Source organism: Molothrus ater, chromosome 7 (genome assembly GCF_012460135.2).
Source record: "Molothrus ater isolate BHLD 08-10-18 breed brown headed cowbird chromosome 7, BPBGC_Mater_1.1, whole genome shotgun sequence".
NCBI classification, from domain to species: Eukaryota; Metazoa; Chordata; class Aves; order Passeriformes; family Icteridae; genus Molothrus; species Molothrus ater.
In genome coordinates this window covers 16,532,406-16,594,132 of record NC_050484.2, presented here as the reverse complement: position 1 = coordinate 16,594,132, position 61,727 = coordinate 16,532,406, and the positions used below count along the sequence as shown (strand labels likewise).

Below are 61,727 nucleotides of genomic sequence, written 5' to 3'. Positions count from 1 at the left end.
TTGTTTAAGCCCAAACTAAGAGAAACCTAAGGGAACAAGCCTTTGGAGTCAACAGAAAGGGCACTACCTACACCAAGCTCAGCCACTTGCTCCTGAAAAGCAAAGGATTCCCAGATGAGGGGGGTGGAGGCTGCCTCTGCTGCAAACAGGGCACACATACTGTGTGACAGGAAAATCAGTGTGTGTCCTTACAGCTCCCAGCTGTCCACTCTTTAGAGCTAAAGACAGCTTCTGCCATTTCAAGGAGCTATTTATAATATCCTACAAAGTACGAGGAGGAGCAGAGACATCATAGCCTGGAAATGGGCACTGGCTGCCATCAGGAGCCCAAACTGGCACAGCTTTCTCCTGGGGGTCCTTCATTTCCTGCTACTGAGGTGACACTGCCAGCAGTAAGTGCTGCTCACCCCATCCTCCTTGGCCATGGACCACCTTGTGCAGACAGGCACTGCAGGTCTCCAGGTGCAGAGAAGCCCAAGCCTGACCCAGCACTGGCTTTGCTGTTAAGTCTTGAAAAATTTCCTTGCTCATTTGTTTTTGTTTAAATGTTCTCAACAAAAATAATTTCCTCTGTGGAGGGCAAAACAAGAGCCAAGGCCTGCATTTTCCCACTGCAAGATAAGTAAGAAACTTAAGCATTCTCATACCAGAATAGCCACCACAAATATCATGTAATTGTTGACATGAGAGCTTCTTTCTCCAGTAACTGCATTTCCCAGAGCTTCCTGTGATTTCTTGGCTGAGAATACTTTCTCATTCCGTGAAAACAGACTCATTCTCTAGCAATATGCCTTAGAACTCCAGTAAATAATAATTTTTAAATCATTTGCTTGCAGTCCTAGCAAACTTTAAGCATAAAAGCTAGTAAGTGAACATCTGAAAAATGTTTTTTCTCTCTAACATATTCTGGTCTTCCACCTCACATGCAATATGACACACATTGCCCACAGCTAAGGAATTTTCAACCAGGCATTACAGAAACCATTAATTGTTTATCAATAATACAAAATATTTCAATTCATAATTACTTGGACAAACACCACATTAGAATAAGACTTCTGAGGAAGTGATTGATGCAACAAAGTCAGGTTCAATAAAGACATGGTGATTCCCTTTAGACTGATACACACTGTCCTTGTGATTAAAAATGAAAAATATTGGTAGACAAAGTATCCTGTATGATCTGAGGCACTTGAGCCTTTTGCTAAAGAAAAACATGAAATGAATCTTGGGTGGATCAGAAGTGCTTGGATTTAGAACTTAGCATTACCATGTTCATTCCTTCTTATACCTGCTGTAGAGAAGCAAACATTGAGCTTATTCAGTATGCCAGTTATCCCCACTATGATTATATACAATAGTGAATACATGCAAACAGAACACAAAAATTACCTTTTCTAGAATTCTACCCCTGATCCTTACAAAAACTCCCTACCCAGGCCTTTTTTCATTCATTGAAGGGAAAATCACTCAATTAAATGTTAGTAATCTGGTAAACCCCATCATTTGTTCAGGTATTAAAATAACAGGTAATATTCCAGCCTAGTATAAGCTCAGAGAGAAGAGTTTATTAAATCATTATCTTTTAAAGACTGAAAAATAAAATAAAAAGGGAGGGGTAGGGGTGGGGTTTGGTCACTATTAAACACATACATATTGAAAAAATACATGCATCTTTTATCTGTGGACATATCACATGTTCTGGCAGATGTACAGACACACCTTCCTTGCCAGTCCTGGGCAACCAGGCATTGGTAGAGTCATGACATCAGATTTCTCAATCCTGCTGCCCAAGGAATGTTTTTCCATCTCAGCTATTATGCCAGTGATGGAAATTAGAGTGGCAGCAGCATCCTTGAACTGAAGAGTGCATTTCTGAAAGCCACAATATTTGGAGGACCTTCCCTTCAGCCCCAGCGTAGCAGCCTTTGGCAGAAGCTGAAGAGAGCAACAGCAGACAACACACATCTGTCCTTGACACACCCTGAGCAGAGGTGGGAGCAGCACCTCTGGAAGGATCTTACAAGCACTAAGCCAAGTTTTCAGTGCAGCAATACTGGCTCAGGGGGAAATCTCAGAGCTTTAACCTCAACATACTATTCCAAATACACAGCTGGATGCTCCACTATGAATATGAACTTACAGCTATTTAACACTTCATAAACATGTGTTTAGCAGCTAAGCTTTTTGATATCCCATATTTTTATCAAGCTACCTTCTAAGCCCAAAAGCAAAGATAATGGAGAATCAGCATTAGTTTCTCCAAGGAAGGGCAAAAGACAACAAAATATATCCTTACACATTTGGTATGCATATTTTTGGGAGTTATACAACTTAAGTTCTGCAAGGCAATTTTCTGAACTTTCACTGACAAACAAATCTGATCTGAAAAATCTTACATCAGCAGGGTTGGTTTGCAGATGTTATTTGTGCCATTTATTTATCAAAAATAACTAGAAAATGTTTTTAAAACATCATTCCAGACTGTACAAATAGGAATGTGACATGGGCTGTCTGTTTTACTTATACTGTTTTACTGCTTCGTATTCTGAGCAAACAGAGAGGCTATTTTCCCCAGGGGTTCAGGAGGGCATACTATTTCATATCTTCAGAAAATTGTTTCTCTGGATTTCAATCTTTTTAGCTAGATATGACAAAATATAATATCAAGAACACTTATGCTTTTTATCAGCTCTATTTTCAAAGCATAAATAATAGATCAGTATATATTTAAGTCAGGTGACCAAGTCTTATTTCTGAAATCAAATAAGCATTTTGCATTTTTTAAATGATGCTGTACATTTTCACTACAGCATCATTATGCCTTTAAAATGCTTTCAAAAGACTAATTTATAAGCATGAAGTGAATTTGAAGATATTTCACTAGTGTTAATAATACCTCACTCAGGTAGCATTCAATTTTCTGAATTCCTGGGTTAATGAGGCAAATAAATCAAAATTAAATTGGCCTAGGGGAAAAAAATCAAACAAAATTGCATCTATTGCGTTATATATTTTGAGACTCCTCCAGTACTGTTCACAATGGCAAACAATATTCCAGCTCTCAGAATCATTACACTCACTCAGAATCAGAGATTAATCTCACAATCTGAGATTTAAAATCAAATAGATCAGACTTCATGACTAGACAAACATAATGCCTTATTATGATGTATCAGGAGTATTCACAAGATGTTGTGCACAGTCTTAGCCAAGTTCTTTCCATTAAGTGTCCATAATTTCAGCTGCCTACCATTTCTTCAATAATTCAACCAATTCCTTCCAGGAGGATTTTACCATTGCAACCTGCTAGGTCTTTTCTTTTAAGATAAGCCTTAAAAAGAAAATACATTCTGCAACCAGGCTATCATTCACGATTTTTTAAAAAGCCAAAAAAACACATAGATCTAGGCAAATAGCTGAAACAAACAAAAATCCTAGCATTTCTGAAAAATAAATACTTCTAGTCATACTGCTATAGTATGAATCATGGAAGAAATATTACCTTCACCCCCTTCTCTAAAATATGAAAGGAAATATTTTATAGATGTTGGGGAATACCAGTGTTGTCAGCTCTTTTTAAAAAAGTGGTTAATAGTATACAATATAGAAAACTAAAGAAGCCAAAGTTGTTACCAGAAATAATAAACTCAGCATGAGCAAATAACAATCAACAAATAATGACATGCAATGAGTAGTTGCCATTGTTATCCCCTTATTACTTGTAGTCAAGTAACAAATTCACTTCTCTACCCAGAGTCACCTACCTGCACAAGGGCAGCCTTTCACCCTAAGGAACTTTCTACAAACATGGAGCCCCAGCTGCAAAACAAACTTCCCCACTGAGCTGTCATCACCTGGAAAGTCAGCAGCATAGACCCAAGACTTCCACATATACAGTATTTACATTTTTTCATGGAAAACACTGCAGAAAAGTAGACTGGGTGTTTTTTTCCCCAATGTAAGTTACTACTGGCTGTTAACATTTAAAATTTAATGGCAGTAAAAAAACAACTCTTCTTTTTTGCATATTTTAAAGGAATTAAGGGCCCAAGTGCCCTTAAGTGGCACAGGGCAAAAGCAACAAGAGACAAAGCAAAACCACAGTTGCACGCTGGCCCCAGGTAGCACCTTCCTTGTGGCCTTGCAAAACAATTTGTATGGTCAAGAGCTTGCTTAGGAGCAAGTTATATGGTGATCTAATAAATTTGTTTTGATTTTACTCCCTGGGGACAAACAACACCACAATAGCTACTTGCTAGAAAATAGTGAGCAAAAAAAGACACCCTTCCTTCCATTGCATTAGAAAAGCTTTCAGTTTTATCAATCTTTAACAAGTGCACATGTACAGCAAGTGAGCAGCCTCCACAGGCAGGGATTAAAAGACAAAGCCAGCCTAGCAAAAGCACCCTCTGCTCATGGTAGGTTGGGAAGGGAGTGGTGCTTTCAGTCCCTATTCCACATCAGCCACTGGGCTCAGCTGCCTCCTGTGCCCCAGAATGACCAAATGGTTTTGGGAACAAGGGGTGTACATTTTTGACAGTTTAAAGAATGCAATTCCAAAAGGTGTTGATTTCACCTCAGTACAGAACAAAATAAGCACTTCCCCAAGGTCCTGAATTAAAGTTCAGTGCCTAACTTTGACATACCAACACCACTCAGTGCTTGGCTGCTGAGGAGACAGGTATTTTACAAGAACATGAAGTCCTACTTCAAATTATCCCTTTGAGTTTAGGTTGTGACAGACAACACTGACAGAGTCACCATCCAATGGTTATTCAATTGCTTGCTCAGAACGACACAGTAATTTTATTCTGATTCTTAGCTCACAGAACAGAAACCACAACTGCTATCAGTCCTCTCAAGGCCTTATGCTCTTTGGCAAGGAGTACTGATTTGTGTTTTTATAGCACTACCAGGTAGTTCTTGTGCACTATCATTATCCAAATAATTTATAACAACAAGTGAGAAAGAACATCTGGAAATAAACCAAATGCATTTTGATCTGCTCAGGAAAAAGATGAAACATTGCTGGGGCACCGAAAAACAGCCTCTTAAATCAGTATGTGATGCACATCTGAGATGCTCTGATGTTCTGAAAGGCACCTAAAAGCATGTAAACCTGCATTATTACCATGCACATAACCAACTCATGAGTATTATCATGGGAGCAACATGAACACAGTGACATGTCAACTGCCTGCACGATCAGGCTTTGGCCATAAATTAGAATATGAAATTTAGATTAGATTAGAACACAACAAAAATGTTTAAAGAAACTCTTTCAGAAAATAAAAGTATTGTAAAAGCCAATGGCACCAGACTTCTTTCTACCACTAAAACAATGTTAATTTAAAAGCCAAGATTCATTTGAAAACGTTTACCTGTAAATCGGAAAGTCCCCAGAGATTAATTTCTGCACTTATGCTATTTGCAAAAAATATTTAACTTAAAGGCATTCCTTTTTTCTGAAATAATTGCATGCAAGATGAGAACTAAAACACAATCTGAAGTGTAGTAAAGGTAATTGCTGCACTTACTGCTCGTGTCATGTTGATGTATTACTACGTATCAAAGGTCACAGTTCTGTACTCATACATTATCAAATTTGAAAGAGCAATATTCGAATCTGACCAACCTTTAAACTGCCTGGAATCTGTGTGAAAATGGATGCAGGCTAACTTGGATTTGAAAAAAAAAAAAAATGAACCCATGTTTTGGAAGGGGTCAATCAAGCCAGACTTACAGGGTTACGTGTCACTTCTGTGCCTCTAATACCCTCTTAGATTATCAATGAGGTGCAGTACACTGATCACAAGCTAAAGCAGCTGTGCTAATGAAAATGAAACAGTCTGAAAAAACTAGGTAATACAGGCCTGTGACACAGGGCAGTACATTGTGGACAATAATGGAGGAATAAGGACATAAATCACCATTTAGATACAATAAAAGCTGCAATACCCACCCTGAAACATCTGTGGAATCGTGGGCCAAAGTCAGCACCTTCACAACTCCACAATTCTCTCTGAAGCTGCCACATATTTTCAATCCTGAGTCAAGGCAGGTTTTCCTGCCTCTACTTCAGCACACACAAAATTTTGCAGTCCTGTGCCAGGCTGACCTTTGAGGGTGGAGAGCTGGCTGCTCATGCCATGAGCCAGGAGTTCTCACAATTGGCTGTAGCACAGACAAATGGGTCCTATCAGAAACTACTCAACCTTGAACAACTTTCTTCTCCTACATATGCCAGTCCAACTGGGGGGCAGGGGCTGCATTAAAGAGGCAAGGGCTCCCTCATCCTTGTTTGGTAACATATGAGGTCCTCAAAAACACCCAGATAACTACAAAACTCAAGTTGATTAAGTACAGCCAGCACAGAAGGAACTATTAAACAGAATTATCACCTCAAATCATCAATTAGGCTCAGGCAAATAAATAGCTTTTTCATTATCAGCTTTTTCCTCAAGAAGTTAGATACACAGCAAAGACAGCATATATTCAAATAACAAGCTATGTAATTTCATTTCATATGCTTTAAAATTTGCTTCATTTGGTAAAACAGTAAATTTCAAAAGGGGAGCACAAGTTCAAATATTTTCTCAATTACAAGCAGAAAAGCTAAGACAGACATTTCAGGAACTGTATTAGAGCCTAAGAATTCACACTCATTATTGTTTTTGCCATCGATTTTAATGGAATTTCAACTGCAGGTGATGTATAGTCAAGGCTACATCTAGGATTAGAATGATTAAAGATAATATTTCTGATTAAAGATAATATTTATAGTACATAAACAAACATACCCTTTACTAATGCAACAAGGCTATTACAACGAGAGCATCTATAAATATACAGGTACTCCTGTTTAAATAAAAGCTCACTATACAAAAAATGCAAGTACAAACATTCCTAAAGAAATAACTTTCACATTTCCTTTAAAACATAATTCAAAACAGTTTTCTTAAAAAGGAATTTTCTTGGTGGTTTTGTAAAATGTTTTTGAGTGCTGAACAAGTCAAAAATTAAGTTTCATCAACTGAGCAGAACTCCTTGAAGTGATGCAAGGAATTAGAGGGCAGACCACTTGAGAAGAGCTGGAAGGTCTTTGTTGCTTGAGTTTTCTACAAATCCAGCTTCTCTATTTTCATTGCGGCAGCAAAATGGAGAGAGAAAGAGAGAAAGAATGATTATTTCAATATAAGTTTACAAATTTAGAGATGACTTTGAATTTACAAATTGAACACCCAAAATTGTCAGCTCTCCAGTATCTGCACCCCTTATTTTCTCCTATATCTGATTATCTTGGGATTTTGCTGAATGTATTCTTCTCTGGCGGTTGCAATCTCCCTTTTGCAAATTACTTTTGTCACACAACAGAAGAAGAATACATGATTTCACAGTGGCAAAGGCTTATAAAGGCTTTCAGGTGCTCCTGAAAAACATTAGTAATTGTCCACTGAAAATCCTAGCAGTACAGTGCTAGATACCTACAGTGGCAGTCCTGAAATAGGCTTATTCCCACAGTGACTACTGTGAGAAATAACCAGTATTACAAGACTTGGTCACGACATCCCCTTCTACCCAAAAATTTAAGTCATGATCAAATTGATTTTACACAACCTTGAAAGTTATATTATGATACAGTGCTTTAGATTTTTCACTGTTGCAAAGTTAAATAATCTACTGAGAATCTTTCAAGTGTTTGCTTTAATCTCAAAACCCCATGGTTTGGGAACAAATTATTGTATAATCAATACATTTCATTTTAAAGCTCTTCTCACTATCCTGCCTATCATATACCTCTCTAGGTCTTATTCTTCATAGAATCACAGAATCGTTATTCTTTCAGAGAAAAGATTGAATGTGACCTGACAAGACCCCAGAGAGGCCCACAAATCAAAAGCAATGGTGAAGTCAAATTCCTTGAGACTCGCAATCTTAAGGGACAACTCCATTTCTTATTTTTTTAAATGCTGGGGGGTAGCAGTAGCCATTGTTAAACACCATTGGAGCTTATCCAATTTAGATAATGTTGTGTAAAAAAACCTCTAGTAAAAACCCAAGGCTAGAATTCCCACCTACTCAGGATGCCATTCTTCTCATACAAAGGCCAAGAATTCAAAGCAGGAAGTACATTGAATTTCAGACTACCAGACAAGCTCAACTAGGACACATTTCTGATGGAAATTTACAGTCTGTCCTCTGATAGAAACATTGGTGCATGACTATACACCAGGATCTGGAGCCAGTCAACCCCACCAGCTGTAATTCCTTGCCTTCAACACCTTCCACAAACCTGAGACATATGAATTCCACCTAAAGACCACACCATAGAAGAGAGGAGCACTGCCAAAGATGAGTAATCATTTCACATACATTTCCCTGTCAGTGAATCAAAACTTTCTGACAACCACCAAAAATCTCCATCACCCATATATATGGCATATATACTGCCATTAAATAACATTCTTAAGCAAGTATAAGAAATCACATGCCATCAATCAAACACAATCCACTAGTCATGGAGCAATCTTTTATTGCCCTCTCATTTTAAATCTAATCCTTCCTGCAAGGGTATTTGCCCAAATTATTAGGAATTTTCAAACTTCCAGTCTTTATTCCTGGAAAACTTACTCTCCTCCTAATGTCTCTGCACTTGATGTATCTGCAGCCTTTTTTTAAACTAGCCTGTATTAAGGATATGTTTTCTGTACAGTCTCCTTCAGAGGCTCACTACACCAGAAATCTGGACAGGATTGCATTTTACCAATTCTAAAAGGGAACTGAAACATGAGATGCTGACTTCTGAGGTACTAACTTTCAACCACATGACTGGACAGGAAAGAACTCTTAAGAGAGATTAGGGAAAAAAACCAAATAAGCCTAAAGCAGTCTGTAAGACACGGAAGGAAATGAAAGCCTAAAGATTTTGCTTGAGAACACTCAGGGAACTGGTCAAATTATTATTTGCCAAAGCCACAAAATGAATCTTCAAGGGTATTGTTCTAGTGCAGCATTCACAGACAGGACATCCCTTACCCCACAAACAGTTTTCCTCATGGTAGAATACCTAACAAAACCTCACTCCAGAAGCAGAATAAATAAGGAGAAGTAGCTTATTTAAAACTTCCTTTACATCCAGTACTCCTGTACTGAATGTGTTTAGACTTAAAAAGTCTTTAATTTTTGTTAAGTTTTTAATAGCAGACTTAGCTACTGAATAATCAAAGTTTCCCCAAGCCTTCTCACTCCTCCAGCACCACAAAACCACAAGTGCACAAACATTGCTAAGTTCAGAACCATATACCAACAAAGAAGTGTTTCTCCCCAGCCTTTAGGTTAAAAAACTTTGTAAGTCTCTCATAATAGCTAGACAGCTTTTTTCTACCAAGTTGTTGTCATATGCTTATTCTGGAACTAACTCTAAAAAGCAAACAAAATTCTCTAAATAAGATTCCTTGTCAATTCCATCCTTATTATTTCTGACATAGGAACATGATAGTAACCTGAGTTACGTATTGTCATGTGGTAACAGCCAAATCCTACCACATTTTCTGAAAAAATCTCTTCAAGCTCATCTTTCTTATCTCTTGATTAAGATTTGGTTCTAAAAGAAAAAAAAACACTATCCCTTCTTTCCCCCAACTGTTTCACTCCATCTTTAAGTCCTTCCATTGGCTTCTACTCATGTAACACATGGGGTTCAATCTTCTTAACTTCAAGGCAACCATACCCACCCTTAGTCACTTGCTTTTGATAATCTCTAGACCATTTTTAAACCATCAACTTTTGCATTACCTTCATTTTCCATTCCTTGGGAGCATCTCTTTCCTGCATGGAAGCTAAACAGATTTCTTGAGAAATCACCTTAACAAGAATCCACCTAATGTTTTAATTCAAATTGTCCAAGGAAAATCAATTGTGTTCTCCTTTAGAAGAAGTATTAGAATTCAAAATACTATTGCCTTTTTTAACTCACTTCTAAAGTAAAATGTAAATCTGATTGCCTCATTTCAATTTATTTTGAAGTAGAACACTTATTTGTCTTTTGTGACAGTTTTTACACAGCCAAGATACCTCCTCCCCAGTTTATAAACTATAAGCGAATAAAGGACATTTCTACAGTTACTCATAATATTCCAGAGTCAATAAAAACACTACATCAACAAGCTTGCTAAGTGTTACTTCACCACCCCACTCAATTTTGCTTTTCATCCTGGCCACAGAAAGAAAGCGGGCTCCTATAACATTGTAGAAGCCTAGTCCTGTGAAAAATCTGAGTACTTCTGAAAAAACTGAGGTTTGAGCACATGCCAAGATGTCAGAAGACAACAAAATATGGAACCACAGCGTTTCTTTAATTTTTTTCCCTCTACTTTCTACCATTTCCTCATTCTTAAGAGTCAAACTGCAACTGGATTAAATATGACAATTGCTCTACTTTTTTTTGTCTACATACTCCTACCTGCAAGGGTTTTTTTTGTGTTACAGAGATGACTAAGTGTGGTTAGTGCTGTTCATTTACAGGTATTTTTGGATTCAATTCCTCTTGGACAGGTGCCTTTTACTACTGCCACAGTTACAGTACACAGAAGCCAAGAAGCAACTGCTGCAGAAACAGAATCCTCTTCCCATGTTCGTATCAGGACTGGGCACCAACACTTGGCAGGAGTAACATGCGAATGCTTACTGTAAAATGAGAACAGCTCAGTCCATAATGGTCATATGTATCATCATGAGCCTGAATTCACCCACAGATTAACCCTGTGCGCCCTCATTTACTAGAGCTGCTTTAAAACCCTGAAAAATTAGAAAGTTAAAAATAGATTTTTCTCTACCAAAATTCTAGGACATCCTTTACATAATCATCAAGCCTTCTGAAGCAGTTAATGGAAATGACTGCTCATACATTTATTTTTAAGTATGAGAGTCTTTTAGGACAATTCTATCATGCACTTAGAACTAAATCTTCCTGTGCTCAAAGGTTGTAGTTATTTTTAGGTCACAAAGCAGGTTTTTCACATTCTAAAAAGTATATGTTTTCACATCAGGTTGACTGTCTCTACTTTATATATTTGATATATTCAGTGATATATTAAACAAAAAGTAGCAATCACTTCTGTGGAAAGTTTCTCACGTCACATTTAAGAATTTTGTGAGAAATAATTCCCCACCCCAACCCCTCCAAATACCTTTTTTTTTTTTTCCACAGAATAGTTCATACTCCCAAAATCCTAAAAATGTCCATTTCTTTGGCAAAAACAGGACATGGGAAAATATACATGTTCCAGGCTAAAACATTTTTAATATGTAGGTCCAATATCAAGTTTTCTCAGTCAATTCTATAGATATTACATGCATTACAGCTCAGCCACTGCTTGCCATGGAAAGACCTGAAATTACTCAACAAAAGACCAGACACTTCAGATGCACATTTTTAAAAGGAAGTAATATCTGTGCCTAGAGTAACCTTAAGTTCTGAACTGACAGTAATTCATGCCTTCATTTCCCATATGATGGATCAGGATATCAAATTTTACTTCTTTTTAGCACTCATAATGTAAGTATACCCAACAATTTACTGTGCTGAATTACTCACATGGTCTGTGATTTGTTTTCTCACCAAAGAAATAAGCCTTTAAGCAGATAAATCAGCGAGGCACAAAATGCAGTGTAGAGATTAGCAACTTACAAAAAAATAAGTAAGCTTTGCCCCCTTTCAGGCAAAATTGTTTCCATTTAAAATAAATTCTATAATCTAAAATATCTTCTCTCAAAGTATTAAAAAATTAATTCCCCTATCACTTTGTACCCTGTACTTTACTCATACTGTAAGACATGTCCTGAAAAGAGACTGTTTTCTTTGTATTCCCAACTAAGACAGTCACACATAAAATGCCTATTTGCTAATTGTTCATGTAAATATAGACAAACACCTATGAGTACTCCTTTAATCACATGCCTACATTCTGTCTATTAAGACTGCTAAATAAAATATTAATTGCAATTAATATAGTGAAGCAGAAAAAAATCCCTTCTTAATCTAAACACAGACCACACTTGTTTCTGACTGATGCGAGGCTGAGCTTCTAAACTACCCCCAAAGAATCAGAAAATAAAGCATGCAGTTGAGAAAGAAAATTAATTGCTGTTGTTCATGTAATAATTATGTCTTGTATAAAGACATGGATACTAAGGTCACATTGAGAAACATGCTTTTCTTGTAGAGGACTCTCAAACTACTAAGATTGAGGGGTTTTATTATCTTTACAGCGTAAAAACCATTAGATTAAAAATTATTTTGAAATTTGCCTCTCCCTGTAGTGAGGTACACAACACTGTATAAAATAAAACTTTTATCAAAAATATTACTAAATCAACCAAGTCACATATGTTCAGCATTTATTTCTAAAAAAATCTGATTGACTTAGGTACCTCACAGACACCAGAAAAGTCCAATCCAGGATCGCAGCTGTTACATTTAACAGGAAATGTGTAACAAATGTCCTTATCTTAAAAAGCAGTGCAATTTTAAAAAATTACATTTTCAGTAATCCAGCAGCAAATATTCATTGCAATTGTATCATTAAATAGTATCAACTAGCTTTAGGTACAGTTAGAAAAGCCTTTTGGCAAATGCACATGCACTTCCCCTTCTCATGAGGATCTATTTCTATCCTATCAAAGCCACCTTAGCTACAAATAGACATGCTCCTTTTAAGGTGGCACATTCCTTCTGAACTTGCACAAAGTAACTGTAGATTAGCTGCATACAGCAGAACATGAATTCTCTTCAGTTTTAGGAATCACAAAGCGAGTATTGCTGCTAGATGTCTTTATTTTCCTTTAACAAAATACACAAAGGCACAAAATTCACTTATATCTTATCATTATAGTACAGGTATAAATAGTGCTTTGTATTCAAGTACAATCAAGTGCAGAGACTTCTCATATTTCATGTAAACACAAAACAGTTTTGCATGTAGGTGCCTCTGGTTCATCTGCAACGCAAACACCAAAGGAGATGCCATTTATCCAAGTGCCATTTAACTGAATTCTGTCAAGAAGTTAGACAATGAATAATATTAACACCACTGCATTGACACTTCCATATGCTTAAGTCAAATGTCGGATGACACTGTAGCTTGTAAACATCTGTGTATTAAACGTGTAGTCAATCCATTTGAACAGGGCAGCATTAAAAAGCATCTTAATTTCACAAGACCAAACCCACTAGGTCAATTGCCATCAGTAATTGCTCTTAATGTGTGACAGCTAAAGAGATGTGAAATTGTAAGTCACCCTTAGCAAAGCTTGTACTTTGAAGTTTTTAAATATGCAAACTGAACAAGAGCTACAACTGTTAGACTTCAACCAACTACACATTCTATGTGTTAACTTAAAGAGACATGCTGAATTTACAATACCCACTTCTACACATAGCTTTGACAGACTGTGGCAGTTGAGGCAGTTTAAGCCCAAGCAAGATTTTTAAGTTGTACCATTAAAAAAAGCTCACCTGAATAGTAACAACAGGCATGAACAAAGCTAAAAACTAGCTACAGAAGGCACTTGAAGTATTTTATTCTGCTTTTATTAAAGATTCTTCACTTTGTTCAGCTGAAGCAGACTCTGAAATAGCCTCTTCGGGTGTTGAAATGTTTTCTGCTTCTTCTTTTTCAACTTCTTCAGCTAGCTTATCATTTAGATGCTCAGAACTTGGTGCTTTATCATCTGTGTCATTTGTCTCGACGAGCTGGGCCCCATCATCTTCAGAGTCTGTGAAAAGAAAAATGACAAAATAGCCATTTGCAGAAATTAAGAGGCAGCTAATATTCTAATAAAAGCAAACGAAACATTCTGCAATTGTGCATAGGTTTTGACTAGTAACTGCATGATGTTCTCAACCCATAAAAACTTTGATTTTTTCTAAGACAGTCACAGGTAAAACAATTAAAATTTAAGGGAAAAAATACTATGGAAAAGAGCTTAGCTCTCACTAAGAAAATACTATGTATGACTTGCATATGTTCATCCTCAACAAAAGCCTTCTAAACTTGTGTACTGAAGTGAGATGTTAAAAACACAATAGCAATTCTTTGTCTTTGGCAATGTCAGTTTCACCAACTGTTGAACTTTTTTTTTATAAGGGTTCAATCTGCACACAAACTAAAACATTCTTCTTGATTGAAACTACTTTAAACATAAGGAGTCTGATAATCAGGGGAAAACACCAAATATATCAAACCAGCCAATGAAAATTATTACATATTCTGTCTTCCCTGGGGTAGTGTAGGATGGTTGCACAGGAGGTGAGTATACTTACTCTTCATCTAGGGTGGGAGTTTCTTTGATAACCAGCATATTTTTAAGGTCAAAAACATTTATTTTAAGTACTGCCTCTAAAGAAGTATATTCTAGCTTCACAACAGGACTCCAGTAGCATATGAGAAGTAAGAGTCATATTTTGAAGTAAGCATAAGCACTGAAAACCTGAACAAAGTTTTGCACTAAATGACACAAAAGTACTGTAGAATGGTATTGTTGATGGCAGCTGATTTATTAAGTATTACTCAATAATATGCAGTACTAACACATACTGTGAAGGGGAACAGTGTGCAAAATTGATGCAAAGTTACAGGTGAAAAACGTTAGCCTTATCAAATGTTTCTAACTTCATAGAGTGGTTTGGGTTAGCAGCAACCTTAAAGATCAATCTAATTCTAACCTTCCCCTAGACCAAGTTGCTCAAAGCCCCATCCAACTGGGCCTTGAAAACTTCCACCAGGGATGGGGCAGCCACAGCTTCTCTGGGCAGCCTGTTACAGTGTCTCATCCCTCTTCACAGTGAAAAATACCTTCCCAATACCTAATCTAAACCTACTCTTTCAGTTGCTATCCCTTCTATCTTGTCCTATCACTACATGCCCTTGAACCATGTCCCTCTCCAGCTTTCCTGAGGCCCCTCTAGACCCTGGAAGGCACTCTATGGTCTCCCCAAAGCCTTCTCTTCTCCAGGCTGTACAGCTCCAACCCTCTCAGCCTGTCATCACAGGACAGGTGCTCCAGCCCTCTGACCCTGTTTGTGGCCCTCCTCCAGACTTGCTCCAAAAGGAGAATGTCCTCATGCCAGGGACTTCTTGTGGCTTAACCCAGCCTGCAACTGGGTTGCAGACTGGACACTTGCTTACCCCCCACCCACCCTCCTGCCACCCTGGTGGGATGGGGAGAAGAATCACAATAAAACTTAAACCCCTAGGTTAAAATTAGAACAGCCTAATAATGAAGAGAAAGGGGAAAAAAATTAAACATAGTGATGCCAAATACAATGGCAGGACATGGTTGGCTCTCTGGGCTGCAATCACACATTGCCAGGTCATGCTGAGATTCTTGCCAACCAACATCCCCACATCCTTCTCCTCAGGGCTGCTCTCAATTCATTCTCTGCTCAGCCTGTACTTGTGCTTGGGATTGCCTTGATCCAGACGCAGGACCTTAGACATGGCCTTGTTGAACTTCATGAGGTTCACAGTCCCACCTCTCCAGCCTCTCAAGGTCCTTTTGGATGGAATGCCTGCCTGCACCACACAGCTCAGCATCATCAGCAAACCTGCTGAAGTGTGCTCAAGCCCACGGTCCATGTTCCCAAAAAAGATAATAAGCAGCACTGGTCCCAATACCAACCTCTCAGGAAAACAGGGTCAGTCAAATGCCACATGTTCACCTTGATCAAAACATGTAGGGTAAAAGTCTGAAAGTAATCAGACTGCCTCAGGCTGATACAGAATTCAAGCAGAGCTGAAAGTTTTAGCACCATTGCTCTGGCTTCTTGGCCCATGACTGAGTAGAAGAGCTGTTGTACACCCCTGTCCAGCAGACCTTGTACAAAAGCCATCTGTCATCAAGAACTGAAGACCCCTCTTTCCACACATACCTCTACCTAGCAAGTTCCAGGCTTCATTTCAGACTGCTCAGAGCAGCCCAGCTTCTCCATCATTTTCTCAGGCTGGATCTTTCATTTTAGCAAGTCTGTAGCTGACCCACCTCCTGATTCTTTCCCTGCTGTCTCAACCACAGGCTGCTCAACACCTGCCCTGGCTTCTTGTTACAAAATTTTTCAACCCTCCTATTTCTGCCCAAGCAAATTAATGTTCCCAGTTATTTTCCAAGCCATCCCACTCTCTCCTCCTGCTCCTTAATTTCCATCTTGATCCCATCTCTGTCTGTACTCAATCTTTATCTCCCAACTGTCAGTTTTCTTTCTGTCTCATCTCTGCATTTTTTCTTCAGCCTCGAATTCTATGAATAAGTTTGTGCATTTTCCTGCTCCAATCCCTCCACACTTGAGTTACACTCTTTTATTGCTGGTCTTCAGGCTTGAATCAAAGAAAGTAAAGAAACTGTTTTGCTCAGTCTGATCAGAAGGATGCCAAGCATTTATAACATCTTTGATATAAAACCCAGGGACAATCACAGTCATCAGCAGAAGCTTCTAATGGAAAAGAGAAAACCTGAAGAAATGTATATTCTAACTATATGCAAAAGAACAGGACAGTGCTCTCATTTTTATATTCTACTAAAAGGTATGGAGACACTGCTTATTTGAACAAAAATTGTCAGGTATTTTATGAGTTTTCCCTTCACTATGTTCTTGGGCAAACTAATTGAAACTCTTGAAACGCTCGTAATACAAACTTGCATGGAAAATTTTGGTCTTATAATGCAGTCTGAGCAAGTTACAAGAAACTAAAGAGTAGGTCCCCTAAATGAGTAGCCAGGGCATTCAGAGTAAGTGATGCTAACTCCAACCACAAACATGATCAGCCTCATTAAAAATATATAGTGATTCCATTCTAAACACACCAATTACCGGAAAGCTTGCCTATAGTCAACCTGACTTAAATAGTGCATGAATAAAGTCTTTGTAAGAGCAGCAGCCAACAAGTGAAAGTTCTGACAATAAACTTTAAAAGATGACAAAAGAAAATTTAAGTGTTCTTGATGAGGAATACTTAATTCATCGTTTAACCACAGAATGTAGCTTCACCCACATGATCTGAACAGCAAACAGCAACACAGCCCTACACTTGCTGCGTATTTAAGAGCTGCAACAATGCAACCTTAAAAACCTGCTCCTGGCTACAGCAGCTTTTCCCCCCAACACTCCTGCTTAGTGCTTAGTACTTAGAAAGCATATGCACTTCACACTGTAAGAAGTCAGCCACCCTTGCTCTTGTTGCAGAAAGTATTTCACTGAGTAACCAGTAAAATCATAATACTGCATTCACTATTAAATTAAGTAGAAAATGCCTATTAACTGGAAATTCGTAAAATAGTTTAAGAGCTCTAAAATAAAGCTGCTTGTGCTTTCAAGTATCTTTGGGACAAGTATTCTTCACTACCACAGCTCCCCTTTAAGATAGATTTTCACATAGTGCCACATGTCTGAAGTGCCTTTAAAGAACACGTGTCTCACAGTAATCTGTTAGTGGCTTAGGTGTCACAGAAAGCTATTGCGAAGCCTTTGAAACAAGTCAGAGAATATGTCCTACCAAAAAGGCAACTTATGTTGTTCAGCAAAACTGAACTGTGGTTGACTGGAAACATAATACATTTTTAAATCAAAAGAATTTGTCTACAAGTTATTAAAGTCAAGGTGATCTGACTTAAATCTGCTTGAGAAATCGAGTTCTAGACATATTAGTCCTTTGTCTTCCACCAGTTTTATTGCTAGAAAAGGTTTCTGCAACACTTGCCCAAAGCCAAGCTCCATTTATGGTAGAACTCACAATGAGCACTCACTTGAAATGTCATTATTTCTGGCAGAGATGATTACTGTGACCCCTTCAGTTCAACAAGCCAAGTTTCTGCACCTCCCTTTATAATGGAAACCCTTTCAAACATACTAGCAGTTGCTGTATTCCAAGAATCCTTACAAGTGACAGTATTAAGTAATCATAAAAATATTTGAGCAAGATGGTCAAGGAATTCCATGCAAATCTAGAGACGTCACATAAAGTAGTCCACGAAGTGTTTCACCACTGTGGTGAAATCTGAAGTTCAAATCTTCATCTAATGAAGACCTCTAAATATCAGCACCAGACATTCAACACAAAAGACTGATGCAGTTAATTTTTTTTCAAAATACTGTGAAAATAAATTTGTTTCAAAATACTGTGAAATGCTAAACCTGAATCAAGAACAGCATAACAGTATTAAATAAAGGCGAGGCAAAATTAACCCAGAGGCTAAACGCGCTTCCTGTTGGCTCTTTCAATATGATCCAAACATTGATACATTTAAGATAAGTACATAAGAGAACCAACTAGCCTTTGATGGGAGGAGGAGGGGATCAAAATCAAGCCATTTATGGGAAAGGTAAGAAAAGAGCTGAAGTTTATTGCTTCACTCCGGTACTAAAATTTCCTAGATTAATCTGCTGAATGTTTGTGCCAGTAATCTGCACCAGACTGACAAGCTGATGACTCCATTTTCCAGAGGTTTAAAACAAAATTCCCAAGGTCAGTGCCAATGGCACTCTCCACAAGCATTCTTCAGAACTCTTATCCACAGGAGTTGCATGTAACATGCCTGTCACTACATGAGCACACAACTGGAAAAAAGATTCAGCTTCATGCTCTACCCATTAGCTAAAGTAGCTGACTGATAAAAAATATTTATAGCATTTCTTTATCACATTATTTTGCCGTTTCCTTGAGCTACACAGCTATGGCATAAATGAATTACAGATAAGAGTTGTACTCCCCTGTGTTGCCAGCATTGTGGCGAAGTTGGTTTCCTGATGTTAATGTTTGTCTACATCTGTAAGTGAAGACATATCCTCTATTCTTGTTATGACAGCAGCTATTTTACTGTGGTGAACAAAAACCTTCCCCAGAGCTGTACCTTAATGATAGCTTCATACCTTAAAACTTAGAATCAAGGAATGTGTTCATTTATTAATAAACCCCAACTGCACGTAAGCAGTTATGTTCATATTACAGTTCCAGTGGAAAACGTGATTTAGTGAAAATATTTTCTCATTGAGAAGAGATTCCTTTGTGATAAGTCACAGGCAGGCACTGGCCTCCTCTAAATCAACACAACATTTCTCAGAGCTATGTAAAGTACTAAGATATACTCTATTTCTGGCTGCTTAGTAATTATCAAAACAATGGTTTGTATCATCTTGGAGAATAAATATTCACAAAATATCTGCTATTTAACACTGAAAACCAAAAGTCTCTATACCACTTACTTATTTCTTATGCTTCTTGAGCAAAATCTTACCATCTACTTCCTATCAGAAAAAGACAACTGGACAATGAAGCTCACAGCTGTTTCTTTTCCTGCTGTTTTTAAATAAAGCAGCACATTAATACAAGACTACATCAGAAAAAAAACAAGTAGTTTTCATCGTCAAAGGTAAATTGGTAAAAATCATATTTACTGCAATAAATCCATCCTATTTTTCTGCTGAAATGTTTGATAAAATTCTGCATCCCTACAAAGCAACTTATCTCACAGTTTTCAGTCCTACATCTGAAATGGTTAATTGCAATCTCACAGTAATTTTTCAGATTTTACATTTTTTACAACTGTAGACAGACTCAGCAGCTCAGACCTATTATAGGCATAGGTTCATAATAATTTCTTTCAATGATAATACCAGATTAATTAGCAAGCGCATCTCCTTATCTCTCTCTAAAAACCTGCAGTAATGGATAATATTCAAAAACCTGTGAGGCACATGCCTCCAAGAGTTGAATATCCCTCCTAAAGGACCTCTCTACTTGAGTCAGAAGAAAACAAGCACACTTAAAAAAAGAGCCCAGTAACAAAGTATGCCTTTTTCTGTAACAATCTCCTAAGTTCAAAAGTAGAAGCTACCCTCAAGAAGCTACCGTCCCCTTGCTAAAAAAATAACACCAGGATTTAAGGGCAAATGAGATATTTTCATTGTCTCAGTTTCATCCATTCGATTTCAGGCTTACTTTCATGCCAGTAACAGCACTTTTACTGAGGTAAGAGTACACTATGGTACAGAAAAAGAAAGCAAGTTTTCACTACAATGCACCCTCATGAGACCATACCCAGAGACTGCCACCATTAAATATGACTTCCGTACTGGTTTTGTGCAGCCTTCTCATGCCAGAAGGTAACACCCAATGTTATTTTGTACTCCCTGTTACAAATAATCAAGCAGAAGCACTCTATTACACTGACAGTTTCCCACAGTTGGTGTATTTCCAGCCTGAACCTCAGGGCTGCACACTAGCTGATAGTTTTCCTCCAGGATCCCTGCTTAAACTAACAAAGTCCCATCAAGCACTCAACAGCACATCTAACTGGAGATCCTCTGGTCTGAAATTATGATTTCTGGAGTCTTTTAAAACACTGCATCTTCCTGTTGGCTGTACACCAGATGCCTACTGTATCTGTAGACTATAAAATGTCTCAAAAGGAACTATGTTAAATTAAAATTGACAATTTGTCTTTGAACTACCTGAAATTAAACAAGGCAGTTTTACTAGATTTTCCTGCCCTGAGGAAAAGAGCAAAAGGAACAAAGGCAGAAATTCCAACACACCTCAATCAAATGACCTGCCAAACACAGCGAAAGTTAACTACTTTGGGACATACTCCCTCCTTAACTATTTCTGTAATTTACAGTGCCTTTTCTATCCATTTGTCAGTAACACTAGAGTGAAAAAATTTGTTATGCCATCATTTGCACAAAATAATGACAAATATGAAGAAATTTTAGGGTACAGGAAAGAAGACACTAGTATCAACCACCTAAGCTAGAAGCAGAGACAAGAACTGAAAAAAAAAATACAAACTGCACTTGTTATGAAGTCAAAATAAACTGTACTATTTCAATTAGAATGGAGCAACAACAATCACCTAGAGCAATTGCCCACCCAACTGGGGGTTGATCAAAAGTTAAAGCATGTTAAGGGCATTGACCAAATGCCTTTAACACTGACAGACTTTGGTCACTGATCACCTCACCAGGAACCCTGCTGGAGCAGTGTTTGAGTACTTCAGCTGTTGTCATTCTTACCAGAAAACTTAGCTCAACAGAGAGCTAGATGACAGTGAATTTCATTAGACATTTTGAAAAAGAGCAGACTTCATGAGATTAGTACTTACCTTTTGTCTGTTGAGTCTCCTGGGGCCTTCTCTCTCTAGGTTCTAGAGGCTCAGTTTCAGATCGCAATTCTGTAGTTTGCCTTTTTTCAAAACTGAAGTCTGGAAGTCGTGGAGCTTGAGGTCGAGTTTTTCTTGCAGGATTCAGGAAGAAGCAGTAGGCACATCTAAATGCTACCACAAAGCACAGCCAGTAAGCAGTCTCACTAATTAACTTCACATTTCACCTTTATTCCTACACTATATTCTGATGGTTTAAAATACTAAAATCAGAGTTAACTAAGTAACTGTGAGTACCAGACAGCACCTCCACCAAATTTACCTAAGTTGTTCTGTGTAAGTCCTTTTATAAATTCAGCAGACATTTCGTTTTTAGAAACCTGCTTGCTTTCAGCTCTGCTGAACTAAGTACTGCTCAACACTGTGAAAGATTTGACCACAATAAACAAAATAATGCAATCCAGTAGTGCCAGATGTTGCCACATCTGTGCCACTACTGCCACATGTTCTATTCTTTCCTACAAAAGAATTAAGTTGGCAGATTATTTTTTCCCCTACCCTTAAGACACCACTTTCCTCACACTCTGATGTTAGGAAGTGTTAGGAATTCCATAAGGTGTGTCTCACTCTGCTTTCTAAGGAGCATTCTGTTCCAGTGGTGCTTAAGAAAAAGTAGTTTTGTTTTGCAGAAGTACTGGGTACCATTTAATACTTTAAATAACTCTTTTTGTCCTCCCCACTCTCATCAAGACAAGGGGGGAAAGTGGCAGTTTCTGGTACAGTTGAGTTGTGAATTCATAAGAACTAAGATAACATATAGACTACTTATCTTTGGTTTCATAGGAAACATTTAGCTTATTGTTACAATGCAGTATATTTACACATAAAAATAAACAAAACAAAATGAAATATAAGATTTATCTAAGAATCCTTAGTTTCTTAAGTATCAGGCTTACACTTGTGGTAGAAAGCAGGCAATATACAACATCTGTGTTCAATAAAGAGCTGTGTCTGTCTTAAGTTATTGTCAGCCATAAATTCACATGTAGGCCCCTAGGGCTTGTTCCCACTCTTTTTCCAATACGTCCCCAAGATCTTCTTGCCAAAGGAAAATTTAGTTTAAGTTCTGGTAAAAGAGGCACACTTTAATGTCAGATAGTTTCTCAACATAAAACCCTTCTGAAAAACGTTCATAGCCAGTAGCAATGTTCAGGGATGTATTGGAGGAAGCTTATTTCTACTGAATAGTTTTCTACACATAAAATCCATGACCTGAAGGTTGCAATAAAGTACTTCTCCAAGTCTTGAAGTAAATCTTAAGAAACAGAGTAATAAGTTACCAAAAAATGTTCCCACATGAAGTGGTACTTCACAGTGTCAGCTAAGTACTCAGCTGCAACCAAAATGAAGTATGATGCACGTTTGTTATGAAACATTAGCCAAGTAATACAGTCTAAAAAAAGATTAGCTCTTACCTATGTATTCAAACTCCTCCTTCAAAGCCATACCATTGTGAGAAAAACATTGCTGACATATAAGGGCATACCTAGAAAACATGAATAATATATAGTAACATACCTTTAAGTAATAGCACACTGAAGGGAGATGTATTTTACCTCACATATTGACTAATACCTTAAACCTTTCCTTCCAAAAGGTGATTTCCACAATGAAATTAACCTTGAAAGCAAACTAAATCTGTAGATTAAATAATACTTTTTGAAGTTGCTTTAACCACAGTGAAATAGCCTCAGCTACACTTTAAACTACAGTTCAACATATTTTTAGTATCCTCAGTTTCAGAAAATAACATCCAAATTAAGCTTTTATTTCATTAGAATACAGTTAATATTAAAAGTAACCATAGTAAACATGGTAAGTTCTGATATGTTTGGACAGTCCTGAAGGCAACCTGAAAGACATTTATAACAGATATAAAACTAAAGTGCTGAGGCAAATGTTTTCTGTTTTTTTAGTTCAAAATATAAGTCATTCACCCACTTGAGCACAGCTCTTTCTTTGTATCACAGAGATAATATTACTCAGAACAGAGGTCAGGTTTACCCAAATATTACCAGTTTCCCCACAAAGATATTTCAAGTGAAGCATTGAGAAAAAGCCATTTCTCAATTATGAAACTTCTGGACAAGTTCATTTACAACTCTTTTAACCCTGACATGGCTTAAACAAAAAGGTTAAGAAGCTTTCTTTTCCCTAAGTGTTCAGGTATTTCTTAAAGAACATTTACCTGTTCTGAGGACCATCACCAACCAAATATTCAATAACTCTATCCACAACTCCTCTTTCCCGAGGAAGAACAGGTCTTGCCAAAGGAGGGCCTGGAGGATGAAGACCTAGAACATGAATTATATCAAAATTATTTTCCACTGTATAAATATGTATTATATTTTATTGTGTGTGCCTGTGTAACAAAATAATTACATCTACTGAATGTGGATATATTTCTTAGTCCACTCGGAAAGCTGTAAGAATCTTCAACCCACAACAGTTCAAAATTGTTCTGATGCTCCTTTAGCTTATAATTTTATTAAATTGCTCCATTTTTATACCTTGGACATGTAATTAAAGTTATAATTTCTAAAGAATGAATAAACAATTGAATAGTATTCAATTGTTAACAAATACAGGCTTTTTAAGAAAGAACAAATTAACTAAGTTATCTTCATATACATTCAACTCTGCAAATCTACCCTTGCAGTTTACATCAATAAATCTGCTAAAATCAATGGCAACAGTGGAAGAACTAGAGATCAGGGCAACCTAGTGAGCTGGAAGGTGCCTTGTCCATGGCATGGTGGTTTCAAAGAGATTATCTTTATCTTAAGATCTCTTAAAATCCAAACCATTCTAAGATTTTATGAAGATGCCACCACAGAAACAGCCCCTGGATTCTGTGTAATTACCACATGAGCATACTCTCAGTGTGCATTGAGTCTATACATTAAACCTGTCCAGCTGTTTGTCATGTTGGTAATCCCACATTTAATGACAAGCTGGATGCTTTTAGATTTATGCTTAATCGAAGAAGCCAGAAGGCCACCATAAAGATACTACTTCTCCCATGTGTTAAACAAACTACTATCAAAATGAAACCCCTTAAAGAGCAGGTAAGAGCCATGGTTGATTCTTTTCCACCCCTCCATATAGCAGTTAAACCAGAACACCAGCACAAGTTTCTCTTTCCACAGAGTTTTAAAACATCTAGTCCATTGTGTAAGACCACTGCAAACTACCAATTTCCATTTATACAGCTTTGAGTTCTTACGCCTCCTTTCTCTTGCAGCCTTAAAACAGAATAAGCTAGGCCTAATGTAAGAAACTCCAGTCTGAGCCATTCCAATGCAACCATCCAAGTAACCAAGTATAGAGAGGAAACATTTTACATTTAAGCACTGGAAGTATTACCTTACAGTACTTTCAACAAACAGTCCTGAGTGTAAGATAATGCAGCACTTGGGGGAAGAGAGGGGAACACTTAAAACCTATTCCCATAAGACCTTTATGAATTACATTCCAAGTCCACAAAACTAACTAAACAATGTTTGAGTAGGACAATGAACCAGTCTTTCAGAACTCTCCAACTGAGACAAAATGGTTCAGCTTCAAGGCACTCCAATACAAAATTGTGACACCTTACAAATAAGACTTGGTTTAAACCATTGACAAAATTACTTTTAAAAATGCAAAAGTCCTATGCAAGCTCCAGATAGCTAAGAAGGTTAAACAAAAAAAAGAAATCAGTGAGTATTAGCAGGTTTCATACTGAGATGAGCATATGGCAACCTGAAGCCCTGTATGAACTAAGTATATGAAATTCATAGAAATGAAATACTGAAGGTGCAAAAAGAAACCACTGTTTTCTCTGAAAAGAGTTCTGGCTTATAACTATTCTCATTCCATCCAGTAAAAACATATAGAGAAACATCACGGCTTAAAAGAAAGCCTTTATTGACTACAGAAGTCAGCCAACAATTCTTTCAATTTGTTGTATGTTTCCAGTGTTCTTCTTGAGGTATGTTTCACATAATTCCCCATAATGCCAATAAACAAAGAGGAAGCTAAAGGGTAACACAAACTAAAATCACTGTCTCAATATACAAAACAAAACAGATTGTCTAAAAATGCAAAATAGGATTTTTTAAAAATCCAAAGAAAGAACAACTAAGAGAGTGTAGTTTGTTAGTATTTTGAATTAATTCAGAAGGACATTTAACTGAAAGATATTGTGTTAAAAACAGTTGACTTCAAGCTTTTCAGGATTGTTTAGATTTCATTTTCTTATGGCAACTTAGCCAAGGACAGGATCAGGACATGCACAGTCCTAGCTTCCAGCACCTAGATAAACATACCCATAGAAGTAACATGTACCTCCTAGGCAGGGAATTCGCACAATATGCCGAGTAGGAACTGGACTCGATCTTTGACCTGGACCTGCACAGGACACCCCAAAAATCACACCATGTACCTGAGAGCACACTCCAAACTCTTCTTGAACTCTGTCAGGCTTGGTGCTGTGACCACTTCCATGGGGAGCCTGTGCCAGGGCTCTGGGTGAAAAACCTTTTTCTGATACCCAACCTAAACCTCCCCAGCTCAGCTTTGTGCCATTTCTTTGGGCCCTGTCACTGGCCACCAGAGTGAAGAGATCAGTGCCTGCCCTCCTGCTTCCCCTCATGAGGCTGTTGAAGATCACATTGAGGTCTCCCCTCTCCTCTTCTTCAGGCTGAACAAATCAAGTATCTCAGCCACTCCTCGTAAATCTTCAGCTCCAGACCAGGAGGCAAAGACAACACAGCAAGTCTTACTATTCAATAACCTGATCCAAGATGGGTTTCATGTTTAAATAGCACTAAAAGTAACTGCCAGCAAATTACCATTTCTAGACTCCCACCTTTTTAATCCTCACAGATAGAAGCAACAAAGGAAAAAGTAACTAAGGGCAGAATGTACTACTTTGTGGTAAACCTCACGCTCAATGCCACATACAGCTGACTTCCATCCTCTATGGCAAACGTTAAACATTGTAGGAATCAACTATTATCAGCAATACCCTCTTGTAGTGCTACACATAGAACAAGAATAATCTTGACATTAAGGCTGTACTATTTCTAACAGCTCATCTTTCAAGACACATCTTGTCAATATTGGATATTTGACCTAAACAGACTGTCCTAATCTTTAGGAGAACAAGAAAACTCATTCAAAAAATACTGCAATTTACAACCAATCACTTAAGTACAAAAAAATTCCATACTCAACACAAATGTTTTTAAAATCAGCCTTATTTCACAAAAAAGAAAAATTAATTCAGGAGATAAGAATCAGTGAATGCATTTCCAAGTTATCCCTGTATTCTGTCCACAAGTAGGAACTTAGACCAAGAACACAGTCACAGCAGCAAGATGGAATAAATTCAGTGCAATATAAACTGTACTCTGCTAAAGCTGTCCAAAGTAGAGGTCAGGCAAAATTCATTTCCTAGAGCTTTACAAAAACCTGAAAGACCCAATACTTCCATCAAAAAAGGCTGATACAATCTGCAATAAAATTAAAGCCCTAGAATAATTTTGTGAATACCTGGTTTATACTCAAATGTTAACTCAGGCCTTTATTTAGAAGACCAAGTTGTCATATAACTTGTAAATCACCAATATATGAAATTTCTAAAAGTCAATAACCAAAGCAAAAATAAAATGAAGTAGAATGAAACATCACAACACATTCCATCAACAACTTCAATTACCTGCCTACTAATAACTCAAACCAACCATCTTGGTTCTCATGCTGTTATGGACACCAGTAATTAATACAAACATCAAAAGTAATCATTGTAGAAAGACTGGTCACTTTTGCAAAGCTTGGCAAACTCTCAACTACCTGCTGGTTATTAATTTTCAAACATATGGGAGCTCTGTGGTAATACATGTTAAATTGATTCTCCCCTACAAAATATAGTATAACGAAAATTAATTATTAATCTTCTGTAAAATAGAGATAATTAAGGCTATTCATATTTGTTGCAGGCCAAGCATAAACTCAGATGCCATTTTATTCTTATAGATACTGAATTTATGAACTTTTCACTACAGTTACATTACTGAGATTTTATATGCCTCGAAGGTTTGGGGAAATTCAAGAAAGAGAGAGCTTCTATATTAACTGACAATTGCAGTGTCTCCTATTGTTATCTATGGCAAGGTAACATGTTAGGTCAAAATTCCAGATATTTAGTGGGGAAAAAGTGCCTGTAAGGCATTATCACAAACACTACATTAAAAATTTTAAATCACAAATATTGGCAACTGTCCTTTCAAACAAGTGAGTTACTTTACTTTCCTTCTTCCTCTAAAATATTTATGCAGTGAAGGCTGAATTTCATCCAGCTTATTCAACATTCAACTTCCCCTAAGAATAAAGCTATTATACAGCTAATACTTTATTCTACAGTCAGCTTCCTTAAAAAGGAGCATGCAATTTTAAACTCATTATGGAATTTTTGGTAATCAGATATCAGTAAATGTGATTTGCAACCAAATGACCAATTTCCTGGTGCAAGAAGCTAATTTCTGGTACTTCAAGATAATCAAGACTTACTAATAACTTGCCTTTACAGTTCACTTCAGGGATAAAAACAAATTTAGCAGCTTCATAACACAGGTAAAGAATTAATAACATCAAATAAGGCTGAATGGAATCTACAGAGAAGGGAGATCACAACTTTCCATGACAACTTTATTCCACTACACTAAACAACAGGAAAAGGCATTTTAACATTCAGCTTCCCAGGAGCTTAGAGAGCAGGTGTCAATATATTATCTACAGCTCTACTTTTTGATTGTATCATGGAAGTTAGTAAGGAAGGACTACAGTAAGACTTAAGTAGTTTCAAGTAAAAATCAGGAACACAGGGCAGAGAAATAAATTCTTGATCCCTGTACATACAGCAAAGAACTACTCCACGTTAAACTGGTGCTCATGAGATTCTTGGCAAGTTGTGCCCCTTCTATTTTCAAGACAGCATTTCATCTCCTTTCTTGCCTTGTGATCCAACTTGTCAAACATCCCACACAGAATGAAAGGCCTGGCACAAACCCACACACAGCTTTACCACCCACAAGGAAAATGAGAACGGTGCTGCCCACCCAAACTCTCAAATTTTGCAATCCTTCCAGTGCAATTTAGTTCATATTCTATTTATTAAAAGTCCATCCCAACTGAACACCAAATAGGAAATCAAGGGAAAAACATTTTCAGACTATGAAACCAAATTTTAAGGACTACTCATTCCTACCAGATTTCAACCTGTTGCCAAACCTTGGAGTCTTGTACTAAAATAACAATGCCTTTTAGTATTCAGCTACAACACAGACGACTTTTCTGTTGTATTTTGTATTCCACACTTTAATCTAGGAGTATAGGCTGCATGACTATACCTTCTAGAGTAAAAATTTAAATAAATGTCAAGATCCATGTTAAAAAAAATATGTGCAGGGTTTAGTGAGAAGCATGAATGTATTCTGAAAGTGTTCTCCTCTGCACCTGATTTATATAAGCATAGAGCTCTTCTAAACTAAGAACATAAAAAGGTATGCTATATTGTTGACTACAGAATACTGCAAAGTTTTATTGCCATTTAAACAAAGAAGCCATAACAGTTAAATGAGCTCAGGCAATAGGTTTCAGCATCAAAAGGTGCCAGCTGTAAAGAGTTATGGCTAATTGAATATGGAACTCCTGCTTAATCAGATAACTGCTCTGCTATTTCCAAATGAAATGCCATTTCCATACTGTCTGAAAATGGCCTCTTTTATTGGTAACCAGAGAAAACAATATAAACTGTAAATAACATTAAGTGCTGTGTTTACCCATTCCAGGCACTGAAGTAGCAGGGGATCCAGGGCGCCGTGGTAAAACATTGGATTGCAAGGATGGCGCAGCAGCTCTTTCTGGGAGCCCGCTCAGAGCCGCACTGTCTCTTTGCAGGTTAGGAGATGCTGGAACAGGGGACTTTGGAGAGCCTTGTTTAGGAGTTGCAGGTGGGGGTGTAGAAGCATTTCTTTGAGCTGCAGTCCTCTGACGAATTTCTGACAAGAATATGTACATAATGAATTTAATATCTAGCATAAGCAAGATATTAGTAAAAGTGCATTAATATTGTTATACCAATTAGCAAATTACCGAATCAAACAAAACCAGGAAGGTCTAAAACTAAACATCATCAGCTGAGCATTCAGCTCATAGAAGTAAATACCACACAGAAGTAAATACCAGATAGAATATTATATTTCAAATATCATAACTGTTAAATACTTCAGGCAAAATTCTTCTAGAAGGAAATTAGAGAACAGAATCACAAAGTATCTGCTAAGATGGAACACTGGACATAGAAACAGCTAGACTCAAACCACAATGTATAGAATTGACTACTTTTTACTCCGTGGCTTAAAAATGCTTTCAAGTATTTAGCTTTCTATGGGACCAAAACTATTCATTCACTATCTGATATGCTCAGGTTACATGCCCAGAGTTATGAAAAAAAAAAAAAAATCAGATTGTATAAAGGAAACAATTCTAACACCAGAAGAAAAGGAAATGCTTCATTCAGGTGATACAGTTTCACTGACCTGTTTCAGCAACCCCATTATCAAACCAGCTGCATGGATTCTCATAAAGCAAGAATGGGCTCTGCCAGAACATGACCCTGCTTTTACCTCTTCTCACACCACTACTATTAAATCACAATCATGAAAAACTTAATATATTTCCTCAGTTGTTCTTACATGAAGCCAAATATCACCAGAGTAACATACCATGGTTTGAATGCTGCAATAGTCATGCAAGCCTGAGGTTCACACACTATTGCAACCAATCAAACAGATATGTAACCATTGCTTTAGATCTGCTGTTATTTACATGGTTGACAAGTAGCAGCTTAGTCTCTACAGGACACCCTAATAACACCCACAGCTAAGGCTGTAATACCCTACAGAGTTAGTGTATAGCACCATGTCAATTTGAATCAGCTTGCATGTCTTCTTCCACAACAAATGGAATTTGGACTTGAAAATCACTTCCACGAGTCTCAAGATTAGAGAGATTTTATCTGCTGACTTTGTGTCAGGCTGGAAGAGTTTAAATGCTTAGCAGGCAAGTTTACAGGTCCACTGTCAACCAGCCACTGGAAGATGGGTGTGCTGAGTCTAAAGGCACGATCCCTGTCCCCAAAATACAATACCAGCAGGCTACGCTCCTGCTGTGGCTGGAGGAGGTGAGCATGCTAAGTTAGCTGGCACCTGCTAAGAAAGAGCTGCTATCACTGAAGCACTAGGTCAAATGTAACAGTTCTGTGAGAATACAGCCAATCCAGTGCCATGGAAATTGCTACATACATAGGTTATCCTCTTGCCTACTTATCTCTACATATAAAGAGGATTAATACACAACAGAAGAAAGAATTAAAAATTCTTTGGAATCACTACTTTAAAAACTACAAGTTTAAAACTTAAACTTAAAATCTTAAATATACTTAAAATCCATCTAGTTAAGTTTCCTACAAGGCAGAACAAAGCACTACTTCTCCCCTGCCACATCATGTGCATGGCTGCATTACTTCACACCACTTCATCGGCCAAATTACATCAGTCAATGAGTCTGAAGGTTCTGGATTTTAACTTGATTTTAACAAGTATGTTTGCCCCCTCACTATTTCAGCTGTTCAGAATCTGGCAACTGGGATTAATTGGTAAGGTAGTTGCAGAAATTCCATCAGCACTTCCTTAGTGACTTGCTTCTGGTTTGAAAACTGCTCCTGTACTGAGAGTTTTATATGAAGTAAGAATTCATTTATGATGAACCTCCCCATTCACATGTCTTCAAGATCTTTTTGTGAGAGCCATAAGCAGTAACCTTTCAAGTTTTACTACACTAGGATAACTGCATTCTCTCTATGCCATCTGACCAACAGCCATGGCCCATCTCCAAACACAAAATATTGACCAAAACCCATTATTAAAACCCAAGTTTGCATTATAGTTTCCAGTCATGTGTTAGTTTCAAAATTTAAGCTAAAAGGTATGTGATTTCTCAAGTCTTCTCAGGTCCACATAGGTACAAAAAATAAGTGATAAATATAAAGCCTAATTCCACTTGTTCCAAGACCATTTTAAACATCTGTAAAGATATCTTAGTCCATTCTTTTTTCATTATAAAACCCTCTTTATTATTGTTTCACATAGAAAAATGTCTAAGACCATTACTGTAAATTCTACATATGGATGTTACTTTTACATTTTGGAGGCTGTCTTTCTAGATCATGTGGTTTAAGCATATTAATTGTTTAAGAGTACTGAGTCTGTTTCAATAGGTCATGGCTATATTCACATTTATTCTGAGCCCATAATACATTATTTCTAAGCAATTTCCATGCCACCTGCAAGAGCTTTGCCCCTTTTGCCTGTTCCTTCTGAAGGGTCATTTTTGGCAAGCCTTCTTTAAACTACTTTCAATTAAAAAGATACTGCTACTTTAATGACTCTTTCCCCATATTTTTGTTCCTATAAAGATGCTGAACCAGTACTTTACAGTAAGTATTAGAGAGATATGCTTCAGTAGTTTTAGTTTCATTACAGAGTTAAGAATGCAAGACTCATTGCTAGTTTCCACAAAATATTGGGTTATTTACAATGCCTTTTTCCCCCTTCACTTAGAAGTTCACTTGGCTTTCATTTTATTCTGTGATTCGTACTTAAGAGAACTTGCCAACCCTCTGCTGCTCCCCAAGAGAAGTCACCAGAATCTGCATTATGAGAAAGTGAGAAATGCTCTTCTTGGCACAACCAACAGCCCATTCATTCCAGTACTGCCTTTCATAGATTGGCTGTAGATGTCATTCAGTGACAACACACAAACCTGAATTTCTGATCCTTACATTCCTTATACCATCCCCAGGCTCCATAAATGCATTGTCATGGACAAGGAGAGTACAGCCCTGTCTCATCATTTTAGTATCACATACAGACCCTTTACCCATGAACTTCCCTAATTCCTGCTCTGCACGTCCATAATAACAGCCCTAATATTCTTCTGAAGTTACTGAATATGATCTATATACTTCTCAAATTGCCTTAACATGCAAGGTATTAAAAATGAGCCTTCTGCAAAGTTCCAGATTTCCATAATTCCAAGTTGCACAACTTAGCTAAGAAACATGTTCACTGACCTCAACACTAACACAATTTACAGCTACTGCTGATGTAGTTTTAATGAAGTTTTGACATTTTCCAAGGATTTTCTTCAGTAATGATATTTGTGTATCCAAAAGTCAGTGGCATGAAGACACATGAACAGCTTAAAAATAGAACTGTTATTCTCCAAACACACTACATTTCCAATTCTGCAGTTACCAGCATTGGACACTTCAGACATAAGCAGACACATTACTTAAGAGGTATCTACTCAACTCATGATTCAGTATGAGCTCTTAAACACTATTACACTACTGCAGTGGTGAGGCAGTGACATGTTTCATGTTTACAAGCATAACTATTTTATTTTTTCCTCCCTTCAAAACACTGATTTTTGTAGAGAATAATACATTATTTTCATAGAGCTACACTACACTGCAGGTCAATATACAGTTTACATAACTTGTTGGCTTTAGTACTGAAGACCAGCCAAGCATTTTCTTCATTCCTCTTCATGCCTATATCCACCCCACAGCCTGCAACCATCTTTTATTGCATTATTTTTAATTCAGGTCACAGAGTGATCTCATTTACAATACACCCCTGCTAACAGTCATATTAAAATGAAAAGAGCAGGTACCAACAACAGCATATTGCTGATAAATACTTCACTGAAAATATATACTTACCCTATTTTTCTCTATGGCCAAAGTACTAAACTATATATTCATTAACTGTACCCCTCAAAAAACATTACTGAACAGATACAATTGCATTTAAATTTTCAAATTCCTTTCCTTCTGGATTTTGTGATGTTTTTTATACCAAACACAAGATCAACCAAAATAATCTGTTAAAATACCATTACTTATTTCAGCAGTGCATGTCAAAATCACAGAAACTGCAAGAAGAGCTAAACACACAGGAAAATTGGGCTGCTACCAGCTGTTTTCTGGAGAATCAACTATTATGCAACACTGATTAAACCTTTGGACCAATTAGTATGATGTGCAAGCTTACTCATTTCAACCAGTAAGTAAAAACCATACAAACAAACTAACCTTTCATCAGCTGCCTCATATACAACATTGTCCAACTTGATTATGTATCAGTTACTGTTTATCATCTTTTCAAAAAGACTCTATTACAGAGCTCAAGAAAATGAGCTCTGCTGCTTGGCTAGCTTGTGTCCAAAGCATGCAAAGAGAAGATCAGAGAAGCTTTAATATTAACTTACTAACAGGTATTTTATTATTTCAAACCACTCTAATTCTACCACATACTACATACACCAAATTATGCCACAACCACATAAAGGTGTCATCTAGTTACAGTAAGTTATATACAGCACAGAACAGAAACTAATATTCATTTTTGGCAGATATTTAGTGTGAACAGCAATAAGCTAGTAGGGTTTTTGATAGCTAAAAACTGAAATAATTACTGCATATAAGAAGAATTATCTGGTAAGTAAACTTTATTTGGAAATTAAGTCTCCATAATTTCACAAGCCAAAGGCAAGCACAGCTTGTCCCTCTTGAACTATAACACACCTCCAAACTACAATAGTCTGACTAACTACTTAAATGGGGATAAAAAGCTGCACCAATTCCAAATTCAATGTGTTAGAGAACAGATCAGACAAATTAAAATAAAATTGTGCTGCATATGAACAAATTTACATTGACTCATAGAATCACTTAGGTTGGAAAAGACCTTTAAGATCATAAAATCCAACCATAAGCCATGACAATTTACAAAATTTATTTTCCAAAATCCTTTCAAAGTTAAACTACACTTCTATTCAGGATCAAGCAAGAATGTCCATGCACCCCGAAAAGTTCAATCTGTTTGAAAGAGAATTGTACATTTTCTCAGTTGTGTCCCCACTTAGAGGTTATTGGTTCATACCATGACAGTCCCAGAGAGCACTCTTTGCAAATGAAACTGTACTAAAAGATTTCTTCCACCAAGCCCATGAGACTAATTTAGAGCTAGCTCTAAATAAAAAGTTCTAAGCACAGATAGTGCGGGCAAACTCCTCAGGCACAACTGTTTTTCACATATCTGTTCATACCACACCTATTGACCTAGACCACAGTCTACAGTGACTGGCTCTCAGAAACAACCCTAATTCTCCCAGAACCTCTCCCTCCCAGCCCTTTATTAACAGTCAAGACACAATCAACACAACACAGTATAGGCTGGATGCAGCTGATCTGCTTTTGTCTGACTGGATCAAAAGCAGGGGCACTACACTTTGGAAACCCAAACATGCACAAGACTAATTAACAGACACTGACCAACTCACTTCTCACCACTGCTCCTTACACAGCCTGGGTAGAGGGGAAGAGATCAGTCATGTACCTCCTAAGAGTTTCAAAACTGGTGCTGCTATCTCTTCATAAAGCCAGAGTGACTAAAGACTGATCACTGTTTAATTTACAGCTAATTATCTGTAGATTTCTATATAGAAACGCATTTCCAGGCAGTTTCATCCCCTGGTCAATGTTACTTGCCTTCTGCAAACAGATCTGTCACTCTACTACTGGACTACTGGAGTGATTTCTAACATAGCTCAAGAAGGATGAATTTTTACAGAATTTAAAAAGAGCCAAAAACAGACTATCTACACATTACAGGTATAGTAGAAAACTCTTGGCAACCACCCACGAGCTGTATCAAGGGAGAGAAAGGAACAGGGTGTCAGAATGGCCCTTCAGCCTGAACAAAACTATGAATGCTGCAGAAATGGAGCATGGGAAAGACAGGTAACTTGAGCAAACTTGAAAAAAACTGTTGTGTCTAAGACAACAGAAGAGATTAAAGCTTCACTATTGAGGTACTGCACTGCAACTGTTCACTGTCAATGTCAACAAGTAAGGATAGTTTTAAAATATTTTCATGGCAATTTGAAGCTAAGCAAGAAGAACAAAACAGAGGATTTGATGATGCAGCTTATAAACACCTTTGTTGGTAAATCCAGGTGCTCTGCACTGAACCAAACAAGTACTTTGAGTGAAAAATGGGAAAAATAGAATTTTGGTAACCCACAAGAGTTAAACACAAAGTTGACAATTCTAATACTAAATTCTAAAGCAATCTGTATTTTATGAAAAACTATGCATATCACATTCTGCAGTTTATTTTGAGCATCAGCCCTTTCAGGTTATAACAGCAAGTTAATGACAAAGATTGGTCTTAAAGCGTGCAATCCTCAATATTAGAGTACCAGGCAGCCCTTATACTGTGCTCATACAAGCATTTTCAGTTTAACTACAGCATACTACACTCAACCTTAACAAAAATTAACAGTTGTCTGTCTGCATAAATGTTTGCAAAAATACCACATTTTTAATGTAAGCATTCTACTATGTGTGACAAACTTGTGTGGGCAACCTAGAAACAAGGCTTCCTTGAAACACATTCAAGTTTTTCTATTTTATTTTATTCAATGGCACCTTTAAATGGAACAATGTAAACAAGCAAAGAACTGTCCATTCTTTGCAACCAGAAAGTAGTTGAATTATGCACCAGCTTCTTATTCCTCTCTGGCAACCAAATAGATGTAGCTTAAGCACTGCATCAGGAAAGGTCTAACTAGCCATAAATAGAAACACAATTGAAAAGCTAAGTCAATGAACATTACATAGGAGTTGAACACACCTTAGTATTCTAGAAAAGTTGCAAGTATGCCACAAGAAGTTAATTTTCTCTTAGCTTTAACATCAAGCAGCATTAAACATCCTGCTGTCTAGAACATCAGGCTTTAGTAATAGATCCCTTGCCTGAAAAATACAGAACAGTAATGGGCATAGCCTAATGAACAGTCTATTAACCCTAAATAAAGGTCAATTGATCTACAAATTTTATCATAGACAGACTTCTAGACTAGAAATTGCTGTGAAAGATGAGTATCTATGCTAAAGAGCACCCATTTTACAGGGCTATTACCTTGTCCAGGTCTTGGGGTTGCAGATGTTGCAGCAGATGGTAGTTCAGTCTCCTGCCAATTAATGATAAATAACATTATCTGAATGCTCAGCTCCACAGTACCTTTCATATTACATCAGTATCAATAACAAGACTCACCTTTGCACTTGATTCTGGATCAAACCTTTCAAGGATTAGTTTGGCATTCTTGTAGGTTTCCTTTTCCATTACTTCCTCAAGCTAAAACCAGAAAGGTTCCACACATCAATAGATAATTTTTCAAAGTATTTCCCCCCACCATAACCTCCCATTTACAAGCATCTAATCAATGTTACCAAAAGGCAAAGCTCATCCATGAACCAGTAGCATTTTCAGATACCTGAGGATTTGCTGTATTCAATGGAAAATAAATTCTGCTTTCAAAAATAGTTTCCAAACTCTAATGGACTACTTGTACTTAACAGCTTTATTGCAAGGAAACACCAAATATTGCTAATTGTTTACATATAATGAGGAGAATAATTACAAGCACCAACTTCAATAATGGAATGTGCAAAAATCTATCAGCCATCATTATTGGAAGTTATTAGACATGACAAGCAAATGACAGGCAATTCCTTAGATTTATTTCCTCATAGCACTTAATGCTATTAATTTAAGGAAGGTCGTTAGCCAAGTGCTTTACAGAATAAAGTCCCTGTGCCAATTAACTGCTGTCAGCATCGATTTTAGATTATTTATTAGCAGAAGCAATTAGCTTGCTGCAAATGCTGTGAAAACTCACTAACTAGAGAACAGCCATGGAATTTGCTCAAATGACTTTAAAGGCTGCATCTACATCTTTACAGCAATTCAAACTGCTTTTCAGAAAAAAGGAACACGTTAAGAATTTAAATAAAAAAATTTACTGAGAACTATGCATACTTTAGGGAATGCAATTAAAGCACTTCATTATTACAGCGTTTTATTTACAATGCACTCAAGTGGCTTTATAGCTAATACATGGGCTTAATTAAAAAAAGTAATCACTAGTAAAGTATCATTTTAGTGGTTAACAGCCAACATCAGAAGCAGCTTAACTATGAAACTGAGATAGCTGAAGTTATGACAAATACCTAACATGGATAGAAATTATAATACATTTTACAGTATCTTAAGCAGACCTTTCTTCCTAGATATGCTGACTAATGGCCATGTTCAGCTAAAAGTGGAGACTTTATTTGTTCTGAAGTTTGCTGTTGGCATAAACTGCAAAACTGAAAAGGTCAGTGGTCAAAAAATTAAATTCTCTCAAACTCATTTATCACTGCTAAAATAACAAATGGTGCAGGTTAACATGAATTTTATGCCATTATTTAGCTAGTGAGAAACTAAAAGTTTCAGCCATTGTGCATACACAGACTGTGCAGGAGTTTTGCATTTAGACAGACCTCAGGATTACAAATAGACCTGAGAAGCTAAATAAAAATTCACTCCATTTAATGGCTACTGTGTATTCATTTAACACTCACTCCTCCACACATTTCTTGAAGTTTGAGGCAAGGAATACTATCCAGGCTGTTAATTAAGGACTGTTGAAACAAAAGGGAGTGAAGAAGGAAGTGAAAATCAATTTCCTAGACTTGTATTTCAGCAGCACTTTGGAGTTAACCCACTAACTTCGTAAAACAAATGCCACACAGTGCAATAAGAGCAGAATTAATGACCTAATAGGAAAAACAAAGTATTTATTGCTTATAGAAGTAAAAACTGTAAGACAGACTTTTATACAAAGGGGTAAGGCTAGTGAGGTGAAGCTGCAAAATGGGGAAGCTTTAACAGTCAGTGCTAGTATTTGTCTGCCAAATCAAAATTTTAAAAACCCAATTCACCTCACATCAATGAACATAAAATGTATGCTATTCTCTGTATAGCCAAAAAGAAAAATGAGTAATAACTTTCTGCAGGACAAAGTGACCTTTAGGGGAGAGAAAAAGGAGAATGCTCCACCATCACTTGACACTTTCTTTATCTAAAGCACTTCTTGCCACAGGAGTATTAGATAGTATAGTAGCTATTTGTGGATACATAAGTTTTGCAAAAATAGTAACATTATTTTGAAACACAATTCAATTCTCACCACAAGATTCAGATGTTGAAGTTATCCCCCACATTACATTGTTTTTGGATAATTCAACTAGTTACTCTTCATATTTTGAAATTCATATATAGCTTTAAAATTCTAGTAAAGCTAAATTTGAACAAGAATTCAGTATCATAACTGACTCTTTACAAATTTATTGAAAATATATAGAAATTGTCAGGATTTCTACAGGCATACTCACATTTCTCATGCTTTCACTTATAGAGTATACTTTTCTAAAGTAAATTGAAATTTGGCTGACAATACCAAATAAAGAATCAAAAAGGACCAAGTTTTCTTACTGTGAGCAAATCAGTGTAAGTACCACAAGAAAGTAAGAGCTTGTGTAAAATTTAAATACTACTTCTGTGCTTGCATAGCAGAGAAAACTGGCTTTTGTGCCAACACAGGAAGCTCATTTAAGAACACAAACCAAGACACTGACTTCTGGAACATTCACCATCCTGAAGCATAATCTTGGAATGGTTAACTTGATGCTGAGCACTAACACAGCAAATTGCTCAACACCTTACTCTTTTTCCATAATAAAGTCTTCTCTGTGATCCAAAACTTCTCCTACAAAATCATTTTCTACTTTCTGCCAAGGGCTAACTCATAGTCTATCCTTATCAATGAAATTATAATGCTGAGCAACTCAAATCACGAGTGAACTCTCTAAGAAAGATAGTAACAGCCTAAGCATGATTTTTTCATGGAATTAATCAGATATTACTAAAGAAGCATGGTACCAACGTTCTCTTCCTATGAACAATTGTATGGATGAACTCCTTCCCAACAGGCAACCAAACAGAATTCCTGTGGGAATGACATCAGCTGCTTAAATTGAATAGTATGAGTAACGTATTTTTAGCTTCTTGTAAAGGCAAGAAGTAACCAAAGACTTGAGTACTAGCATGGGCAAACCACTCTTATTCACCATACTACTATGTGAGTTCATAAATTGAGAATTATTTACCTCCAACTACGAAAAGGTCTTTCTTAATATTCACACAAAGCCATGAAACTCATTCAGTCTACCATTTAAAATATACCAGTACATGTAGCAAAAGTTTCATTAAATTGAAAGTAATCATTTAAGTCACAGTAATTAAGTATTCTCTGAACAGATCCATGCCAACATTAAAACCACCATGGTAACTGACCCCTTTGTCAGTAAACACGATTTTAAACTGTATTTTGAGTTTCCAGTTGCATATTTTCCGTACTCTAGAATTTACCAGTTAGACAAAACTGGGCTTATACAAGAACCAACTCCTAGCAGAGCTTTTATCACATACTAAAGTTATCAAAATATCAATGGTTGTCTACACCTAGAAGTCAGCGCTGAAGACAAAGTTGATTAAAGAGTAATTAATCTGAGTAACAGAACTCATATGCTGCAATTCTTCCCATTACTAACATAACTCCAAGACACCCTTGAAATCAGAATAGCTGGGTATTTTTTCCTAGATTAACAGATGCAATTTCTAAACTCTTACCTGAAATGGCTTGGAAGTCTGTCAAAGTCTAATATTACACTTAGCCTAGTATTCAGAGTAGCTGAGCAAGCTTCAGCAAAGTTTAATTCTAAAATTAGCATGGAAATTATTATACTAGCTTCACAACTTTGTCCTCAGGCTAAGAATTATCCCATCTTTAAGACTGCTGTTCCAGGTAAACTCCCCACTAATTCCCAGTTATATCAGCTTAATACATGTCCTGTGCCCTTGCTTTAATATGCTTAACCCTCTGAACTTGCTCATCTACCCATGCTCAGGCTTAAGGGCTGACATCCTCATTAACTGAGAAACTCTGAGGCCAAAATCACAGCCAAACAGTCACGAACACAACCACAGCATCCCTCCTTATGATCGAGGAGGGAAACAAAGTTGTATCTTGAAGTAGTGCCTTAATTACAGCTGATTAACTCCATCCCTACCCCCAGTTAATAACTGAACAAGCTTTAAAGTATTCACTAGGAAAAAACCAGCATAGTCAGTTCTGTGAGAAGTAAGTATTACACAAACTTTGAGTCAAAGTACAGGATAGACAATACTAATGGCAATTTCCAGATGAAGTATCTGTATTTATCAAGTATTTTACCCACATGAGAATACATATGACTATGTCACCAAAGCCAGAAGATAAGTTAGACAGAAATTAATTTCTACTGAGCAGTCACTGCAAATACACCAGGGCATTATAGCAGATAAGGAGCTTACACCATTTACAGGTAAGCCCTGTAACCACCTTATCTCCTTTCAGCACACAAGTAATGTCTGCAGGGAAAAGGTGGGCCACATAACTGTAAAACACAAGTCTACTGTAACATTTTTCAAAAGGACAATTGTCTTCAATGTAAGATTTATCCAGCAATTAGGTAGCTAAGCTGCAACAAAGTGAAAAAGCACAGATGTTGCAGCAGGCTCAGTGCCTAGACAACAATTTGCATTAGAAATAAACAGGAAACACATAATTTACTTATCCTAAATACTTTGAGAACCACAATGTAAATTTCTTAGTAACTAATCCTATTTGCAAACTCACCAACAAAACATAATTCAACAAGAAAAAAGAATCCTCTCTCTCCCCATTATTTCACTTGATTTTTGTTTTAGTAAAAATTAGCCAAAGACACTCCTAAGAAAGTTAATCAAACAAAACAAAATAAAATCTGAGTATTACCAAAATGAAATTTTACAGAATGCAATTGATTCAGTGTTTTTATCTAAAACACTAATTATATTCTGTCTTCTTACGTGCATCCCCTTCCAGCTCATTTCAACATGTTCTATTTCATGTATAATTATCTAATTTTAATGCTTAATTGAATATCTTAAATTATGATGAAGCTCCTGAGTCCACCTTCTGAGTAAAAAATACCAACGCTGTACTGATTCAAGAGGCTGCAGAAGTCCTCTGTTTCTGGTTCCTTGCTAGGAGCAAGGCACCCACAAGATCATGTGATAATCACAGACTCTAAAAAATAGCTGACTTACACATTATTGGACTTCCCAGAACTCAGATTCACTCATCCTATTTAGAAGTTTGTCTTTAATGATTAAAGCTTGACTTGCATATATACTCATGCCAATTTATACTTCCAGACTTAAATTCTCCATGGTTACACTACAATTTCCTTCTTGTCTATGAAGTATTTATGCAGTTGTTTCATTTTTGTATTGTGCAGTGTTTCATCCTGGTTCTTCTACAGTATGTTGTTTCGAGGTTTTGCACATGCAAAATACACATTTAGGTTTTTCCTGACTAATCTTTTATTCAATGGCTTTTGTCCTAATTGCTTCTCACACATAAACATTCAGTATTACTAGTTGTTCTATAAAAAAAGATTTTCACGATTACAAAAAACTAAACTTAAACTGAAATGAAGACCTTACATTTAAGATGCCAAAAACTCTTTTGTTCTCCACTGTGGTTTTTCTGCTTCAAGAACTTTTCCTTTAAGGCTACCAAATGACTATGTTAATTGGGAATATAAACAGATTTCAGTTAAGCAGTTTTCATAAACTTAACATTGTTGTCATGCCCATGTCTTTCCTCCCTAGAAAATTTAAGTCTCTCAAACCCCTTTGTAGCACCACTACAAGCAAAGAACACTTCCATTTAAATATCAGCAAATCCTCTTTACCAAAGGTTAATGTCATAATTAGGTTACAGGTTATCTTTTTTACATCTACACTTTAAAAGTGATAAAACATAGATCATGACATAATACCAGACTCACCCAACTCATTTTTGGTACCTTTGTTCTGTTTTTTTTATTAATTTAGCTACCATGGCAAAATCCAGAAGGTATGAGGTGAACACTTTGGGAAACTCATTAATAACAAAGCCTCATAATAGAATTTTTGGCATTTCTGGAGGGAGGAGGAATTGCTTTGGCAAGGTAGGGTTGGGGAGCAGAGAGTGTTTGGGTTGTGGCTGTTTTGAAGTTTTGCCTTCCAAGGCAGGTGAAGCCAAACATGTAAGAAAACAACTTCATCTCTCAACAAGCTTCCTTATGGAGCAATAAACAGAGAGGAAACAGCTTTCAGTGCCACAAACTTCACAAAGAGGGCAAGTCATCCAAGACTTGCAATCTTGTCCATCCTAAATTTTTCTTACTGAGATTAACTGTTGATCAAGTTTGGTGCAAATATCTGGCATACACCATTTGTAGTGAACCAGAGTAGCCATTTTTTCTTGGAGTTTTACTTACTATTTTTTTCTTTTGGGATTTTAAATCTTCCAGTGCATCATCTAAAAGAAAGACATTATACATTAATTTTCAAATATAAATTAATTTCAGCACACTCCAAACATTGATTTCACCTTGAGATATCAGGAAAAATTATGCATTGACCAGTACCAACTCTGAACATCAGTAAACTTGGTACAAAATAACTAGAGTTCTTATGTGAAAATAAATCACTTAAAATGCTGAAACTGCTTATAAATTATAGCCCACTGTTATCACTTTACAGTTATAACTATTAAAAAATTTTATGTACCATTTCCTCATTAAGCAAACCAATTCTAGCCAGTGCCCTGCTTTGACCTACATTAAAACTGGTACAACAATGGACCAAATACATTTAATCTCATGACTCAAAACACAGAGAAAAGCTTGAGGTCTAAGAATTAGCATATCTGAGTACCAGATTTACTGGCTTCAGTATTTCACATAAACCTCTTAACACATGCTAGTTTCAAATGCCAGGTCAATTCCAAGCTTCAAAGCTCAATCTATTTCCTCCTTTCTATATTCTCAGACTACAGCAAAGCCCTAGTTTTGTAAGAACAGCTACCAGAAGGTCATTTTTCTACTAAATGTTAAGAGACTGCTGAAACAGGTAGGCACAACAGCTAACCTCTATAAGAGGAAGAGAAAGAAGAAAGGCCAAATCCATGTGGGATTTTCCTGAAAGTCAATGTTTGGAGCTTGACACTCACAGAAAACTCACTGTAATAAACCATCACCTAATGCAGAAGATACTCTCTCAACAAATTAGCTGCCTACTACCTCTGTTCACAGCAAGAGATTTTAACAATAAACTGTACAACTTTTTACCCTTTCTCAGCTCTACTGAACACTGGCAGCTTGCTGTAAAAATATACCTATTCTTACCCATTTTTAAAGACAGAAAAAGGTTCACAAAACTACAAGACACAAACCCAACCAAACTAAACACACTTTTTTTTTGTATTTTTACTATTTATAAATACTCATTCCATACCATTCAAAGTTACTTCAGGAATACTGTAACTTAAAATTAAGGGAAAAAAATAATTACTTGAACTTTTCCAGAATGTAGAAATCCATTTTGATCAAATATACCTCTTCATTAAATGTGCAAAATACTAAAACTGGCATGCACATATTTGAAAGATTATTATTTATACAATAAAAGGGTAACTATAACCATCCCCATTTGTTTATAGGACATGGAAAAAGACAATATTTAATCCTGGGATGGACCACAGAAGATGGACAATTCCAGAAAGTGTGCATCTGCAAATTACTAAGGTACCTCTTTTCACCAAATGTTACATTTGTAATAGAACACAACCTCACCTGTTGCCCCACACAGATTATTAGCTTAAAAAATAATGTATTGCAATGCAGTGTGGTATCATGAAACCAAATAAGCAGCAGAGTACAGCCAGCTATCAATGGTTACTCAAGAAACTGCAAGTGCTTTTGGTACAGAAATGCCTAGAACATCTCAAGCACAGCCTTCCACAAAGCAATGCCATCAGTTTCAAGTGTGGGTGTTTCTTTCTGATCACTTCACCTCCTGTATTCAAGAAGAACCTCAAGAAACACCTGCCCCTTAAACACGGCCAAATGGCAATTACTGCAAAGTACTCTCAAGAAACCAACCTATCTCATCTTAATTAAACCTACAGGAAAAAAAAAAATTCATACTAGAGAAGTGAAAACCTGCAATATACCTCATTTATTTTCTCCAGCTTTGGGACAGATCAGCCCAAATCTTTAACAGTTGTTTGCCTGACCAGTCCTAAAAACTGAAACTCCATCATCTCTCTGCATCACTTTCCCTGGAGTCTAGCTACAAACTTTCTTCATTCACAGCATCATTCCCAAATCTGGTGTATACTGATTATCCAGCACAGAGCTTTATTGTATCAAATAACCACCTCCAGTGTCTCAGTATGTTATACTAACTTATCCCAGAATAAAAATTTGGTTTTGAACAACTTGGTTGATAGTATGCTCTCTCAGCTATGCTTTCTCCTGCTTTACTGCTTCAATCCTACATTCGATTTTTCTTTTCAAATATAGGACTTTTATCTCTGAGGTAAAACACTTCATTTTCATCCAGTCTCTGGAACCACACAGGAATAATCCCTTTTGGCATGTTCTATCATCTACTAAACCCTTTAAACACAGGTTCAACAAAAGCACCAGACTTGCCTGTATGCTCAAAACAGCAATAAAGACATTTAAGCAAAGTAGAAAAATATATTTTTTTCTTATTCAGCCATGAAATGCAAATCATTCATTTCACCTTAGAAATGAATCACACAGCACCACAGAATATACAGACAATTTTATTTCTACATAAAAATGTATGTTCTGCGCTTGCATATCAAATGCAAACATTCGGTTTAAGAAAAATTCTAAAAGTGATGTTTAACTTGTAAGCTGTCACAAATTAAATACATCATGCTGCTCTGCAAGTCATAAAACACAGTGCAACACTGAGGTTTGCCTGTATTATTGCTCACATCACCATGAGATATTGTTACAGGCTGGACTGCTTTCAAGGAAAGTCTCAAATGAATTCTAACTACTGCAGACAAGTGCCACAGATGCTGTTTTTAAATAGCATGCAGATTCATTCTAATGCAAAATTTAACAACTTTTTATATATATTTGAAAACCTCCATTACTTCTCGGTTTTGTTACACGACTTCCAATTTTCCTTAGCTCTCAAAAAAGCAGAAAAACACCCACTTATACCTTTCCCACTCAGGAAAACATAAGTATGCTTTGGAGAACTTGGGAGAAAAAGATATCCTGACAAATAAATTAGACACATCTGCTATAAATCTCTTCCCTTTTGCATAAGGATAACAGATGACTGCTGGAATACTTGTGAGATGCAAGTATCAAGGGAACTACTACTACTGCTGTTTATACTCCTTTCCCCTTGATCCTACTTTTACATCATTTTATTCCATTACACATTTGACACATGCAAAGACAGGAGAAAGTTAGCACCATTTTATAAGTGAAGTGAAAGATTAAGCAGTTTGCTTCCTGCTCTTTCATGAACTATGTGGTAGAAAAAAGTTTAGCTAATACTACTAATTTCAGTATCAACTAAAAGGCTACTCTTGTCCTCCTGGAAGCCAAATTATCAAAAGCATTTACATCATCACATCAAGCAAGCATCAGCCTCAACTAGCTGCATATTTAAAAATAAATAAATAAAACACAAGAAAAAAGTACTTACTATTTCTTTCTGTCCGTTTGGAAAAGAAAAAAATGAGCAGAGTTCTTATACACCAGATTCTTTAGGAAAAAAAAAGAAGAATTATATTAATTAAAATATATTACAGTAACCATTTCTGAAGTCATTTAGCAAACAACATATAGCAGATGAGATTTATTTCACAAATACAACAGACAGAAACCTTCAAACACTATTCATATAAAAAAGTAAAAAATAAATTAGCACCTTGTCAACAAGCTATCAATATTGCTCTAAATAAAAGCATCTTTTCAATTGAAATTAACTGTTACTTAAGGCAGAAATACTAAGGCAGCAGCAGCAATATCATCACTTGCTAAAAAATGTTCAGCTGAAAATTACTTAGTCATCACTTCTTATTTGATAGATTAATAATGCATTTTATCCAAAAAAAGAAACTTACCAGTTCAGACCCAAAATTAAGGCCCAAGAGATTTGTGAGAAGAATTCTAATACCAATGAAAACCATGTGATAGAGCTATTGTACAAATGCTCTCCCAAGCAGAATTAACTGACCTGAGTCCTGGTGATATTAGAGAAACCCCAGTCTACTCAGTTTCTGTAGGGTTTCAGCTGACTTAGCTGGAGCAGTTTATGTCAAGATGAAGTTAAACTGATCTATGACCATTTTACATTTGAAAGGTCTCTTTGCAATCAGGACTTCATTTGTTTAAAAGCTTAGAATTGCTTCTAATATTAAGCTGACACTTTTCCTGGTAAGTTATTCAGTCTAAGCCAAGTGGCAAACCTCATACACCAAGCCACTCCAAGCATCCAAAACCCTCCTAATGACAATTACATAATAGAGCCTAAATTAGCAATGTTCAATTTAAGAAAAAACAAGAAAAAAACAACAATCTTAAAGCCTAGAAAAGTTATCTAGCTAAAAGTATGATAAGAAAGCAGTCAAAAGGCTTTAAGAGTTTTCATAATGACTTAATTCATAACATCTTCTGTATTTATCCAATAGTTGCCCAGTTACAAATGTCTTCAAGTATTAACAACACAGCCCAAGTCAGGCAAGTTGGATGAGGCACCTGGAATCTGAGAGCAGCCTATCCAAGGTAAGAGAAACAAAGAAGTTTAAGTATTCCATGTTCAAAAGTGTGCTATAATAACTGATCTAATGATACAGGTGGATTTATCCACTTACACAACACAAAATGTGTCTTTCTAAAGTACCAGAAGAAATGAATGTTTAGAGGATTTAAATTGCCTTAAATACCTTGTTACAAGGGCAAAAGCATTATTTCTTTTTAAATGTATGCTTAACAGTCTTCTACCTAAAGCTGTATTCTAAATATGAAGTAAGAGACACATCATGAAATAAAAAAGCATTTTCTCTGTAAAAAATCCGATATCTAAGTTTAATAGCAGATCATTTCAGCCAATTTTACAAAAAAAGAAAATATATTTCTTTGAAATCAGAACATGCAAATTAAAACTAATTCAAATAAAAATCAGTTCAAGAAGAGCACCCTTCTAAAATGCTAATGTATTTCTTCAACTTTTTGGGTATTTTCAGTACACATTTAAAATTAATGAAGTTCTATTCCTAAAACTTAACTTGCTCTGCCAACATCAGTAACTCGCTGAGACCCTGAGGGACTGACCTAAGGCAGAAATAAGTTGGTGACTGACTGCAAGCTGGAAAAGGCAGACATACTCCAGTTTGATTAGGTCTGAAAAATCTCTAGAGCTATTACTGGGTGGCACCAGGCATTCAGCATGGAGTCACCTCTTGACCGAGAACAAAGACAAGCTGGCAGCTGCTTGCCATTCATATCTGCCAAAAAAAGCTGAAGGGGAATAGCTTAAGGGAAAAAAAAATCTGATAAACAGTTGCAAGTCATAAGAGAACAAAAGACTGATTCTAAGTGCTAGTAAGCTGACATCTAAATCAGAATTTTACAGAGAGCCATCTTGAGAAAAATAAGCAGAACTGGACAAACTATAGAATAAAAGTCCAACATGTAAATTCAAACCACAGCACAAGAAGCCATCATCTTCAATAATAAAAGCTTTCATTTCTACAATAATTCTAACACACCTATGTGAAAGGGGGCTGGTAATACTTCCTCTTTTACAAGCCTTTCCTATCAGCATGAACAAGCCTCACACACTAACAACAAAGACTTTAAAATGCTTGTCCTTAAGAACAAAATTAATTCATATTGCTGCCAAAGATTAATTTGAGCTCTAATTTCTATATTAATCCTTTCCAGTCAAGATCCTGCAGCCCATGTATTTTCTCCACAGGAGTACACAACAGCAATATAACAGTATATTACAAATAATGCAGTAAGACATACAAACACCATTTTTACCTTGGGGGTTTTCCATGCGTTACATTATGCTCATCAAACTTGCAAAGTCTCAAATATTTACTCTGACTTTGCCTCTCAAGTCTAAAGCTAGGGCATGTACAAACCAAGCCTTCATACAAAGGTGCTGTAAAAATGGAAGTACTTATGACCATTTCAGCAAATCAGTAAATGCACTGTGCTCCCCATCGTTAGGGAAGATGCTCAGTAGGCTGCTCTCACCTCCCTGATGGTCTGGAGGAAGGGGAGGCTCCAAAGCAGCTGTTTCAGTGAGGTGGGAGCCCTTTTTGTTACTTTTAGAAAAGTGGATTTCTTAGACAACAAAAGCCACTCATCAGGAGAAGCAGCCAATCAGCTCAGTGGAACAAATATGTAGCAATACTTTCTCCAGTTCACATACAATGACGTCTGTATATTTTCTTGTTGAAGAAAACAGTCAGTGATTTTCCAGAAAAACAGCTAATTATGTAAAAGTAGTTTTCAACACACTTAGGGTGACAACTTTTCAAGTCCATTCTGTGTTAAAAGTCACCTAACACATAAGTAGTTCTCCATTCATTCTTGTATTTTTCCCAGGTTTATACACTACATTTTACATGTAGATGACATACCTTTGGTTATTTCTGTATAGTAATGTTACTTCTCAGATCGCAATAAAAATAAAACCCAAGAAACAGAGTAAAAATAAAACCCTTGTGCATATACTACATTACCTTACAGCTGTTCAGACACAGCTCTCTAGCCCCAGCATAATTTTGATAAGCCAAGTAACTTTAGACGCTATTATCTTTTGATGATAAGACCTAGTTCTATACTAAACCCAGACCCATGAGAGACATTCCCCTCAAAGAAAGTGTCTGCCTACCTACTTGAATCTATTTTAGAAGAAAAAATTCAGCAAGTTATGACATCTCAAGGATTGTCAAAGCAAACCCAAACCCCTGCTGAGATGTATTTTCCATCTCCTTTTATCAAAGAGACAGCAGTTAGAAAACAAAAAAGGCATATTTACTTACATCAATGGAAATGCAAAAAATGGAAGTGTCATTGTCAGCCTTGCTGTCCATTCATCAGGAAGACACCACAAATACACAATTAAGCAAGTAATAAGGTAAAGAACTGAAGAGTAGAGAAGAAGCCTTCCAACCCATAGTTTCTGTAGCCTCTGATTTTTTTCTCTAAATTCTTCTAATGTCTGTATTTCCTGCAAATAAACAGGGTTCAGCCTTATTAGTGCAATTAGTAAGAGGTTTTACTAAGCTGCCTTTAAATGTTTGCTAAAATCAGCCCTATCAGTCTGATACTTGATTAGAAAAGTCAAGCAGCTCTTTGATAAATTACAATATTTGCCCATAGATAACTTTCATAGCATAAATACTCCATAATAATAAGGCTATGATATGGGCCACTTGCACCTTACTAGCAATTGCTAAGAAAAGTTAAAAATCAGCACTTTTTCACATTTGTAATGCATTAGTATATTTGGGAGAAGTGAAAAATACCAGTATCTTATGCATGGCAGTCTTTACTATCACATAAGTCACTACTAAACATACTCAGCATTCTAAAGCTTTCATCAGGTACCTGTGGAATGTTAAATGTCTCTGACACTTTTCTACTAACATGGCAAATTGCTGGAACCTCTCCACCATTCTACTTGTTTTCCTTTCAGTACTTTCCTCACATAAAGAGTGAAATCATGAACATCTGTATGATGGTATATTAATAAGTGATGGAGCAATGCTCTGCTATGTTAACCATTCTGACTGTATTTCAAGTGACAACAGAAGTACTCACAGCTTCATTAAAAGGAAAACAAAAATATCAACAGTATATTTCAAAACAGTTAATTTCCCCACAGAGTACAGACATCTGTCACAAATGCTGGTGAAAAATCACAATTGATTACAGAACAACCTATCCAGTTATTCTGCCCCTGACCTTACTACCACTACCGTTGCAACTGCTATACATAAAACCATACATTGAAGCTTTTCTCATCAACCCGATGAATGGAACTTGGCATTAGTGACATTTTCCTTTACATGGGACTTTTACAATTAGTTATAACTGAATTGTGTAATCAAGGCAGCTTCATATTCATTCCCATTTCAGGCTCTCTAAATAAATACTTGCCCTGCAGCTTCTCACTATCTATTATACAGTATTGGTATTTTTTAAATGAGTAAACACTAACGGGAAAAATTATAACAATTTCTCTGATGTGCAGAATCTCTACTACTGGAATAATTACCAAAATAATTTAAAATTTCATGAGAGTATTTTACCTAATGTGAGAGAAATACATGGCCAGCAAAAAGGACACATATTTCTAAACAAAAAAAAAAAATCAAACAAAACACTAAAAAGCAAACACATACCTTATCTATTTTCTCTAATACTTCTACAGTGGAAGGCTTTGCCTGCTTACAAGGGAAAGAACAAAGATATTAATCTCACTTCAAAAAACTCAGTATTTTGTGGATTACTGTACATTAACAGTTTCCTAACAAAAAGACATACTCATAATACATTAATAAATTCATAAATTATCTACTTTATATAAAGGTAAGAAGTTTTCCTACTTTAGTGTGACAAATAGAAAGGACTAATAGAAATCACTCTTTTACAGTTGGCATTACTCTAACCTGAAAGCTCCTCTCCTACATCACAAAAAATGAAAATCTATAATGCTTCTACAGCAATAATGAATGTGTAGGTGGAAAGCAAAACAAGATAAGAATTGATGAGTGGCAGAAATAGGCAAAACACAGAATATAGAGAGGAAGCCCTAATCTGAGTACTCCAGCTTTTTACTACTATTCATTCCATATAAGGACACATGGTGTAAATAAATCAAAAGCACCTGCAAATAAGGGCTGTCATCATCAGTAAAATTCCCTATAGGAGCACCTGGAAATCCACCTTCTAGGAATCTTTCCTAATTTCTGAGAATTATCAAGCCACAATCTTTCTCCACCCTTCACACTACAAATTGAAAAGCCATAGCTCACATTGCATCACCCTGAAAGTAGTTTCTATTACACAAAACTGACACTCCACCTGAAGTTTCACCTTTAATGGAGTTTTGTAGGGAAGACTGCTGTCAGTTGCTAATAAGCAAAGGAAAACCTAGACTCAAGCAACTCACACCTGCCAGGAGAGTAGTCAAAAACCTCATGCCTCTTCTTCCTCATAAAATCAGTACACCACTCAACAACCAATAAAAGCAGATAGGAAGACAGACTTGTACAGGAGTAAGCCACTACCAAACCATTTGTTAAAACAGCCAGAAATGTTTCTGCACATACCCATTTTTATCTAGGTCACCAACCTGTCAAGTCACAGATGCTGCAGTTTCTATCCCAATGATGCACAACAAAAGTATTTAGATTTACAGAAAGAGTTAAAACTGTATTTTTTTAAGTTAATCAAGCCAGTGCCAGACTGGTACTGCAAAGGAAATGAAGGACAACAGCAGAGTTTCACAGCTTAAGTGATTTAGTAAAAAATACTTTTGGTCATGATATCTCTCACTACTGGACTTTTAATGACATACAGGAAAAGTTCAGCACTAGCATTCAGCATTAATAGTCAACATGTCCTAGATACTCCCATCTTCTGGACTAAAGGTTATTACATTGTTACACAATGTTACTTACCCTCCATCTTGAAATTAATCCACCCATCTTCTATTGTGGACAAATGTTGGCAGAGCTATCAATCTTCTACAAGAATTCACAGCTAGAAATAAAGCATTAAGCACTTAGGAGTAATCTAGCAACATAATCAAAGATTCTCAAATTCATTCCAACATTTTAAGAAATCAAAATATTGTCTAAAGCCATTGTCTAGCTATCTACCTATGTGCTATCTTTACATTCAGTTTTCTGATTCACAAGCCACCCTGTAAGTCAGTTGATCAGCTCAGATGTGGCCAAAGTTATTTTTATTTTGGAAATACTTAACTAGCAGGGAGTTCTCAAAAATACAGGCACAAATGAACCGCAAAAAGAGCCACCAAAATACTCCAACAGAAAAACAATTTTAAAAACTTAGTATTGAGCGCAATTATTTTAAGATACTGATCTCCAGTTATTTCCTCTGCTGCCCCTAAACACAACTCAGTATTCCTTTTTAGTTGCAACTCTAGGCATTCAACATTAACACCCTGTTAACATCTCATCCTGTTCATGAGAAAATTTCTCAAATAAATCTATTTCTTTTTCATGCCCTCACCAACAAGAATATGCTGTGTGCTCAGTTTTAAGTTCAAAGAACCAGTTTCAAAGATTTCATTTGCTGTACTAAAGCACTACATTGACAGGTCTTCCCTGCACAACTCACAACCCAGTCATCAGCACATCAAATGACTCTAAAACAATTCCAAAGGGGCAAGAGAGGCTCACCTCACCCTACACAAGCCTGGAACCAATGAACAACACTAATTTGATGATCTGGGTCTAAGCTCCAGAAACAAAATTGTAGCAACTTCCCATTAGAAGATAGTTGAATCAATTGAACCTTAGGATGGCAGACTTTCTCTCCATCCATTTAATATACAAGTTTTTTACCTATTTAACAAAAAAGTAACCAGTTCAAAACAACCCTGACAGTAAACTAATGCTCAATCCCAACCAGGACTCGAACCTTTTTCATTCTGGAGTGAAACACTAACACTTATTAAAACAAAGCAGTGATCTAGCTAGACAGAAATATAAGTGATCATTATCTTGCTTATTAAGTTTCCTTTGGTCAAAAATGGAAAGATACATTTCAATCCAAATTTGTTCTCAAATTGTCTGAGGCCTCTAGAGCAATTTAATATGTACAGGATATGCACTGCTCACTAGCATAAACACTGCTGTAGTCTGGTAACCTCCCCACCTTCCAAGAAAGCCAAGGACTTCAGAACTATAGGCCCTACTAGTTTCAGAAACCAACCCTTAAAGATAAGGAAATCCGTATCAGAAATGCCACGAGAATGAAGCTAGAACAGATGGGCAAATTAGCTCTGCTGCTGCCAAATGAGTAGCACCAAAGGCTGAGATATAGAAAAAGCAATTACCCCTTGGACTCTTAACAAATTCTCAAAATAATCACTACTGCAGCAACTCATATCAGTAAAACAGCAGTCCTTTTTTTTTAAACACACAATCTAGCACCAAGAATTTTACACAACCGTGACTGCAGACACGGGCGACCCTTTGCATGATGGGTATTGCAGTAGATCTGAGCCTACACTTTCTTCCCAGATATTTCTACAGACACAGATAGCTTTTACATTGTTTTGCAATGAAGATACTGTGTCAAATAGCCAATTGAGAAGCCTGTAAAGCCAGCACAAAGCTCTCAAATCTAGCTTGTTTCCCTAGCATTGCCACTGCCCTTAGGAGCAATGGTGGCTCTCAGTTGTGGACACAGAGAGACACAGAGATGCTCACATGGCCTTCGTGTGTGCCATTTTCCTTCAAAACATAGTTTGAGAACCTCTCCACTGGAAGTGTTAGAGGATCTTTTGGGAACAAATTATCCACGGGCTACTGGTGACTCTGACTTATAGCAATAACACATTCACAGTGCTATTGCTACAGAAGGCTTTTTTAAATATCTGGTAAGCTTGGAAGAGAAACAGGTTCGACAAGTGTCACTATGCATCTGATTTGACAGGAGCTGTGATGATGACAGGCTTCACAGATGCTGCTCTGCAAGTCTGCAATACTACCAAAACCCTTCCCCAAAGAGGTATTAGAGATTAGGGCCACAAGATTCACATTTACAGTTTAGTCACTGAATCCTCAGTGAGGAGGTGGAAAATTTTCTATGATTACTATGGAGTGCCTCAGATGTTTTCCTTCTTCCCCTCTCTTCTTCTTGACATGACAACACTAATTGTCTTCAATTTGTCTTTGATTGCTTCAAGCTCTCCTCATTCCTCCTCACCTGCCACTCCACTACCACTAATATCTATCCTACTCTTCATGGCAAGAGATCATCTACAAGTTACTTCCTTCCCATGCTCCAAACAACAAATTATTGCATAAGACTTTTCCCTTCTGAAGACTGCACTGTAGCACAGAGCTGTGCATTTCACTGACTAAGCAGTAGAGTAGCTGGACTTATTTCCACACACGTTATCACTGATGCAATACACAAGTAAGATAACTGCAACATGTCCTAGGCTCAAAACTGACAAAAGAAGCATTAAAAACACTGAACAGAGAAGCTTAAAACTCACTACTATCAATTTTATTACCTGACTCTCTCAAAAAATATTTATAGCAGGTCCTCTACTCCCAAAACATTTAAGTTATTTATTAAAAAGCAGAAGTGCCAGACTAAGAGACCAGAGCAGAAAAAGCTTCTCCTTTGAATGAGGCAAAAATCCACTAAGACATCCACGCCCATCCACCCAGGTGGAGAAAATAGCTTCATGATCTCATTACACTTTTATCAAGTCAGTCTCAAATTTCTTCAGGCTTGTTAATGTTTTACAGGTTAAAAGTTCTCCAAAAACTCGGTCTCCCAAGTAAATTTTAATAACTGACATGCTAAAATTCAAGACTGAATAACATCAAGAGAAGACATACTACAAGAAAAAAAAGGAAGTTGGAAATTTGTAATCAAGGCCTTGCATAGTCATACAGACCTCTCCCCATAAGGAATGGGCAATGCTTTTCAAATAGGTCTTTTGTGCAGACTTAATCATTCCAATTTCTGTAAGTTTTTGTAGATATTTACCACTACAAAGAAAACAAATTCTATAATTTAAATTGAATCTCTAGTTCTGCTCACAGTTTGCTCAAAATTTACTGACCTCAGAAACTTCCACTGGGACCATAAAAAGTTTCTCCAGCTGAGCGCCGCGGACAAGGAAACGAGCAAAACCAAACCAGGAGCATCACCCACCACCTACTGCTAGCCTGTCCTAGAACGCCTCAGTTACAACAAAATACTAAACTTTTTTCCATTCAAACTTCATTTTCGGCTGTTTCCGTCTGGAAGCATCCCCCAAAACTCCTATCCTTTGCAGAGCCTTAATTAAAAACGCAAATTAGCTCCCACACAGACTGCACAGCGCCGGAGCGAGAAGTGGGTGGGTCGGGCGCTCTTTTTTGAAACCCAACCCCAGCGGGCTGCGCGAGGGGCGGCCGGCGCGGGCCCGGCGGGCCGGGAGGCCGCTGCCAGAGGTCAGCGGAGCCCCCGGCTCCCCGGAGGCCGCTGCCAGAGGTCAGCGGAGCCCCCGGCTCCCCGGAGGCCGCTGCCAGAGGTCAGCGGAGCCCCCGGCTCCCCGGCCCGCGGCCCGCCACAGCCGCACGGCTCCCCGCTTCCGCCCAGGCGCCCGCCGCCCTTCCCGCAGCCAAGGGGCTTCCCCCTCCGAGGCTGCACCGCGGCCCGCCCCGCCCCGCTGCCCGGAGCGAGAGGGAGAGAGGGAAGGGGCACCTGCCGCCCTGCTCCGCTTCGTGCCCCGGGGCCGGTACCTGAGCGCTCCTATGGGGAGCGCCGGGCGCCCCTCACCCACCACCCCGCGCCCCTGTCCCACCGCGGAGCCGCTCGGGGCCGGGCCGCGCAGCTCCCGCCATCGCGTACCTGCCGCGGGCCGGGCCGCGCATCCCGCCCGCCACCAACGCCGCCGCAGGAGGAGCGCGGCGCCCGGGCGCTGCTCCCACCAGGCCCCGCGCGGCCGCGGCAGCCAATCAGCGCCTCGCTGCCGCGGGGCGCGCTGGAGCGGGGCGGGGCCGGGCCGGGCCGGGCCGGGCCGCGCTCGGGGCGGGCGGCGCTGCTGGGCGGTGCTGCTGCGCTCCGCTTCCCGCTCCGTTCCGTACAGTACCGGACCCGGCCGTACAGTGCCGTATTTTACCCGGCCGTGCCGCTCCGGACCGTACCGGATGGTACCCGACCGGGCCGTGACATGACGATGCGCCGCTCCTGCCGCGCTTCGTGGCCCGGCCCGGGCGTTGGCCCGGGCGTTGGCCCGGGCGGTGTCCCGGGCGGCTCTGCCCAGCCAAGTTCAGGCGGGCGGTGTCGGAAGGCGCTCACCGTCTTCCTGCGGCTCTCGCTGATCTCTGTTACAGAAAATAAAGGTGTTTTAAGGCAAAACCGGAGGAGTGTGAGGGCCAAGCTGTCATGTGGAGGTTTGCAGGCCTCCCGACGCCGGTGCTCAGCCAAGGAGGCGGTGCTGACAAAGAGCCACCGTGCTGCGGGTGTGCTCTGCGGGCAGAGTCCCCTGAGGGTCACAGCACAGGGCTGCTCTCAACGAGCCCTTCCTTCCAGTCGGCATGTGTCTTGGGAGAAAAGCTGAACTCTGAATGTCTTTAAATCCCATTACTGTAATCACAATGTCCTCTCCCTTGGTGCTGTACTTCCATCAGCTTTCTTATATCGCTGGCGCCCATCCCTTGCTTCATGCCGACAGGACACAGGAACAGTGAATAAATACTTGCTCTGTTTGCACTGTGTTTCTGACATGCCCTCTTCAGAAGTTTTACCACTACATTAACACAGGTGCATGCACATAAATGTGAAAGAAAGTCCTTCCAAAGTGCTTTGTAGTAAAAACTCCTATGCAAAAGCTGTATATCTTCAGCTGACTCTGCATTGTTGAAATTCTTGTATTGTAACAGTGCATCATAATACAGCCTATAAATGTTGGGGTTTTCCCAGCTCTGGTAGGTTGACCCTGGTCAGGAGGTAAACCTCATACTCCTTCCCCCTCTGGAAGATGACTGGGAAAAGTCAGACAGCTCATGGGTTGGGTTAAAGGAAAGTGAATGAAAGTAATTTTTAGTAAGTGAATGAAAGGGGAGAAAAAGTGATGCAAGGGAAATAACTAACCACCCCCCACAAGCAGACTGATGCCCAGCAAGTCTTCCAGCAATTGATGAATCTGGAAGACAAACCCCCCTCCCACCTTCTTATTCTGCAATCCCAGTTTTATTGCTGAGAATGATATTCTGTGGTATGGAATATCCTCTTGGCAAGTTTGGGTGTGCTGTCCTGGCTGTTTCCCCTCCCAAAATTGTTGCCTACTCCCAGCCTACTCTCTAAGGGAGCAGAGAATGAGAAAAGGTAAAGCCTCAATGCTGTGCAAGTCCTGTTCAGCCAAGGCCAAAATATTGCTGTGCTGTTCTAGTCACAGAATACAAAAAACAGCAAAATATGGGCTACTGTGAAGAAAATTGCTTCATCCCAGCCTGTACATGAACTAAAAAGAATAGGAAAAACTTTTAGGCCAGGAAAGGACAGAAAAGATATCCCACCAGCTGTCCGGCAACACAATCAGCTTCAAGCTTTAAGTGGTAGAGCTGCTGAGTCTGATCATCTGCAAGCATTCATTCCTAGTCTGGACATTGCCAAGGTGATCCCTTTAATTCCCACCAGTGTTCAGTGTGAATCTTGCTGCTCACATGATTACAGTATCAGATAAGTAACAACTTTGGCTGTGAATCATGGTTTAGAATTGGCTTCAAGACACTTCACTCAAGTAAATCGAAATAGTGGGGATCAATGGGGAGCCAATGACTCTACTGGAAATACTCTGCTATTGATTACAGAGCTCACCTACATATACAACTTCATTTTTCTCATTGAGGCCTGGACTGTTCCTTCCTTTCCAGTGGAAAAAAGACTCAATGACTGAGCCTCTCCTACTCTTCAGGTTGCACTCTAGAGCCACTTCTATTTAAATCCTTGTAACAATGACTATCACTTTGCTGAGAGGATATCTTTCTTTTTTGTTTCAGATCAATAGTCCACTTCTGACTTTGATACTTCAAAGTGATATGTTGTTGGAGAGATGCTGATTTAAATCTTAATTTTAAGCTAACACATTGAAGTGTGCTAACCTATTTTTCAATGGTCTAGCATCATATCCACTTAAATGCAAATAATGAAGATATTATGTTTAAAGGCATTTGGAAATGCTGCAGACAATACTAGTGTCTCCAAGAATCTGCTGCATTTTTTTTGCTTTCTTCTTTTTTCCAGAAATGTCATAAATACTTTCAAGTCACAACAGAATTGATTCCTAGTTCAAGGCTGAACCAGAATTGTAAAGGAGATCGCAAACTCTACTCCTGCCCTTGGGGCCTTCTTCAGAGCTGGCTTTCAGGCAGGCCTCTGCCATGAAGTTCTAATCATTGCTATTCAGTTATGGATCTCTGTAACTGGTAGTTTAAAAAAAGCATTGTTAGCTACCATTACTGAACCTAACATACAGATAAGGCTCTCAGCTGGGTGATGTTATACAATAGCATGCAGCTCTCTGTTTGCTTAAGCACCAAAATCTACCTAAAAAAAAAGAAATTATGCCCATATAGCTGCTGAGGATAATAAAACTGAGTATAAAAACATAATTTTGAATCAGCCAGCTTAAAATTTTCATTAATCTGGTTCAAAACTGCCCCCTACAGAGTATTTAAAACTCTTAAATGGACTCCCTTCAAAATCCTTCATTATCAGTGGGATTAGTGTTTAACCTGACTTTGTATAACCACTTTAGCAGCAGAGTACATCTTCAGAATTTTCCCCAGCATCATAGGCAGCATTTAGCACTTTCAGTCTCTCTATATGCAGAACAGCGAACAATCAACTTATTTTAAAAATCAAACAATAAGCTTAGTTTAAAATGTTTTGGTTTCTCACCCCAACACAGCTATTGAGAGGAGTTTTCCCATGGTAACATTTGTAACATTCCTATATTTTATCAATATATGTAGCCTAGTAGTCCAATTTATTTTTCTAAATAAGTATATGGGTCTGTACATCATTTGGAAAATACTATCTGGTTAAGAGGGACTTAGTGTTGCCAAATTGTGTTTACTTGAGGTTTTTAATTTAAAACAGACCCTTTTGGTCTTCTCTGGCTTGTGAGGCCATGTGGATGCTGGGGAATTTTAGATGGGGAAACAGAACCTTTGTTTACACTGCAAGTGGATTGCAGCAGATGGTATGTATACAGCCTAAAGATCACAAGCTTCACTACCCACACGGTGGCTGTACTCTGTGCCATCTCACCATTTCTTTCACATCCCAGTTTTTGGGAATTAGGTGCTGCTGTACATTGCATTGCTCAGGCTGAAACTGGGGTACCCAGTTACCTGGAGTGCCTTGGCCATTCTGGGCTCACTGCTGTGCACCACAGGCGACTCCTCAAGGGAACACCTTCACTCCAGGCCTGAGGTGCAGCCTGCCCAGTGGGCACCTCTGTGATTAAAGCAAGCCCCAGCTGTTAGGGACACAAGCCCAGGCTGTTAGGGACATAATCCAGGCTCTCCTCAACTCTGCTCTCCACCTGCAAAGCCACTCTGCCACCACTGGTGGAATAAAGGTGGTGCCGGGTTTGGGTGGCTGCAGCATCCTGACATGCCATCCTCAGTGGGAGGTACCACAGCCACTGGTGTTAGTGGGCACCAAAATTTAATGTGGTTGACAATGGAGACCACCATTCTTGATCTGTTTCCTCTGCATCTTGAACCGAAGGGGTGCTTGCTGGTATTTCATAAATGACACACACATAGTAACTGACACACATTTTTGAATGCTCTATGTAATTCAGCTTTGGGGAAAATGCAATTATGTTTATGTATATTTTATTTATAATATATTTGGAAAAGCAATATAGGAAGAAATTATTTTTTATCAATGCAAGGAAATACGTATGTAATTCATTAATTTCGTGTGGGCATATCTGTAGTAAAAAAAGCCTCTAATTAGCTCTTAAGTGATGTGACTGATTATGATGACTCCAAACTATTTTCTTGTCTTGTTTTGTTACACGTTCCAGTTAGGACTGGGACTGTGAAAAGAGTGAGAGAAAATTGCTTATATTACAGATAGAGCCCTAGTAGAAAGAATTGCTGAGCTGGAAGGAGTTGAGGCCTGAAGGCCAATATAAATTGGTAGCTGCAAGAAAGGTTAAAATTGGATGAACCAAATACATTGTGCTTCATTTTTGACATTCAAATAATTTCAGAGCATACAAAAAAGGTGGCACTCCTAAGGTGGGGTGACTTCAGTGACATATTTTGACAAGATGTGCTTTAAAAATATGTTCTACAACAATGGTACTGGGAAAGATATCCTAGTTTTGATTTAATTTCTCATATGTAATAGCATATGCTTCTTTTGATGTTCTGATCCAACTGTAGTATTTGGAGTACTCGGATGTCTGTATTCTTACAGTTGCCTCCAGTTCCCTGAGCCTTTTGGTATTTCATCACGTAAGGCATTTGGATGCTCCATTACTTTCCTTAAGTCCTTTGCTTGTGACTCTTGCCAGAAAATTATTACCTCAAAAAGAAGTATATAATCCATCAGGTCAAAAGGTGTAATATCAAGTGAAAGGCTCATATAAAAATCTCTTAGCAGTTGCATACAGTCATCAGAAAAAGCCAAGATCAACTTTTCCACTCCATAAAGTATTCTTGTTGTGATTAAGATCTCTGCTCTTGGTTAATAAAATTGCTATTACTACTACTACTTTTGTTATTGTCATGGCAACTGTTACTGTTGTTGTTACTGTTGGTATTGTTACATAACATTTAATAACTATGTAGTTCGTTATTATTACAATTGTTAGTTATTATTTCTATGGTTATTTTACTGATTATTTCTCTGTCACAAATGTAAACATTTAAAAGGATTTAAATAATTAATTATATTTTGTGTCTTACACCTCTTGGTTGATAACTGGTATATAACTGGTCTTACACCTGTTATATACTTGGAAGGCAGTCAAGTATGAAGTAGAAATGAGAGGCTCTTCTTAATTTGAGGACTATACATCTCTGACAATATGTTTAGGAACATGGTTAAACTTTGGATTATTTTTGTGGCACAAGGAATAAGGCAAGTGATTTCTCATAAAATACTGAGGTGAATATGTTCTGCCATTAAGATCTCATGATCTTAAAAAGAAGAAGCCTAGTGTGAAATTGTCATAAGAGAAGCAGAAAGATGGTTTTGCCTCTGTTTGAGATGTCATGCTTCAGATCATGTATGAAATTTTAGAAGCAGTTGTTATATATACATGTATATATAACTATCCCCTTCTGTGATAGGCATGATTTCAAGCTTCTGACCCTTAATGGCTATAATGAGTAATTTATATTTATAGTTATAAAAATGACTATATAAACAATAACTCAATGTTCTGTAAAAAAAAAAAAAAAAAAACCTAAATCAATTTTACCTAGTCTCCAAATAAAAGTGTGATTATTCTCACTAAAAGTATTTGAGCTGTATAATACCTAAGTCAGTTATATTTTTGCTTCCTGGAGAAGTTTGCTCTTTCAGCAGATTAGAGTTCTGATCCAACAAGATTCCTCCCATTTAATAAACACGTAAGTACATCCTTAAATTTTATTAACAGCTATTTCCTTGAAGCTAAATGGAATAAAGAATACTTTCTAAAAGCCTTTTTAATATGGTTGTGCCTACTGGACAAAGTTGAAACTACCCCAACAAAATGAGGGCCAAATTATGAAGT

General features: G+C 37.6%; 1 protein-coding gene across 3 annotated transcripts; it reads right to left on the bottom strand.

Moving 5' to 3' along the window:
* Positions 1-1,548: 1,548 nt before the first annotated feature.
* On the bottom strand, positions 1,549-55,909 carry LNPK (lunapark, ER junction formation factor). 3 transcript variants are annotated; one of them, XR_004980519.2, is made up of 14 exons: positions 55,829-55,909; positions 51,901-51,982; positions 50,620-50,664; positions 49,255-49,442; positions 45,897-45,955; positions 42,632-42,672; positions 36,450-36,530; positions 36,312-36,363; positions 29,040-29,258; positions 23,402-23,507; positions 22,629-22,699; positions 21,157-21,327; positions 13,520-13,779; positions 1,549-7,138 (listed from the first exon to the last, which is right to left on the bottom strand). XR_004980519.2 is itself a non-coding variant. In XM_036386621.2 (13 exons), exons 2-13 carry the CDS (start codon positions 51,925-51,927, stop codon positions 13,583-13,585), a joined length of 1,257 nt encoding a protein of 418 aa, XP_036242514.1. In that variant the 5' UTR covers positions 51,928-51,982; positions 55,829-55,909; the 3' UTR covers positions 12,386-13,582. The 3 variants fall into 3 exon arrangements, 2 of the variants coding, with proteins under 2 accessions (XP_036242514.1, XP_036242515.1); XM_036386621.2 differs by lacking the exon at positions 1,549-7,138 and having other exon boundaries at positions 12,386-13,779; XM_036386622.2 differs by lacking the exon at positions 1,549-7,138 and having other exon boundaries at positions 12,386-13,779; positions 50,620-50,661.
* Between the last annotated feature and the right edge of the window lie 5,818 nt (positions 55,910-61,727).

Coding starts and splice junctions, on each gene's coding strand:
- LNPK (XM_036386621.2), bottom strand. CDS start 51,927: ATGGGTGGATTAATTTCAAGATGGAGG. Junction 50,665..51,900: donor GATTAATTTCAAGATGGAGG/GTAAGTAACATT, acceptor TTCCCTTGTAAG/CAGGCAAAGCCTTCCACTGT. Junction 22,700..23,401: donor GGTGATGGTCCTCAGAACAG/GTAAATGTTCTT, acceptor CATGTTTTCTAG/GTATGCCCTTATATGTCAGC.